At 31.1% G+C, this 72089-nt stretch overlaps 5 protein-coding genes across 7 annotated transcripts in view; 4 read left to right on the top strand and 1 right to left on the bottom strand.

Moving 5' to 3' along the window:
- LOC111714298 (serine proteinase stubble) overlaps positions 1 to 19258 on the top strand; it is a 19331-nt gene extending 73 nt beyond the window's left edge. The window contains exons 2-21 of one of the 2 annotated variants that reach the window (XM_023489371.1): positions 158 to 212; positions 806 to 931; positions 1491 to 1580; positions 1693 to 1848; positions 2195 to 2276; positions 3964 to 4043; positions 4391 to 4459; positions 4772 to 4808; positions 5249 to 5389; positions 5977 to 6249; positions 8132 to 8208; positions 8933 to 9033; positions 11207 to 11269; positions 11865 to 11933; positions 13521 to 13601; positions 14850 to 14934; positions 16088 to 16149; positions 17334 to 17403; positions 18144 to 18229; positions 18725 to 19258. In XM_023489371.1, coding sequence (XP_023345139.1) covers positions 830 to 931; positions 1491 to 1580; positions 1693 to 1848; positions 2195 to 2276; positions 3964 to 4043; positions 4391 to 4459; positions 4772 to 4808; positions 5249 to 5389; positions 5977 to 6249; positions 8132 to 8208; positions 8933 to 9033; positions 11207 to 11269; positions 11865 to 11933; positions 13521 to 13601; positions 14850 to 14934; positions 16088 to 16149; positions 17334 to 17403; positions 18144 to 18229; positions 18725 to 18794 — 1794 coding nt within the window. In that variant the 5' untranslated portion in view covers positions 158 to 212; positions 806 to 829 and the 3' untranslated portion in view covers positions 18795 to 19258. The remainder of the gene's footprint in view (positions 1 to 157; positions 213 to 805; positions 932 to 1490; positions 1581 to 1692; positions 1849 to 2194; positions 2277 to 3963; positions 4044 to 4390; positions 4460 to 4771; positions 4809 to 5248; positions 5390 to 5976; positions 6250 to 8131; positions 8209 to 8932; positions 9034 to 11206; positions 11270 to 11864; positions 11934 to 13520; positions 13602 to 14849; positions 14935 to 16087; positions 16150 to 17333; positions 17404 to 18143; positions 18230 to 18724) is intronic. The other variant, XM_023489372.1, reaches the window with a different exon arrangement.
- A 2030-nt stretch (positions 19259 to 21288) lies between these two features.
- LOC111714293 (uncharacterized) lies at positions 21289 to 36731 on the top strand. Of its 2 annotated transcripts, none has more exons than XM_023489365.1 (12): positions 21289 to 21318; positions 23034 to 23092; positions 24948 to 25012; positions 26376 to 26426; positions 26976 to 27034; positions 27762 to 27815; positions 30550 to 30612; positions 32472 to 32516; positions 32842 to 32916; positions 33121 to 33197; positions 33278 to 33332; positions 35705 to 36731. In XM_023489365.1, exons 3-12 carry the CDS (start codon positions 24949 to 24951, stop codon positions 35729 to 35731), a joined length of 570 nt encoding a protein of 189 aa, XP_023345133.1. In that variant the 5' UTR covers positions 21289 to 21318; positions 23034 to 23092; position 24948; the 3' UTR covers positions 35732 to 36731. The 2 variants fall into 2 exon arrangements, with proteins under 2 accessions (XP_023345133.1, XP_023345134.1); XM_023489366.1 differs by lacking the exon at positions 21289 to 21318 and adding an exon at positions 22925 to 22969.
- A 259-nt stretch (positions 36732 to 36990) lies between these two features.
- LOC111714297 (non-classical arabinogalactan protein 31-like) lies at positions 36991 to 39659 on the bottom strand. Its single transcript, XM_023489369.1, has 2 exons — positions 39619 to 39659; positions 36991 to 37774 (listed from the first exon to the last, which is right to left on the bottom strand). The coding sequence occupies exons 1-2, from the start codon at positions 39657 to 39659 to the stop codon at positions 36991 to 36993; spliced, it is 825 nt and encodes a 274-aa protein (XP_023345137.1).
- A 1399-nt stretch (positions 39660 to 41058) lies between these two features.
- Positions 41059 to 57734, top strand: LOC111714296 (uncharacterized). Its single transcript, XM_023489368.1, has 26 exons — positions 41059 to 41131; positions 42882 to 42967; positions 43203 to 43246; positions 43618 to 43694; positions 43988 to 44093; positions 44911 to 44987; positions 45710 to 45800; positions 45962 to 46045; positions 48266 to 48390; positions 49040 to 49157; positions 49831 to 49891; positions 50138 to 50195; positions 50761 to 50838; positions 50932 to 50998; positions 51199 to 51275; positions 51927 to 51984; positions 52470 to 52579; positions 52801 to 52872; positions 53291 to 53377; positions 53771 to 53857; positions 54227 to 54340; positions 55325 to 55415; positions 55873 to 55965; positions 57266 to 57344; positions 57403 to 57458; positions 57650 to 57734. The coding sequence occupies exons 1-26, from the start codon at positions 41084 to 41086 to the stop codon at positions 57670 to 57672; spliced, it is 2067 nt and encodes a 688-aa protein (XP_023345136.1). The 5' UTR covers positions 41059 to 41083; the 3' UTR covers positions 57673 to 57734.
- A 2977-nt stretch (positions 57735 to 60711) lies between these two features.
- LOC111714295 (uncharacterized) lies at positions 60712 to 71855 on the top strand (the record flags this gene model as incomplete). The annotated part of the gene is made up of 11 exons (XM_023489367.1): positions 60712 to 60905; positions 63498 to 63571; positions 64240 to 64306; positions 65170 to 65316; positions 66777 to 66879; positions 68957 to 69057; positions 69823 to 69895; positions 70250 to 70259; positions 70569 to 70620; positions 71034 to 71110; positions 71722 to 71855. Coding segments are annotated over exons 1-11 (993 nt in total), but the record flags the coding sequence as incomplete, so codon positions are not given.
- Positions 71856 to 72089: the final 234 nt, after the last annotated feature.

The raw sequence follows: 72089 nt of genomic DNA, 5'->3' as shown, positions 1-72089 counted from the left end.
CAAGTTTATCTTTTAACAACATTTTTATTAATTAAGTCAAACGAGGAAGTGATCATCTTTTTTGAGAGGAAGGGTGGGAGAGATGGGAGGGTCAATTTGCCATTTTAATTGGTATTTAAACTAGATTTAAACTAGAATTAAAATACTGTATTGACAGGGTCGAAGGTCTGTGCTAGGGTTCAAGGGTAAACCCAACAGAGCGTTAAAAACAGGTAAATAACCTCAACCATAGAGATGTAAATATATAGAGTAGATAATAACTTGACCATAGAGATGTAAATAAAAAGAGTACATAATAACTTAACCATAGAGATGTAAATACATAGAATAGATAATAACTTAACTATATGGATGTAATACATGAAGTAGATATAATATCTTAACTATATGGATGTGAATACATAGAGTAGATGATATATTAAACTTAATAATAATGTAAATATATAGAGAAGATAATATATTTAACACAATAATAATGTCAATATATAGAGAAGGTGATAACTTTCCTCTCTGCACTATGGATGTTTTGTAAGCAAAAGTGGTGTTGGGAACCCTTGATAAACTAAAATTCCCTGTAAAGTAGTTGTAAATAATATTAAACTTGTTTACAGGATGAAATATAATATGAATAGTGAATACTAGATGCCAGCTGAATGATAATACAATTTTAATCAAGCAGAGCAGAGTGATATAAAAATTATAATTTATATACAGGAAATAAACTCCAATGAATTAACTTCTACAACTAATATATGCAAATTATTATTTGGACTTTTTTCGATTCCAATTTTATATTTCTTTCTAGAATGAGATATTCTTCTGAGTAAGAATGAGAGCACTGCTGGGTGTTGGACTCCAGGTCCTTATTGTTGGATCTTGGGCACAGAGCTGGGGGTCAGCTGGGTACTGGAACCAGGAGTACACAGCACAGGTACAGCAGGGTACACAATACAGGTACATCAGGGTTCACAGTACAGGTACATCAGGTTACTCAGTACAGGTACATCAGGGTACACGTAGTTCTGGTACAGCAGGGTACAAAGTACATATACAGCAAGGTACACAGTACAGGTACAGCAGGGTACACAGTACAGGTACAACAGGGTTCACAGTACAGGTACAGCAGAGTACACAGTACAGATACAGCAGGGTACACATTACGGGTACAATAGGGTACACAGTACATGTACAGAAGGGTAAACAGTACAAAGGTACAGCAGGGTACAGAGTACAGATACAACAGGGTACACAGTACAGGTACAGCAGGGTACACAGTACAGGTATAGCAAGGTACACAGTACAGGTACAGCAGGGTACATAGTGCGAATAAAGCATGGTACACAGTACAGTTACAGCAGGGTACACAGTACGAATAAAGCATTTTTAGAAAGGCGTGTCACTTGAAATTTCAGTCCCTGTAAACAGTTTAAATATTTTATAAGCCGTGATCTATGTGGACTTTATTTTATTATGAACTTGTTTATAAATAGGATCCAGGGCAGAGAAGAGAAGAAACAAGTAGAAGTAATAATTGGAGGAATAAACACTCCAGGGAGATACAACAATATCATACATTTCAGGTTAGTATCATTATTATTATTATTATAATTATTATTATTATTATTATTATTATTATTATTATTATTACTATTATTATTATTATTATTATTATTATTATCATATTACTATAAGGAGGGGCGAGGGTTGTCTAGTGAAGATGACAATGATGAATGGGTTGAAGGTGGTGAACGATATGAAGACATTGATCTGATGATTAATAATATTAATTTCAAACATCACAGCTACCACACGGATCAATCAATAGAACCAGCACAGGAGTTTAAACAGGTGATTAACTTGTAAAAGAGCGAAAAATTAAGTTAGTGATTATAATGGTCGTGTCTAGAGTGTCTGTTGGTAGTAAGTAACTTTTCATGAAAATCAGACAAAGCCCTTTATTAAAGTATTGATAAGTTCTTCAGTAAATCGGACATAGCCTGTCTTGCTTTGAAATACATTACATTACATCATTGCTTGATTAATTAATTGATTGATTAATCAATAATAAACACCAATCACTGATAGATATTTTTTTATTGATATATTGATCGATTATATTATATGCAGTTGATTTAAATATTTATATTTACACTTGATTGATTGATTGATATATTGACTGTTGAATTGGTTCCAGGATGATCTTCTACCCGAGTATAGAGTGAGACAAAGTAGAGAAGGTATAGTCCTAGAACTAGGCAGGAGTGGAGAAACTCAAGGTTAGTCAGTCTTATACAAACAAACAGACAACCAGACTGATACACAGACAGACAAACATAAATATGCACAGACAGAAATATACAATGACAAAGAAACATATAGATACATAGACACACAGTTAGAAAGACGAGAAAAGATAAAAAGAAACTAAAAATGTATAGTTAATAGTTTTCAAGTTTTTTAGTCCTTTGAATTTCTTATTTGCTAGTTCTCTAGTACTTTGGTTTTCTAGTCCTCTAGTTCTCTGGTTCTCTTGTTCTCTTCGTCTCTAGTTCTCTAGTTCTCTATTTTTCTAGTCCTTTAGCTATCTAGTCCTTTATCCTCTCTAGTTCTCTATTTCTCTTGTTATCTAGTTCTCTAGTTCTCTTGCTATCTAGTGCTCTAGTTCTCTAGTACTCTAGTTCTCTACGTGTCTAGTTCTCTAGTTCTCTAGTTCTCTAGTTCTCCAGTTCTCTAGTTCTCTAGTTCTTGATTTCTCTATTTATCTATTTCTCTTGTTCTCTAGTTCTCTAGTCCTCTATGTTTTCTTGTTCTCAAGTTCTCTAGTCCTTTATGTTCTCTTGTTCTCTAGTCCTTTGTGTTCTCTTGTTTTTTAGTTCTCTAGCTCTCTAGTTCTGAAGTTCTCTAAATGTCTAGTTCTCTAGTTTACTAGTTCTCTAGTTTACTAGTTCTCTAGTTTACTAGTTCTCTAGTTTACTAGTTCTCTAGTTTACTAGTTCTCTAGCTCTTTAGTTCTCTATTTCCCCTCTATTTCTCTTGTTTTCTATTTCTCTCCTAGTTCTCTAGTTCTCTACTACTCTAATTTTCTAGTTCTCTAGTTCTCTAGTTCTCTATTTCTCTTGTAATCTAGTTCTCTATTTCTCTTGTTATCTAGTTCTCTAGTTCTCTAGTGCTCTATTTCTCTTGTTATCTAGTTCTCTAGTTCTCTTGTTATTTAGTTCTCTAGTTCTTTTGTTATCAAGTACTCTCAGTACTCTTTTCTCCTTGAAGGATGATTAACTAAAGTAAACCAACAATGAAGAAACCTGCACCTAGATAACCTTGAACCTTGACTTGAAACCTAATTTTTCAATTAATTGATCTCAGCTGTATGCCAGAGGTGTTGGGTCGTAACAAAACTAAAGTATTAGATCATTGCATTTTTTTGGTTCCTTTTTTCTAATATATATATATACTTCACATTCTGGGAAGAAAACTTGTTTGAACTGTGAACATTATTAATAAGCATTAAATGGTGTATGTGTAGATACACATATTATTAGAAGGGAAAGCTTATGATATGTGTTGTATGTTTGTATAAGAATATTAGTGCCTGGGAAAATTCATTGAAAATCGTTAAACTGTTGGTGGGTTGGTTGGATACTAGGCTAACAACCAACATAACAAAGTCCACACTTATACTTCACCCTCCCTCCCAACCCTTAAAACTAAAAATTGTTGACGTGACTTATGTTAAAGTTAATATTGATGTTGATGTCATGTTTTATGTCTATGTTCATTTTTTATTTCTGTCAATGTGTATGATTATGTTGATGTTGATGTTTCTGTTGATGTTGTTGTTGTTATTGATGTAGGTTGTTGTTGATGTTTATGTTGATGTTGATGTTGATGTTGATGTTGATGTTGATGTTGATGTTGATATTGATGTTAATCCTGATGTTGATGTTGATGTTAATGTTGATCTAGTTGTACCCAACCAATGCTGGTATGAAGGAAGCAGATATGAATGTGGACTCAGCCTCTCTTGTGTGTTTTCAGGAGCTAAAGTAAGTCAACAAATATGTCAGAGGTTTTAAAACTGTATAGAAGGGGTGCCTAAATTTCGAAAGGGTAGGGGGGAGTGAGTAGGAAAAGGGGAAGGGGGGGGGCAGAATTTTAGAATGAATATAAACTGACGTTGTTCAAGTATGAAATTTTAGTTTTATTATTTTGCTGAAAAACTAATATCCATTAAATATAAAAACCAACAGTTTCATGGATTACATTTTTTTATAATCCATAGAATATAATTTCCTTATTTCATACAGGCACTCAATTGGGTCACTCAATTTTCAGCATGAATAAATTATATTTAAATATTTGGAAATAAAGATACATTTATTAATCATTGAAGGCTCTGGATCTCTGCAATGGTGGTATGATCTGGTCTTGTTGTGTACCTAGAGACAAAATATTAGAACAGGTAAACTAAACCAAACCAAACAAAAACCATTTCAAATTCCACTAAAATATAATAAGAAAAAAGGAATCAACCAAAGCAAATCAATTCAACTAATGCCTACAATTCATTTCAAGTCAAAGCTCAGCCTAAGGCATTTTTATAAAAATAGTACCGAAGAATATAATATTGTTTCTGAAATATCCAATAAGTATACAATATGAGATTTTGCGACCTAAAAGCTGAACGGTGAAAAATTAACAGTTTAGTAAAATCGTTATGAAAAGAGTATATTAATTTTTTCAAAATATCAATACTTTTTTCTCTTTATATTAGGCTGAAATCAACGAGAAACACGGGATAAAGAATGCAAGTAAGTTCATAAAATTGAAATTTACATATTGACGTATTTAAACTTTTCTTCTATCAATCTATCAACCATACAATGCGTAGGTTTTTGTGTACAACTTCTCCTATTTGGACAGTTCAAGGTTCAGAGTGTATAACAATTTCTCAATACAGGGAACCTGTATATCTTTGTTTACAAAAATAGGTTGCTTCAGTTTCCTTAAAGGAATAAAAACAACACTCTGCCGGAACATACTTTCTGTCCAACTTCCCTTCTCTGTCCATTTCACTCATTTTAATTCATATCGCAGGCTAAGACCTCCGTATATCTATTTCGTAGACTTTAATCTGCGTATATTTATGCTTAAAAGGCAGGTTTCTAGAGACGCACACTGCACCAGACTCGAGACAATATCTGTAAACCCCTTCAGTACCACTGTGTTACAATCCAACTGTTATTCCAAGCATATGGAGGAGCTCCAGCAGTTTCCTTTGATGATGTGTTTAACTTTGAGCCTGAAGGATTCTACGCTCCAACCAGACCACCCAGGCCATACAAGCCGAACAGGCAGGAGTTCTATAGACCACCCCATCCTGCTCATCTAGGTAGGATGTCTTTTTTTTTAACCAAAGGCAAAGGAAGAGACAGTTACATCTGAGCATTATATTTTGCAAATAGTTTTTTTTGTCTTATCCATTACGCTTTTTATTTAGAGTAATAGATATCACACCTTTCTTCAAAATCTGGTCCAGTTAAATTTTTTATTTTGTCGCAGATGAACTTAATTAGATTTTTTTATTTTCTTATTTTCTTATAATTCCGTCATAGTATAAGTTAAAAAAAACATTTGGAACAATAAAAATGTTTGATTGATCCAAAAAGCAAAAATCATGCATTTTGATGTTAAAGGGACTATAAGATTAATTTCCATTGACCATCCACTTAAAGAGGTGAATCCTTGATTCACAACGGTACCCCCCATAAACCTTTCACTGATCAAGATGACAGACTTAGCCTTATTTATCTACAAAAAAGCTTGTTAATGTTTGGTTTGCAATCGGTTTCATATTTCAGGAATATAAAATTTATCGTACCGTTGTGGATCGGAGATGTCTCTGGATTAAAAATGGGGAAAATTTAACCATAGTATGTTAACTTTAATGACGTAAATATGAAAATACTTGTTTAATAGGACTATCTCGACCTTTCTCCTCCCGTCCTTCCAACCCCGGCTCTCCATCCCACTATCCACTCCGTCCTACCCGTTCTCCGTTCTCTCCAGAGGTAACTTCTCCGCCCTTCACCTCCCTTCTGGATACACAGGAGCATCAGGACTTCTTCCCTGGATATAGACCTGACACGCTGCAGTACGAGAGACCTGAACGACCGGTTTATGACGAGGCGAGCTACGCCGGGCACCCGGCCAATAATGAAGTTGAGCAGGCCAATTCGTATAATAACCCGAGTAGGTGGATTTAAATACAACTAGTGCTTAAAGATTAACAAAGTCTAACACAAAATACAAATTCTTTAGATTAAGAAACCTTAATGCATGAATTAAAATTGTTTTTTACAGGGTTAACTTTAAACTGACTATTGTGCATTTTATACTTTAAAAATGCTTACACTTTGTTCATATGAAAAACGGAGAGTAGTTAACATTAACAATAGTTTAGATTCGTTAACTATGTGTTATAAGTGTAGTATATAGTACCATTAACTTAGTTGAACAATTTTGTGAATGCTTTTGGAATTTGATAACGATTAATGAACTTAAATATTTATGAATGAGTATATTATTATTCATATATTATTGCGCACAGTATTGTAGAGATATTTAGTGTATGCATATTACGCATGTCATATGTTTAAAGGTAGTTATATATATATATATATATAAGAATGAATACATAAACGTGATTTTTTATTTTGGAAATCTCAGATAAGAATGCTTCAGAATAGTTCTGTGTCTGACTCTGAAATGTCAAGTTTTAATTTCCAATTCAATAATTTTCATTCTAAGCATGATAAAAAACCATTTAAATTCCAGTCTGTAAAGCAACTGTTTGACTCAATTTATGGTTTAATATATAGTCCAATTACCTTAAACATAGCAATTCTGCAGTGTACACATTACCATTTCACTCGTATTCATATTCCACATTTTGATTTGAATAGTTTTACAACAAAAGTTCTGCGTTTAATAAAGATTACTTGATTAGTGCATTCAGACGTCTGATTCCCAGTGCTCTAATCATTCTGTTACTTAAACATATTTATGGTGTAGGGTGTCCCATGAAACATGACAGAAGACTTACGACTTAAAGATGTCGTCGTCTATATTTTTTTGTGGCATTTACAGTTACATTTACATGTGTGATTCTTGAAACAATAATCACAACATTGTCGTAGTCCTGTCATTTCCAAAACATGACCTTACCTCCAGCACTGTCAATATTACCGGAGATATTATGAGCTATATGTTCACAAAAGAGACTACTTTTGGGAAATGCCAGGACAGGGTCTATTTTGTAAAAAATAAATCTAGAATTTTAATTCTAAAGTTAGGTTTACATTTAAATAACGCAAACTTTTTCAAAGATCAAAGACGACCTTTAAGTCGTCGTGTTGCTGTCATGTTAATTCGTGTGACACCCTTCATCATCATCATTTAGAGTTGCATGAAATATAGGGTCGGGAACCGAACGATTGGGATTTCGTAGATTGTTAATTTTTGTAAATTACTCAGATCATTCACTTTCGCACGTACTTTGTAAATGTATATTATACAATAGTCATATCATGCAATATTAAACACATGGCATAATTATCAGAAGAAATTTACAAATCACAAATATTCTACAGCGGAATCATTATGTCATCATATTTATACCTATGCATGTGTATTGGTTTATTTTATTAGAATCTAAATAATGTTTAAAAATTTTTCTTAAAATATTTCAACTCCATAAAATTATATGTTTATCAATTTATAACAATTTTCCACTTGTTCTTTTTATTCATTCTCGTCGTACCATTCTTTGAATAATGAATAAGAAGAATTAGTATTAGTAAGTTAAGATGAATAAATGAGATAAATATGGGAAAAAGAATATACGGATAGTATTAGAATGAATTTGATTTAAGGAAAAAGGATGACAATTTGATTAAGGATGGGGAAAATCATAATAAATGAATAAATAAAGGTTTAGTTTATATTTCGATAATTGATTTAGGAGAATTCGATGAATAAATAAACCATGATGAATACATAATTAAGGATGATAAAGATGGATAAAAGATAAAAATAGAAAGAGGATGATGAATAAACGAATAACTAATTTCAGAATGTGGTGAGGTGTATGCTGGTAGTTTCAGGATAGTAGGAGGAGATGATACACAGTTCGGAGGACATCCTTGGATGGTAGGTTTAGACAAGAATTAATTCATCCTTGGATGGTAGGTTTGGACAACAATTAATTCATCCTTGGACGGTAGGTTTGGACAACAATTAATTCATCCTTGAATGGTAGGTTTAGACATCAATTAATCAATAAAGTAATTAAACATGCAATCATTCTAAAACAATTAATTGTATAAGATGGTTTCATCATTGATAGAAATTGTTGTTTCATTTTCTTATTTCAATATTTGTGTAAATTTCATGCTAAATTAATGATCAAAACTATTCAATATTTCTTGATATTTCACATTATAGCGTAGGTCAAAACTTTTGTATTGTTAATCCCTTGATCAAGAAAAAGATACAATGCGTATCTTTATCCATCTCGATCAAAATTTTTGACTTCTGGTAGATTTATTAATCGGTTTATATTGTTAAACAAATGATTCTTATATCAATTAATCATTTTTTTAAAATTTATCAATTTCTAACGTTGATGGCTTCATCTTGCAATCTGTCAATATTTTCTTTTAACAAAAGAACTCTATAAAAGGATTGTTGTTTTATGTGTTTAACTGAATTACAAATTCAAATTCTAATTCTTTGCGTACAAAATATTGTATTTTAGGACGTCATGATTTTTTAGCCTTTTGTCCTAATATTAATACAGAGTATGTTAAAGATCCCTACATTTGAATTTATTTGAATATGTTATGTAATAATGTAATAATGTAATACATTTTAGGCTGCAATTATAAAAGAGTCTCTGCTCTCTAAACGAATAAGCTGTGGTGGAGCCTTGATAAGCGAACGATGGGTCATCACGGCAGCCCACTGTGTATATAGGTAGTATATCATCACGGCAGCCCACTGTGTATATAGGTAGTATGTCATCACGGCAGCCCACTGTGTATATAGGTAGTATATCATCACAGCAGCCCACTGTGTATATAGGTAGTATATTTACGTTAGAAAATTATACTACAGTAATAACCAGTAAACTCTGGAATAGGAAGACGACATTTAGACTCAAGTTCTGACTTTAACAAAGCTAATGGACACGAGGCACAGCAATTGTGCAGTGTTAACAGATTCATTTCACTTAATAAGTGACTTAATATTTTACTAGTAAAGCTATTTGCTTTGTAACACCATCAAATGTACTTCAAATGTCGTCTTCCTATTTTACAGTTTTCTGGTAATCACTGTATATATTGGAGTTTTAAAACGTAAAGAAGCAGAAGATTTAAAAAATAAAACATCAATTAAGATAAAAATGTTCAAAGAAAAAGGTTTACTCAGACAAATGCTTTAATATGCATGAGTTAACAGATTACATTTTTCACAGATATAAGTTTTCAAAGACAGAAGTTTTAAAGATAAAGGCCAGAGACAAAACCTTCACTGAAAGAAGTTTTTAATGACCAAAATTACACAAATTGAAGTTTACATAAATAGAAAGTTACACAAAAATAAGTTCACATAAATTAAATTTTACACAAATAGAAGTTTACGCAAAAAGAAGTCTACACACATAGAAGTTTACGCAAATATAAAATTACATAAATAGAAGTTTACACGAATAGAAATTTACATAAACCGAATTTTACATTAAGAAAAGTTTACACAAATAGAAGTTTACGCAATTAAAGAAGTTTAAAAAAAATAAGTTTGCATAATTAAAAGTTTAACCAAATAGAAGTTTACGCAATTAAAGAACTTTAAATAAAAATAAGTTTAAACGATTTACGTAAATAGAAGTTTACACAAATAGAAGTTGAACTACATAGAAGTTTACGCCGATAGAAGTTTACACGAATAGAAGTTTACACACATAGAAATTTTACAAAAATAGAAGATTTCACGAATAGAAGTTTGCATTATTAGAAGTTTACATAAATAGAAATTTACATGAACAGAAGTTTACATAAATAGAAGTTTACATAAATAGAAGTTTACACAAATAGAAGTTTTTACGAATAGAAGTTTACACGAATAGAAATTTACAGAAATAGAAGTTTACACAAATAGAAGTTTACATAAATACAAGTTTATACAAGTAGAAGTTTACGCAAACAGAAATTTACACAAATAGTAGTTTACCCAAATATAAGTTTACATAAATATACGTTTACACAAATAGAAGTTTACGCAATGATAAATTTACGTAAGTAGAAATTTACACAAAAATAAGTTTACATAAATAGAAGTGTGGGCAAATATAAGTTTACATAATAGAAGTTTCCACAAATAGAAGTTTACGTAAATAGAAGTTTACGTAAATAGAAGTTTGCGTAAATAGAAGTTTACGTAAATAGAAGTTTAAATAGATAGAAGTTTACGTGAATAGTATAATCGAGTACATACAAATAAGTGTAAATAAACACAAGTTTACACAAATAGAAGTTTTCGCATAAAAAGTTTTTTTTCAGACAGAAGTTTGAATGAAAATAGGTTTTACAGAAAAATAATTTAAACAGGAAGCAATTATTTTCCGTAGATTTTATTAATATGAGAATTATCCAAGAATAAATAATAAACCAATTATTTATATATCACCTAGATTGTAGATTTAGAACAATATATTATAATAAATTTATAAATCTAGATTTCAGAACAAAAAGTTTTATCCAGACCTTGATCTTTAGCTTATTAATGAAATTATAGTAATTTAGTTTGTAGCACTTGAATAAGATATGATTTTAGATATTTTAATATTTCCGGGTTGCCCAAAAAGTTCAGATATAAACTCATTTTCGGCTTGTTATTACTAAGATGACTTTCATAAACGAATACTTATATATGATAATGTATGGTTATATATCTTACAATTTGCCGGATATCATCAACCTTACAGTGTCTGCAAACACATTAGTTTCGATCAAAAATCTGTCAACTCATCTAAACTATATTTCCTGGTTAGAAAATCTGTTAAGCTTGGAATGGGTTTAATATTAGTTTAATAATTTGTTCAGAATTTTACCTGGTTGATTGAAGACAAATATTCAATTTATTTTAGTACACAAACATCAAGAATGAAAGTGAGACTTGGTGAATGGAATGTTAGATCACAGAGTGAAAGGTAATTATAACTATTTACAACTACTTTACAGGGAAATCAAGGGAACCCGTGGTTAAGTAAAATTGTTAATTTTCTGACTTAGTAGTTGTACACAGTTTTATCGTCTTTTGAGATGAATATGCGCAAATTTTTGGACGAAAACCTGGAAGAGCATGGGTCGTTATTTTACTCAATCGGCCCAAGGGACGTAAAGTAAGCATTATAGATAATTTTGATGTACATGATTATGATAAGAAATAAGAATGATAACAACCATAACAACAGTAATGATAACAATAATGAAGAGAAATGATAAATCAATAATTATAATAAATATGAAAATTATAATTGAATATAAGTTACAAGCAAAGTTCCCTACGTTGCCCGTGGAATTTTAAAAAAATTTGAATTTTGAAAAAAATCCATTTCTGATTTTTTTTAGCCTTTGTTACATGTGTTTCTTAAAAAAATGTAAAAAATGTCAGCCAATTCGGCCCAGTCGTTAGGCCAGCTAAAGCTAACATATAAATATATATACAAACACCAATACATATATAAATATGTATGAACTGAGCTATAATAATATATAGAATAAAACTATAATAAAATGTTTAAGGTTGCCTCATGAAGATTTTGAAATAGAAGAGAAGTTTGTTCATCCAGAATACAGTCCAGCAGACTTTAGGTATACCAGACATTCATAGTTTTATGCTAAAGGTATACCAGAAATTTATAGTTTCATGGTAAAGGTATATTATACATTTTTAGTTTCACACTGAAGGTATACCAGACATTTATAGTTTCATGCTAAATGTATACCAGACATATATATTCATGCTAGAGGTATACCAGACATTTATAGTTTCATAGTAAAGGTATACCAGACATTTATAGTTTCATGCTAAAGTTATACCAGACATTTATAGTTTCATGGTAAAGGTATACTAGACATTTTTAGTTTCATACTGAAGGTATACCAGACATTTATAGTTTCATGCTAGAGGTATACCAGACATTTTGATTCATGCTAGAGGTATACCAGACATTTAGAGTTTTATGGTAAAAGTATACCAGCCATTTATAGTTTCATACTAAAGTTATACCAGAAATTTATAATTTCATGCTAAAGGTATACCAGACATTTATAGTTTCATGGTAAAGGTATACCAGACTTTTTAGTTTCACGCTGAAGGTATACCCAAAGAGAATAGAATATATATTAGAGGGGAATTTACTAGAAAAAGTGTAAAACGGCCATTTTGTATTACTGTTTCCATACTGCAAGTGTACTTCACATATTTATGCCATATAACCTTTTGGGCCCTGGAACATCATTTCATAGAAAATCTAAAGTTAATATTAAAAGAAAATTAAATTATGAAATAGGCTGGTTTCATAATTGACCAATTATCATTTCACATAGACTCTATGCCTTTCACTTTACAAACGATGATTTTTCGTTATGACTATAAATCAAATGATGTTTTTTTTCACCTAATTCATTTTATAGTTTATTTAACAGCTTTAAAAAATTCGAAATTGAAATGGATAGCCTTGGGAACATACTATATTAATGTACTCTACTGCATATAATTTGTGAACCTTTACATGATTTGTACACTTTGAACTCCCTTTCAGGCTGAAAAGGGACTGAAAAATTTCATACCGAGAGATTCTCTAAATTCCCCTCTAATATATATTCTATTCTCTTTGGGTATATCAGACATTTATAGTTTCATGCTAAAGGTATACCAGACATTTATAGTTTCATGCTAAAGGTATACCATACATTTATAGTTTCATGCTAAAGGTATACCAGACATTTATAGTTTCATGCTAAAGGTATACCAGACATTTATAGTTTCATGCTAAAGGTATACCAGACATTTATAGTTTCATGCTGAAGGTATACCAAACATTTATTGATTCATGCGAGAGATATACCAGACATTTTAAGATTCATGCTAAAGCTATACCAGACATGAAATTTACAGATATAGTTTGCTCAAAAAGAAGTTTTTATGCATATTGAAGCTTTCATAGATAGAAGTTTACACAGACTTAAGTTTACATAGATAGAAGTTTACACAAATAAAAGTTTACAGAGATAGAAGTTTTCACCGATAGAAGTTTCAGATAAACGAAGTTTCCACGGATAGAAGTTTACATAGATAGAAGCTTACAAAGACTGAAGTTTACGCAGAAAGAAGTTTGCGCAAAAAGAAATTTTCTAACTAATCAAAATCCAACATAATTTTTGAATCTTGTAAAGGAATGATATAGCACTGGTGAGGCTGACCCAAGATGTCGTCTTCAAAGAGCACATAATCCCAGTTTGCCTACCAGGATTCAGGTACAGCATTAATTACTATTATTCCTAGAAAACATGATGATAAGCTTTTCTCAAATGTTTCTTAAAATGGTTGCCAGCAAAGGATGAGACTTAAGTCAAGAATGTACGGAATTCATTCTGTCGATATTCTTCAATTTATGGTTTCTTGCATTTATAAATTTGTTTGTTCTTTGCCAAATATCATTTGTTATATCATTAACTAACTATATCAAAGGTAAAATTTCACCCTTCAGATCATAATGATGTAATCAGAAGCAAGTCGTCTTTTAAATCTATTCTTTGTGTGTAACCCTGTACTTTGATAAATTTAGTCACGGCCTCAAGTCGAATTTGTGAAAGACTGCAGAAACAAGAATTCAGTATAATCTATTTCAGGGGACATTAGTTCCAAAACGGGATAGTGGCCCTTTTCTAACACTGAATGTTAGACAAGGGCACAAATGAAAAACTGGGGTTTTAGGATCCCGGCCCATATCGAGAATAAAAGCCAATAGTTAAAACTAAGATGACGAGGACAAAAATTCCCAATTTTAAACTTTTTCTAAAATCAAAATTAATAAAATAGTGTTTTTAATATCAAAACCCTTGACCGTTTTAAAGAAAATGCCAGGTTTTCCATCTTCAAACATATCCTGAATTGTATTCATTGTCGCGTTTTTTTCCAAATTAATTTCACTATGCTAAAATAGTCATACTGTGAGAAAATGGATTGAAAACAACGTGGGAAAATTAAACATAAAAGTATTCAGTAAAATAATTTAGAATAAATTACAGATACAGCGTCACGCTGATTAAACTGCAGTTCGGTCTTTATCCCAGCTAGCTGTAACTCTTTTTTCTTTTATACGTTTGTGTAAGTGGATACGTTTATGAAAAAGTGAGAAACGGAAATTTCGTAATTTTAAAGTTGATTGAATAATAGACAACATGCGATTTAAAATAAATTGAAATTAAATGAGTCTGTATAATATCCAAATAAGTATATGAAATATCCAAATGAGAAAAACATATCCAAATAACGTATAAAATATCCAAATAAGTTTATAAAATCCAAATGAGTATAAAAAAATCTAGATTTGAAAGGCTTTAGGACCAACTTCCAAGAGGTTATATTAAAATCCTGTTTAAAAAGAAGGAAATATGAAAAGAAGGTGCACCCTGGAACTTCAAAAGCATGTTTCCGAGATTCTCAAAGATTAAAACTAAAATCGATTTTATTTTCCACCTTGTTTACATTATAATGTTCAGACAGCAGTTTGTTGGTGAGTTTGCTTCTGTGATTGGTTGGGGTAGAACGGAACATGGTGTCTCTCAAACTCCTTCACTCCTTCAGGTAGTGCCACAGTGGTCGCCGATCACATCAATACAATGAACACGATTTTTTATCAATAATGCTTTGATCCCTAACAACCATTTTTCAAATTTCAAGTGAAGGAAGAGAAGCTGTTAGTTCACAACTTATATTTGTTTACATGCTAATGTGTAGCTGCTGTGTGAATGATTGATAGAAATGAAGATTGAAATAAAAAGTCGTCTTTATTGTATTGATTTATACGACGACGACTGTACATACATAAAGTGAAAGTTTGCAAATAATCACTTGCCTGTAAAAATAACTTTCGGATTGTATGTACCAAAGACAAAGAGCGTCATTTTTTTAAAGATGGAAAAGAACGACGTCTTCGCCATTGTTTCTTAGATACAAATGTACAAATAGATAAAGATGAACAAATGTACAATTCTGAATCGTGAGTGCCAATCTTGAAATAAATGGTCACTTGAAACTATGTATGCAGTCCCTTTAAATATTCAATTTATTTACTTCGAAGAGACTTCACAAGAATCTGAGATGATCTCCATTTTTTATAATTGTATACTCTGTGAACTTGCTTTTATTACATAAAAAAACATTTTTTCTCTGACAAAAGATGATTTATTAGAAAGATTTAACGAATTGTTTTATTTTTCATTTTGGCCTTATTCTTAAATGGAGTATGGCTTTAATTTTAAGAGACCTCACATGCGAATGTTTAAAAACGAACCAAAAAGTGAGAACATACAAATTTTGGATCTATTGAAACAGTGAGACTTAATAATTAATATTTATTATATTTAATAATTAATATTAATATTTATAGTTCATCTTTTATACTTTTTCATTTTACGGAGAAACTCCGTTTTAAGGAAAAATTAAGGTTTTTAAAATTTTGAAGATATTTCAATCTTTTATTCACTCTGAGAACAGTCCCTAGCATCAAATTCAAATACAATATTGATCAAATATTACTGTTAACTGTTTCTTCACTCTAAGAACAGGCCTTAGCATCATACATTTAAATACAATATTGATAAAATATTACTGTTAACTGTTTCTTCCTCAATTCATTCAAGGGGAAATAATTGATCAATTAGAGTAATTAAATAATAAAATATTCACTTGAAAAAAAATAAAATAATTAATTATTAATATGTTTTATATTATTCAGGAAGTAAAGGTACAGGTCATTTCAGCAGAGAAATGTCAGTCGTGGTTTAGCTCTGCTAGCAGGTATATCCCCCCCTCCCTTCCTTTAAGTGACCCTCCATTTGTAGAGGAGCGCGTCTAATTCACAAAAGTACCCTCGATCCTTTTACTTAACCTTGTTTATCTACAGAAACAGATGTAGTTGCTGATGATCATGTTTGCAAGCTGTTTTAAATCCAAGAAATATCAATATTTTCATTCCAATTCTAAAAAAATAAAAAGTACCTGAAAAACACTTTTGTTTTTTTCTAAAAGGTTATTTTCAGTTTTAGCTCTAAAACATATTTTGTGGGTTATTAAAGTGAAATAAAAAATTTATGATTTTGTTAACAATAAAAAACATATTAAAATATTTAAGTTGGTTGACTGATTTTTTACAGCAAATATATGTTGCCAATTATATTTTTTATTTGTATCGTAACCAAATATTCTTCATAATGTAAAAAAATACGACAAATATTAAATAAGGAAACTTTAACATATTGAAATTATACAAGTTATAATGACCATTGACCGACAATTTAAGTTTTGTTTTGGGCCATACATTTCTGATTTATAAAAAATATATCCTGAAAACTAATATGATATACTAGCTAGAGGGCCCAGCGTTGCCCGTGGAACAAAAATTTGAACATTTTTTTCAAGTGTTCACAAAAAATGTCAGCCCAATCGGTCCAGTCGTTTGGCCGGCTATACGCAACATATGTGCGAATGTCTTGTTTTATTTTATAGATATATATATATGTATATATAGAAAAGAGAGGATATATATATATATAATTTATATCCTAAAAACTAATATATAATTTACTAGCTAAAAGGTCCGGCGTTGCCCGTGGAACAAAAAAATTGAAAAAAAATGTTAAATAAAAAAAATTTGAAAAAAAAAATTTCGAATTTTTTAAAGCCCTTTAGATACCCCCCGGCGACCCATGAGTGCCCACATTTAGCCCCATCGATTCAGCCATTTGGCCGGCTATACGCAACATTTATATATGAATGTCTTGTTTTATTATAATACTAGCTGAAGGGCCCGGCGTTGCCCGTGGAAAAAAATGGGAAGAAAATATTAATAATTTTTTTAAAGCCTAAAACACCGTCCGGCCGCCCATGATAGTCCACAACAGCTCATTCGGTCCAGCTGTTTGGCCGATTATTGGTAACACATATACCAATATCTTGTTCTATTATATGATATATATATTTAGAAAAGAGAAGATATATCCTGAAAACTTCTTATGTGCTGGATATGAAGGGGGAGGAAAGGACAGTTGTCAGGTTTGTACCAATTCTTCTTCTTCACATTCTTCTCATCATTATACTTTTCTTTTTTCTTTCAGTTCAAGTTTTATAATTCTTCATTCTTCATTTACCAATATTACGCCTTTTTTTCTCTCCTGTTATGGCAACAATTGTCCAATTTCTTTCTTACTTTTTCCTCCTTTTTCTTTTCTTCTCCTCTTTTTCCTTTACCACATTCTCCTTCTCTTTTCCTTTCATCTTTCTTTTATCCCATTCTCCATTACTTTCATTTTCTACTTTCCTTTATCACATTCTCCATTTCTTTTCTTTTCTACCTTTCCTCTTTTACATTCCTTAATTTCTTTCTCCTTTCCTTTATTACATTCTTTAATTTCTTTTCGTTTCTCCTTCTTTTTATTACATCCTTAATTTCTTTCCTTTTCTCCTTTCCTTTATCCCATTCCTTAATCTCTTTCATTTTATCCTTTCTTTTATCACATTCTCCATCTCTTTCCTTTTCTCCTTTCCTTCCTTTATCCTATTCTCTTTCTCCTGTCCTTCTTTTCTTTACACCCTTTACCCCATTCTCCTTCTCCTCTCCTTCTCTGACTCCTTTCTCCTCTTTGAAATATCAATTCTTCTTTTCTGCTTTATTTTACCCAATTTTCCTTTTTCTCTTAACCTTTACTTAATCAATTCTCCTTTTTACTTTAACACATTTTCCGTTCCTCCTTTCATTTATCCCATTTTACTTCTTTAAGTTTCATCTGTTGTAGGGTGACAGTGGTAGTCCTCTAGTGCTTCCAATCAATGGTAGATATCAGGTCATTGGGCTGGTCAGCTGGGGAATAGGCTGTGCCAGGTATATAGTATATAGATAAATTATTTAAACATTAGAACCATGAAACCATATAGGGACCACAATTTGAGACTTCGGCACACATTTTGTTCAATTTACATTGAATTTCATAGATCAGAGAGGATTCAAATAATATTTGTGTGACTCCTTGCTCCCTGAACTTATTGTTTAGTTTCAAATTATCTACTGTGAAGGTACCGTGCTTGGTGCTAGAATGCAGTTGAAAGTATTATTGAAGTTTTGTGCAAACCAATTCTACTTTTAGAAACATCAAACCTAACTTTCTAACTCAAGCCTCCGCTGTAAATTACAATACATATAAAAACTTAACAATAATATTTGAAAAGTTATTTTTAGAACACTTCCTTTTAAGATGTCAAATATATTTCCATATCTGATTTGCCTTCAAAGAAGGAATATATGGACACAAAATTGCTTTTATTAAAAAATGGATTTTTTTTTTTTTAATTTTCACGATATTAATATTTTTATTTTTAGAGCTCACTTACCTGGAGTATACACAAATATTGCCATGTATATAGACTGGGTGGCGGAGACCTTGTATTAATTAAAGAAACTTGACCTCAGAACACTTTTTACAAACCTTTTACAAGTAAACAATGTAATAAAAATAAGAACGACATTAAAAGCGAATTGTTAAAAATTAACAGATTTTATGGAATGACGTTAGAAAGTTTGTGGAAAATAATTTTGTAAAGTTTGTAAATAATTTTTAATATTTCCGTCAAAAAATTTGCATCCAGTCGAAATGTTTTATAAAAATTAAAAGCTTAATTGCCAAAATAGTTTAAAGAAAATGTCTTTCATCAATATATAATATTATTAGATGGTAAATTTTGGCAAATATTTAGCATAACATTTTCATTATTCATGACAAAATTTAAAATATGTCCGGCTTTCAATCTAAAATATATTCTGTTATTCATTTGTTATATGATATGTATTCTGTTATCTTTTATTGTTATTTTATCAAATAGTTAAAACCAATAAAGTATTACTAAATACCCGAAACTTTTTGTGTTCTTTGTTTTCTATGAATTAAGTATTTGCCACCAACTCAAATTTTCTAATCCCTATACCTTTACAACCTCAAAAATTTCAAACTCAGAAAATTTTAGTTTGAAATTTAATATTAAGGGTTGGGTTGCAAATATATTATGAAATCAGAGTTTGTGACAAATACTCAAATCAGTTCACTTTTCAGTTATATCATGTAATTTCGTAAGAGATTGAAAAAATGTAATAAAACTTAATACAAGCAATTGTAATTTTTCACACATTTTATAACTTTCAAAAAACTAGTTTTATTTTACTTTTTCTACGAAAAATGATTTCTTGATGATCCCTGGCGAGAACTGAGACTGTCAGTTCTCAGGAAAGTTTTCAAGGTTCAGGTTCTAAACAGTTTACACAGTCTCCAATATTAGCTCAGGGTTAGACATTTATCAGAGAGGGATGAAGTAGATATTTTTCTAAATTCAGCCTCAAAAACAATTTTTAAATGGATTTTCAATTTAGTTTTGAATAACCCAATTCCTTTAAGAAGTGCCATCAACGATATTCTTTAATCCAAATTCATTAGAAATGAACATCTGACGGGGTTAGCTTCCTTAGAATCCATTGTTACTTGTAAATTTGTACAGTACAAACAAACATGAAAATAGCCGAAATGTGATAAAAGTTGAAATGACACACTGTTAGTAACGTTGTCAATTCGCTGTAATGAAGATATTACATAGACCGATATTTCATTGGCAGATATTACTTAGGCAGATATTACATAGGAAGATTTTACATAGGAAGATATTACATAGGCAGATATTACATAGGCAGATATTACATAGGAAGATATTACATAGGAAGATATTACATAGGAAGATTTTACGTAGGACAATATTATATAGACAGATATTACAAAGGCAGATATTACATAGGAAGATATTACATAGGCAGATATTACATAGGCAGATATTACATAGGCAGATATTACATAGGAAGATATTACATAGGAAGAAAATACGTAGGAAAAAATTATATAGGCAGATATTACATAGGCAGATATTACATAGGTAGATATTACATAGAAAGATATTACGTAGGCAGATATTACATAGGAAGATATTACATAGGAAGATATTACATAGGAAGATATTACGGAGGACAATATTATATAGGCAGATATTACATAGGAAGATATTACGTAGGCAGATATTACATAGGCAGATATTACATAGGCAGATATTACATAGACAGATATTACATAGACAGATAATGTATAGGCAGATATTACATAGGAAGATATTACGTAGGCAGATATTACATAGGAAGATATTACATAGACAGATAATGTATAGGCAGATATTACATAGGAAGATATTACATAGGCAGATATTAAATAGGTAGACATTACTTAGAAAACACAACATAAGGAGATACTAAAAAGACAGATAGTACATAGGCATATGTTTCATAGTAGCGGTTATTATTTCTTTGGCAGATATTTCTGAGTGGATACAAAACGCCCAAAAAATAAAACACCCAAAATTACACATCATCCAAAAACAAAACGCCCAATGTTACAAATCGTCCAAAAACAAAACACCCAAATAACAAAACACCCAAGATAACAAAAAGCCCAAATTTACTAAGTGTTCAAAGTTACAAAATTTAAAAGCTACAAAATGTCCGAAATTACAAAATGTCCAAAAACAAAACGTCCAAAAAAAACAAAATGTCCAAAAATAACAAAATGTCCAATATTACAAAATGTCCAAAATAACAAAATATTCAAGTTTTCAATTTTTTGGCGCTTTTTATTTTTATTTTCATTTGAACTAATAATCGCAGCGCTCAGCCCCCTAGCCTGTCCGAGCCACAGCGCTCGGCCCAGAAATTGTCTTAACCCAACGTAACCCTGAAATAATGCATTCATTTGAACTATTTTTGTTGTTTAGCTGAACTATTTTTTGTTCATTTTAATAAGAAATTGTATTTTTTCAGAGATAGGTTAGGTTGAGACGGTTCCTGGGCCGAGCACTGCGCCTAGGACAGGCTAGGGGCCAAACGCTGAGGCAAGGAGTTCAAACAATGATTATATAAATAGTTCAACTGAACCAAGAAATAGTTTAAATGTATGTATTGATCCAGGTTTAGGCTGGGTTAAGGCACTTTCTTGTTCAAATGAACAAAAAAATAGTTCATATTTATTCCTTTACATATACTGTACATGTTTCCTCTACAGTAGATATTTCTTCCTTTACATATACTGTACATGTTTCCTCTACAGTAGATATTTTTCCCTTTACATATACGGTACATGTTTCCTCTGCAGTAGATATTTATTCCTTTACATATACTGTACATCTTTCCTCTACAGTAGATATTTCTTCCTTTACATATACGGTACATGTTTCCTCTACAGTAGATATTTATTCCTTTACATATACGGTACATGTTTCCTCTACAGTAGATATTTATTCCTTTACAAATACGGTACATGTTTCCTCTACAGTAGATATTTCTTCCTTTACATATATGGTACATGTTTTCTCTACAGTAGATATTTATTCCTTTACAAATACTGTACATTTGAGCTATTTCTGATTCATTTGAACTATTTTTATGTTTAAATGCGATGGAATATAAGCTTGAAAAAACGTTTCATTTATTTTCTAACATTTGCCTTTCTTTAGATTGTGTAACTATTTCTTATGTTACTGAGCCATGGAACTTAGTAACTATTAATAATTAATAATTAAACATTTAATTATTTTGACATTTTTAGAAAATTTAGGATATTTTGTCACCTTGGACATTTTGTAATTTTGAATATCTTTGGACATTTTGTAACTTTGGATATTTTTTAAGTTTTGGACATTTTATTATTTGGGCTTTTTGTGGCTTTGAACATTTTGAAATCTTGGGTGTTTTGTGTTTAGATGATATGTTTTGGGTGCTTTGTTATTGAACATTTTGTTCAATTGGGCGTTTTGTTTCATCACTGATATTCCATTGGCACATAGTTCATAGACAGATATAAGATAGGCAGATATGATGACAGAGTTATATATTACATAGGCAGATATTACAGAGGTAAATTCTTCATTGGCAGATTTATTACAGAGTCAGATATTGTATTTCCAGATATTGCAGATCTATATTTTGACTACTGAGGATATTTTGACTGAGGATGACATTATGTTTAGTATAATTTTTTTAAAAGAAAATGTGAAGTTTAAAAACTAGAATAATATATATATCCATATAGACAGATATTACAGAGTCATATATTACAGAGGTATACATCACAGATTTGACAGAGTCAGATATTGAATATACAGATATTACAGAGAGTCAGATATTAAATATTCAGATATTACAGAGGTATGTATATATATATTACATAGGCAGATATGACAGAGTCAGATATTGAATATACAGATATTACAGAGAGTTAGATATCAAATATTCAGATATTACAGAGGTATAAATATATTACATAGGCAGATATGACAGAGTCAGATATTGAATATACAGATATTACAGAGAGTTAGATATCAAATATTCAGATATTACAGAGGTATGTATATATATATGATATGACAGATTAAGATATTGAATATGCAGAACACAGGTATTAAAAGGGCAGATATCCCATTACAGACTAAAGCTCGAAGTTTCGTCAGCAGAGATTTTTAAAAGAAGTTTATCTATATTTCTAAGGTAGATATTTGATAAATACTGAAAATACTTATACTGAAAATATTTAATAATAATAATTATTCAGAAATATGCCTGAGAACTGTATTTAGTCCGGTAGTAGAGCTTCTGCATATAAATATCCACGTAAGTTAAAAAAGCTTAAAATTTATCTCAGCTTTGACTATGAGGTAATTTTTAATAAGGATCACTGTCGATTTGAGTGTCGAGCTTTTTTTTTGAGAAAATTAAAATCAAAGTTAGCTCCCTAATTCAGACCTCAAGAGTCCTCGTGAGATCTTTATGAAAACCGAAATTTGTTGAGCTTTTCTGTTTGACCCTATCACGGAAGGTTTTAATTAAAGTGGAATGTATTTTTATACCAAAAACTTGTTAAAACACTTTTTTACGAGGAATTAAAAAACATGCCAAGAGATAAATCATATTTTTGTTAAGTGTTTGTGATATAAATAAAAAATTATCGGGGGGATTTATTTTAAGATCTAAATAACACAACAATTTTTAATGTAATTTTCACAAAAAAGGGGTCTTCAGAGATTTCATATAAACCTTTTTTGCTAATTCAAGGGATGTCTAATTTTAGAATCTGTAAAAATAAGATATTATTTCTGTTTTAAAAAGCCACCTCAATTTTGAATTTATTTCAGAAATAAAGATTCACTCTTAAAGCGTATATAAAGAAAAAAATGACACATCAATAATCAATAATAAAGCAAAATCTGTGTGTTTCAGGTCTCAAAATTATTTGCCCAATCTTTATTAAATATTTATTTACTTTGATCTTAAACTTTTCAAATTTTTTTTAAACAACGACATGAGATCGGAATTACTCTTCTTTTTTTTTCTTTCTTGCTATTAAGTGTTAAATTTTCTGAGGGGGGGGGGAACGTAAAACTTTATTTTTCTTGTAATCGATTTGAATCTTTTTTTCAAGTTTTCCCCTAACACTATCTTTAACCTTTTTTTTCCACCTGTCAAAGTTCCGTTAGTTCATTCTTTAATTTTCCTTCAATCATTTTTTTGATTCTTTCTTTAACTTTTCTTTTAGCTCATTATTTAACTCATTATTTAATTCATTCTTTAATTCATACTTTAATTTATTCTTTATATCATTCTTTAATTCATTCTTAAATTCATTCTTTAATTCATTCTTAAATTCTTTCTTAAATTTTTCTTTTAATTCATTCTTTGACAAATTGACCTTTAATTCAATCTTTAATTTCTTCTTCAATTCATCCTTTTATTTATTCTTCAATTCATTCTTTATTTCATCCTTTATTCTTTAATTCATTCTTTGACTTTTCTTTTAACTCTTCCTTTAATTCATTCTTTAATTCTTCCATTAGTTCATTCTTTAACTTTATTTTCAATCCTTCCCTTGATTTTTCCTTTAATTCATTCTTTAACTCATTTTTTCAATTCTTCCTTTAACTCTTCCTTTAATTCATTCTTTAACTCATTTTGAATTCTTCTTTTAATTCTTTTAAAGATTTTTATTTTTTTTTGTGATTCTTCATTTAACTATTTTTTAATTGCTTCTTTTTTTCATGTGCATACTAGCTATAGGGCCGGGCGTTGCCATGGAAAAAAAATTGAAAAAAAAATTTATAAACAATTTCTATTTTTAGCCTAAAACATCTCACGGCCACCCATGATTGTCCACAAAAAATGTCAGCCCATTCGGCTCAGCCGTTTGGCTGGCCTGAGGCAACATACATTTAAATGTCTTGGCCTTAAAGATGTAATGTAATGAAAGTTTTATTTGTAAGCATGGACAATTGGGAACCAAAATCAAAACAAAGTAAATGATTACTTACTACAAACTCTAATTTTTTCATCCATGTATATCTTTGCAATCTTATGGTGTAAACATCTGAAATTTTAAAATTTGACAACTTGATATAGAAGATAAGTTTGCAAAAGTATTTATTTTAGAAAATTTTATTATGTGGAGGCGAGTGTTGTTATAAGAATATTACAGGATGAGCGGGAAAAGAATGAGTGAAGGAAACTGGGAGATATCTGTTACATCTCCGTCCAGGCTGGGTAATATCATTTTGTACAAACTTTTTCAACTTACTCAAGATTTTTTTATGATTCGACGCTCCATAGGGCGCTCTCTTTACTAGTGAAAGTTTTAACTTTTAACTGTTATTTTCAAGTCGTCATTTTGTCTTATATTTCTCCGACAACATATTAATTCTCGCGGGGTTTTCTGTTTAAATTGGTGCATTTTCAAAAATAACGAATGTCAACATTTCTATCGGGCAAATTATTTCCACAACGATCAGCTGTAAACCTTCCCCGGGGTCATTTTAGTTGACAAATAACTGTATGCCTGAGCAGTTCAGATGTTTTAACGTTTATTTAATAAAAACAATCGACAACTTCCCAAACAGACAAACGGACAAACAGACACGATAAATTGCGTTTAAAGTCCAAGTCAACGATCTTTACAAAATTATGCTAAATATTTATTTATTATATTTCCAATATTCCCTAAACAATTTCTAATATTTCTTTTTAAAGATAATCTGAAGGCAACGGTATAGATTCGGTTAAAATGATGACAGCATAATTTGCACTGCAGTCTTAGTGTAAACAAACAGACAGATAGAAAGAAATATATACATATAGACAGTAAGATAGATATATAGACAGAAAGATATATAGACATAGACAGTAAGATAGATAGATAGACAGAAAGATAGACAGATAGACAGAAAGATAGACGAATAGACAGAAAGATAGACAGATAGACAGAAAGATAGACAAATAGACAGAAAGATAGACAGATAGACAGATACACAATAAAGCAGCTAAACAAATAAACATTAAGACAGTTAGAAAGTTAGACAGCTAGACAGTTATACAGTTATACAGTTAGACAATTAGACAGAGAGACTGCTAGCCAATTAGATAGATATACAATTAGACAGTCAGACAATTAGGCAGTGAGACAGCTAAACAGTTAGAAAGATTAAAAATTAGACAGTTAGACAGTTAGACAATTAGACAGTGAGACAATCAGACAGTGAGACAATTAGACAGTGGGGCAGCTAGACAGTTTATTATGCAGTGTTAGAAATTCCATGATACAACCCTTGCCAACATGCATATTTGACCTAAGAAAAGGACCAACATTCTTTTTTTTATTATGCACTCCTGTATGCCCAGACCATTAGCGCCTGATCCAATCAGGGTTCAGTCATGTGTTTGTTGTCTATTCTGAACCAATAGAAATAGTATGGCTTTAACAACTATCTTTTTATCTATCTCATTATCCAATCAGAGTTATGCATCCTTTAATCAGCGCTATCAGTAAATGGAAATATTTACTTTATACTGAAACTATGGTGTATGACCCTAGAATTATAAAGTAAAATAAATTTTGTTTATATTTGTCTAGAGGTGGATCCAGAACTAGCAGATACTTCTAAACTATCTCCTGGGCATCAAGGTAAATATTTTTTATATCAAGGAGGAAAAAAAGGGAAATTTTGTGGAGTGTTTTTTTACTGTGTCGTATTATAAAATCTATAGTGGAACTAGTCGAGCTCAAGTTTATTTTCATTTTAATTTGAAATCTTGCATGTTTCACAACATTTCTATTTTGAAGAGCTATTTACAAGAAAAAACAATTTCGTAATCTATTTATATGTAAATTGTGTCACATCATAAGTTAAAAATTAGATCCAGCGAGGTTACTCGAGGTAACAAAGATAAAATAGACTGCAGTTTCCTTGTGCTCAGGTTTCAGTGTCCGAGAAAAAAGGGGAGGGTGGGGGAAGAAATATTTGTCATTTCAATATTAAATCTGTTGAAAAAAATAAACTTTCTTAGCTTAATATTTTTATTTTTCTGCCAACCAATATAACAAAGAATCTGGTACATAGGATAAATTATGACGGCAATAATTAAGAACAACTTTTCATCCTAAATGAATGGGCAACAATGATTTTTGTTGTGATCACATAAATAAGCAATATACTTGTTTTTTTTTCTGTAGAAGAAAGTTTAGAAGGCAATACCTTGAACATGGATGATTGCTGGAGGATCAATATAAAGGTAAAGGAAAGTTTTGGTCACAAACTCAAGTTTTATAATCCCTATATCTTTGTAACCTAAAGATGTAAACCTTTGATATTTCAAACTTAGACTGATCTGACAAAATTAAAAATTTGAAATATAAAAGGCCATACGACATCGGATTGCACAGTTATAGGGATTAAAAAATTAGAGTGTGTGGCAAAAACTCGGTTTCTTACTAAACAGGATTAATAATAACATGATGAGAGGTATTGATATTGTTTCGTTATCTAAACAAACAAAAAAGCGAATTTTCATAATTTAATGGTTCTAATCAGAAGGTTATTTAAATAAAATCAGGGATTCTAGAAACAAGGATTCTTAAAACCGGGATTCTTGAGACCAGGATTTCTTTAAACCAGGATATCTTTAAACCAGGATATCTTTAAACCAGGATTTCTTGAAACCAGGGTTTCTTGAAACCAGGGTTTCTTGAAACCAGGGTTTCTTGAAACCAGGATTTCTTAAAACCAAGTTTTCTGGCAACCTGGATATCTTTAAACCAGGGTTCATTTAAACCAAAGTTCCTTTAAACCAATGTTCCTTTAAACTAGGATTACTTTAAACTTGGGTTCCTTAAACCAGGGTTCCTTTAAACCAGGGATTCTTGAAACCAGGGTTCCTTTAAACCAGGTTTTCTTATAAACTAGGGTATTTTAAATCCAAGATTCTATGAAGCCATCAAGTTTTATAATATTTATTGTAGGCCCCGGCTTCCTTGAACGTGAAGAAAGGAGAACCTACTGAGGATGGTTACCAGGTATAATTTTAGGGTTGGATAAAGTTATTAGAGAAGACCACACCTACCCTGACTATATCAGATTCAAGACCACACGTACCCTGACTACAGCAGATTCAAAACCACACCTAAACTGACTAAAGTAAATTCAAGACCTCACCTACCCTGACTACAGCAGATTCAAGACCACACCTACTCTGACTAAAGTAGATTCAAGACCACACCTACCCTGACTATATCAGATTTAAGATAAACCTACACTTACGATAGAAGGTTTAAGACACACTTACACTGACGATAGCAGATTGAAAACACACATACTCTGACTAAAGTAAATTCAAGACCACACCTACCCTGACTACAGCAGATTCAAGACCACACCTACCCTGACTATATCAAATTCAAGACCACACTTATCCTGACTATATCAGATTTAAGACCACACTTATCCTTACTATAGCAAATTCAAGAGCACACCTACAGCACCTACCCTGCCTATAGCAGATTCAAGACCAAATTTACCCTGACTACAGCAGATTCAAGACCACACCTACCCTGACTATATCAGATTCAAGACCACACCTACCCTGACTAAAGTAGATTTAAGACTACACCTACCCTGACTATAGCAGATTCAAGACCACACCTACCCTGACTATATCAGATTCAAGACCACACCTACCTTGACTAAAGTAGATTTAAGACTACACCTACCCTGATTATAGCAGATTCAAGATCACACCTACCTTTACTATATCAGATTCAAGACCACACCTACCCTGACTATATCAGATTCAAGACCTCACCTACCCTGACTATATCAGATTCAAGACCACACCTTCCCTTACTAAATTAGATTCAAGACCACACCTACCCTGACTATATCAGATTCAAGACCACACCTCCACTAACTAAAGTAGATTCAAGACCACACCTACCCTGCCTATATCAGATTAAAGGCCACTCCTACCCTGACTACCGCAGATTTAAGACCACACCTACCCTGACTATATCAGATTCAAGACCACACCTACCCTGACTATATCAGAATCAAGACCACACCTCCACTGACTACAGCATGTTCAAGACCACACCTACCCTGACTAAAGTAGATTCAAGACCACACCTACCCTGACTTTATCAGATTAAAGACCACACCTACCCTGACTATATAAGATTAAAGACCACACTTACCCTGACTACCACAGATTCAAGACCACACCTACCCTGACTATATCAGATTCAAGAACACACCTACCCTGCCGATATCAGATTAAAGGCCACAGCTACCCTGATTATATCAGATTCAAGACCACACCTACCCTGATTACAGGAGATTCAAGACCACATCTACCCTGTCTATATCAGATTCAAGACCACACCTACCCTGACTATATCATATTCAAGACACACCTACCCTGCCTATATCAGATTAAAAGCCACACTTTTCCTGACTATATCAGATTAAAGACCACACCTACCCTGCCTATATCAGATTAAAGACCACACCTACCCTGACTATATCAGATTCAAGACCACACCTACCCTGACTATATCAGATTAAAGACCACACCTACCCTGACTATATCAGATTCGAAACCACACCTACCCTGTCTATATTAGATTAAAGACCACACCTACCCAGAATATAGCAGATTTAAGACCACACCTACCCTGACTATATCAGATTAAAGACCACACCTACCCTTCCTTTATCAAATTAAAGACCACACCTACCCTGACTTTATCAGATTCAAGACCACACCTACCCTGACAAACACAGATTCAAGACCACAACTACCCTGCCTGTATCAGATTAAAGACCATACCTACCCTGACTATATCAGATTCAAGACCACACCTACCCTGACTAATGTAGATTCAATACCACACCTCCACTGACTTTATTAGATTCAAGTCCACACCTACCCTGCCTATATCAGATTAAAGATCACACCTACCCTGACTATATCAGATTCAAGACCACACTTACCCTGCTTTTATCAGATTAAAGATCACACCTACCCTGACTACATCAGATTCAAGACCACACCTACCCTGACTATATCAGAATCAAGACCACACCTACCCTGACTAAAGCAGATTCAAGACCACACCTACCCTGACTATTGATTGAAAATAACGATCTGGAATTGTTGACGTTAAAAAATCAGGAACACATTCATAATCAGGAACTCGTTTAAATCTAATTTTGGTTTAATATATATACATATTTTGTATTTGGAAGTATTTTCTGCACATTACGTGTAGTTTATGCATAACAAGTTGGTAAACTACTTTATTCTTATAAAAATAGATTTCATGTATTCTCCGCACTCAAGTTCTGGAAATTATTTGAACCTGATAGATATTTCTATATTTCTAAATCGATATCAATTTTATTTTATATTTTATTCTGTATATTGCATGTGTTAAAAGTAAAAGTCATTATATGGTAATTGATGATCTGATCAAAACTATTTAAGTTTTGAAAACAAACTTTTAAGTTTATTAAAATTTTATTTTTGATTTTTATATTTTAACAAAATTTAGACAGAAATTTGAAAGTGTTTATAAACCCAAATTAGTCGAATCCCTAAATGTTTGCACCCATGGTGAAAACCTTTTATATTTCAAACTTAGATTATTTATATAACAGAATTCATAGTTTAAATATCTTTAGGTCTAAGAAATTAGGTTGCAAAGATATAGAAATTAGAAAATCAGAGTTTGTGCAAAGATTTAATTCTTTTAGGAGACGATTATTTCTGAAGGAGAGGATGAAAAGGGAGAGTTTCTTTCAGGTCCTGAATGGAAGGTAATATCTCAGCTCAAAGCTTTCAAATGTCTATTTATTTATCAATTATTTAAAACTTACTACAAATCAGAAATTCGGGAAAAAATATTAAACTTTCTTTTTACTGCTTTTTTAAAGAACATTGAAGTAAATATATAATTGAAATATAAATTATTATATTGTCTGTAGTAAATGCCCTACTCTATAAAAGTCTCTCAGACATGTATCAATCCAGGTACAACTCCACCCCTCTCGTTTGTCTAAGAGGCAGAAGAATTAATCAGTTCACCAACACTTCACTATCAATGTCAACACGGACATGATCTCATAAGCTACCAATGTCAACACGGACACAATCTCATAAGCTACCAATTTCAACATGGACACAAGCTCAAAAAACTATTAATGCAAACACAGACACAATCTCATAAACTATCAATGCCAACATGGACACAATCTCAGAAGCTTCCAATGTCAACATGGACACAAGCTCGTAAACTATTAATGCCAACACGGACACAATCTTGTAAACTATTAATGCCAACACGGACACGATCTCGTAAACTATCAATGCCAACACAGACACGATCTCGTAAACTATTAATGTCAACACGGACACAATTTTATAAGCTACCAATGTCAACACCAACAAGATCTCATAAGCTACCAATGTCAACACAGACACGATCTCGTAAACTATTAATGCCAACACAGACACAATTTCATAAGTTACCAATGTCAACACGAACACAATCTCATAAGCTACCAATTTCAACATGGACACAAGCTCGAAAAACTATTAATGCCAACACAGACACGATCTCATAAACTATCAATGCCAACACAGACACGATCTCGTAAACTATCAATGCCAACATGTACACGATCTCGTAAACTATCAATGTCAACACGGACACTATCTCATAAGCTACCAATGTCAACACGGACACAAGCTTTTAAACTATCATTGCCAACATGGGCACAATTTCATCAACTCGTTTGATAAACGTGGAACAATTACTTCTCTCTCTGTAAGCAAAGCAGAGTCTATTCCAACTGACGTGTATTTAGATATCTGATATCTATGTTACAGGTTAAGTTAATGTAGTATTTACAAAGTTTGCGCAGATATGTATATAGGCGCAGTTAAACTAATCACAATACAGGTTTGATATGTTTACAGACGTAGCTAGGCTAGGTTGATCGCATTACAAGTCTTGCTCGTTAATGATAAGCGCATTTAGATTTACAAATAATGTACAGCGTAATATATCTAGATATGTTCAGGTTAACAAATATACGGATTTTCTACATGTCTACCACCACCTTTTGTTGTAGAATTTGTGTTTCTTTATTGTTTTTATTAAGTTAGCTAACTTTATTATTATTACCGCATGAATCAATGATCTAATTTTATTTCTTGTTTTACACAGATATTGTATTATTTGTTTTAAAGAAAGTATTATCTTTAATTATAATTGCATTTGATATGCGCGAATTTATATTGATATTTTTCTTCCTTTAACCCCCCCCCCCCCCCCCCCCCTATACAGAATTCAATATTCATCGTTATTTAAAATAATTTTATTAATTTCTTGGTACAGAGGTTAAAACATTTGTAAAGTAACTATCCCAGGCCTGATGAACCAGTTTTCCATATATTTTGAGATACATAGGACAGATGTAATTCGTTTAAATAATTTTCTAAATTCAATACTAAATTACAAACTTCAAAGACGATTGTATGGAATTTATATTGTATGATTTCTTTTATCCATAGTCCACAGCAACTGTAAACTTGTTTTGTTCTTTGCTTTGCATTTGTGCCTTTTCACCCAAGTTGGAAAGATTTTATTACATTTTAAATCAATATTAATTAGGTTAGAATCACCACAAAAATAGGCCAAGATCTAGATGTACAGCAGGTAAAAAATAAAACTTATAAAACTCATTTTCAACAGTTTCTGCATCATGCAGACGCAGTATTAAAATTAATGTAGATCAATACGATTCTTTTTTTTGAACAGCCTTTAGACTCGAACACATGAAGAGGGTATGCGATGAATTAATGAATTAGACATGTGTCGATATTCTTTTATTTGGATTCATAATTTTTAAATAAGTGTCATATCTCCATGTTTTAGCAATGACAACAAATAGTTTTACAGTTTTCATTAATAATCCTTAATTTGTATATTACAGACATATCTTAAAATGATTCCCCTTTGATCCTTAATTGCATTGTTTTAGTTGGTAGACGACAGCGGCGAGCACAGAGTTCTGATATCTCCAATCCCACCAAAAATTATCAAAAAAGAAGAAAAGGAATCTTACAGCAAAATTATGCTGTGTTCAGAAGCGGGAGTTTTTTTCAAGGGAAACTATGAAAATTTTAAGATCAGTAAGCAATGTGAATAATGCAATACTCATTGCATTATTTACATATTTGGCCCCCGTAACAGTAATAGATTTTACAAAACATTTATCTAAATCAACAGAACCAGCAGAATGCTGTAATATTGAATCAAGGTTCTGGAGAAAATTGAAAGAAAGGTTCCACCCCGAAAAAATGAAGTCAAAATCAACATCAAAAAGGGGGATGATAGGTAATATCAGAATATTTTCTATGTTATTCACTGCCATAACGTATTTACTTGATTTTATTTATGCTTTTTTCTCTATTAAGGTATTTGTACAGTGGAGGCAAAATTTTCTTTAGGGAGTGCCCACTGTATCATAAGGTAACTGTACAGGGATATCCACTAGAGGGATTGTACAATAATAAGGTAACTGTACAAGGATATCCATTAGGGGGATCGTACAATAATAAGTTAACTGTACAGGGATATCCACTAGAGGGATTGTACAATACTATGTTAACTGTACAGGGATATCCAATAGAGGGATTGTACATTGTATCATAGTTTAACTGTACAGGGATATCCAGTAGGGGGATTGTACAATAATAAGGTAACTCTACAGATATATCCACAAGAGGGAATGTACATTTTATAATAAGGTAACTGTTAGGGTTTCCATTTTTCCGGAAAAAAATTTCCATTTTGGAAATGGAATGATCCGGAAATTTGCTGCGTAAACCGGAATTCCGGGATAATTCCGGTATAAATGGAAACCGGAAATTTTCCGGTTTACGTCACGTAAACCGGAAAAATTTCCGTTTTACGGAATGGAAACCGTAAAATTTCCAGTTTCCGATTTCGTAAACCGGAAAAATTTCCGGTTTCCATTCCGTAAACCGGAAATTTTTACGGTTTACATAACGTAAACTGGAAAATTTCCATTCCGTAAACCGGAACTTAAAGAATTTTTCTTATTTTAATTAAATTCATATTTTTACCGTCCGGCATCCATCCATATATTGTTAGTGTTACTAACTGGTGTTGTATTCACAGATGTAAGACTTTAGTGTAATTCTGGTACCAAATCTTCCGGAAACTGGAAATTTCCGGAACGATTTTCCGGAAAATTTCCGGAACGATATTCCGGAACAACGTTCCGGAAATTTCCGTTTTACGGGAAAAAAATCGTTCCGGAAATCGTTCTGGAATTCCGGTTTTCCGGAACCTTTTCCATAATGGAAATGGAAAAAATTTCCGGATCATTTCCATACGTAAACCGAAACCCGGAATTCCAGTGGAAACCCTATTAACTGTACATGAATATTCATTATAGGAATATGCTAAAAGGTTAGTAAAAACGATATTTTTGCAAGAGCTTGAAAGTTTTAATTAAAAAATTGCCTGATAATACAACTTCTTCCTCACAGCTTGTTTAATAAAAGTAATAATTAACTAGTCTAGCCTGCACTAGTCTATTATTAACATTTTTACTTAGTTTACTTTCTTGAATTTTAATTCAATTAGTTTCTACTTCAAAGGAATCGAGTCTTTGCCACAAATTCAAACTTTCTAAACCAGATTTTTCGCACTTAAAATATTTGATCTCACAGAAGTTTGAAATATCTAAAAGGTCTACGACATTGGGGTGCAAAGATATAGTGATTAGATTATGTTTCATGGACATCGGAAAAATAAGAGAAGGTGGGGGGGGGAGGGAAGAATATGATAAATCTTAGAATACTTTTCGATTTTTGTTCTGATGCTTTCCGTCAGTATATATATTAATGGTTTTGGAGACAAAGAAAAATGGCAAATCTATAAGAAACTAAAGGTATGAAGGGAAATTGAAAAGGAAAACAAAAGATAATCAACAATGTCTGTCAACGTTATATTAACCTGGAGAACAGAGGTTTTTCACCTCTCTGGGTCTAGGCTTGCTATGCAAAATTTCGTCTTGTACTCCTTTAAAACAGGTCTTTTGAGCCAGTGTTTAAGTAAAACACACAACCCATGGGAAACATGTAATTATCCATCAACCACAAACCTTTCTAATGTGGAGAAGCATCAAGTACAAGCATCATTTACAAGTACTGCCCAAGATGTTCTTACATTTACATATCAGTTTCAAGACTCCAAAAAACTCCTTTTATCTCATTTGTCATTATTTGTAAGTGGAGATTATGACATTGGGTCCAACAAATATTCAAATTCCACGTTTGGAGCATAGTTCCTTTCTTCCACGGCCTGGAACAGAGCTCGAAAACATACACATTAGTTGATAGATCTACATTTAGTCTAGTCATATCATGCAACAATCTACAAACCTGTCGAGATAGCAAATATCAAATTCAAGACAATTTGCAAGGGTCTTTTTTTCATGACTGTTTGGGTTCAGTGTCGGGAGCTGAGATATTGAATTAAGAAACATGTAATTCCTTGACATAAACCAGAAATATTGGGGTGCTGTTTCACACTAGGGGTTTTAGGGGTCCATAAGTCCCTCCCCCCTCCACACGGGGAGGTTCCCTGGACCGCAAGAAGCCCAAAGTGGGAAGATTTAAACACTGTATTACTATTAAAATAATTTTGTACAATTTTTTAATCATCTTTTAAAAAACCTTTTAAATAACAAAAATTGTTAAAAATATGTTAATGGTTTCTGTTTTAAAGCAAAAAGGAATACTTATCTTATGTTATGCCAACCTACTCAATCCTGATGGCCAAGAGTTTGATCTAAAAATTGTATTTTTTAGGTTGGATGGACGAGTGCATCAGCTTAGAACAATTCTAAATTATAATTATACTATTAATAATGATTATAATAATAAAGATAATAATAGCAATTATAATAATAATAATGATAATACTAATAATAATAAAAAAAGAAGAAGGGCTCAATGCACCCCAAAAGCCTATTAATAATAATAATAACAACAATAATAATAATAATGATAATAATAGTAATAATAATAAAAATAATAATTGTAATGATAATGATAATAATAATAGTAAGAAAAAGAACAAGAAGAATGAGAAGATCAAGAAAAAAACTGCAATGGTTCGAAGAACAGTAATATATAGACAAATTATATATGTTTGAAGTCAACATGGAAATCAATTATTGCTTGCCAGTGCCCTTAAATGTTTCTATTAAACCAGTGTGTACTTATCATTCATTCTCAGTTCATGTTCAATTTAATTATAGCAGAACTTTAAAGTAGTTATCGTGCTGAAATGTCTCAAGTAATTATAGATTTATTATCGCAACGCTATGGCCTTTGTTTTTACCTAAACAACTCACTTATACTTTTTCGTAGCCCTGGACATATAATTTTAATAATGCAACAGGCTTATTTCTAGTTTAAGTTTTAAAATAGTAATGGGCAATAAACTTTTTACAGTAATATTAAGTTCCCCAAATTTTCTAAAAAAAAGGATGCTTCTTAAAATAATTTTTTCAAATTGAACATGAATAGAATTAAAATAATTTCAAATTTTTTACTTTGTCAAAAAATCTTGTATGACATTTGTTTTGAAAAGTGCACAAAAACATTACCTTTTAACACTATTATTAGGGTACGACGAATAATTTATAATATTTTAGGACTTTCTCTGTAGAATCTCGTCTTTTAGATTATTATCCATGTTGACTAAAATATGTAATATCTTAGATAAAGAGAAATTTTCTGTTTAAAATCTGTTAACTGTAAACCGAAATAATATGAATAGTTATCGTGCTTGTAAACTTGTAACAATATTGCAGAGGTTTAGAGAATAAAAACTTCATGTCATTTAATCCTTTTTTCTTCGTTTTTTTTTTAAATAAGTTTTTTATCTCACCAAGATAGCTCACTATACACCCAGACTGCACTTTAGTAGCATACATTTTCATAACTGGGTCGTTTTTACAGCAGTGTACGTCTTGGTCTTTGAATTTACGTAACTAACTAACTAACTAACTAACTAACTAACTAACTAACTAACTAACTAACTAACTAACTAACTAACTAACTAACTAACTAACTACCTAACTAACTAACTAACTANTAGTTTTGATTTTAATCCCAACTTTATCCGGTTCTTCAGTAGGAGGAGAAGGTGACCTCTTATATGCTCCTATAGTTTTGATTTTAATCCCAACTTTATCCGGTTCTTCAGTAGGAGGAGAAGGTGACCTCTTATATGCTCCTATAGTTTTGATTTTAATCCCAACTTTATCCGGTTCTTCAGTAGGAGGAGAAGGTGACCTCTTATATGCTCCTATAGTTTTGATTTTAATCCCAACTTTATCCGGTTCTTCAGTAGGAGGAGAAGGTGACCTCTTATATGCTCCTATAGTTTTGATTTTAATCCCAACTTTATCCGGTTCTTCAGTAGGAGGAGAAGGTGACCTCTTATATGCTCCTATAGTTTTGATTTTAATCCCAACTTTATCCGGTTCTTCAGTAGGAGGAGAAGGTGACCTCTTATATGCTCCTATAGTTTTGATTTTAATCCCAACTTTATCCGGTTCTTCAGTAGGAGGAGAAGGTGACCTCTTATATGCTCCTATAGTTTTGATTTTAATCCCAACTTTATCCGGTTCTTCAGTAGGAGGAGAAGGTGACCTCTTATATGCTCCTATAGTTTTGATTTTAATCCCAACTTTATCCGGTTCTTCAGTAGGAGGAGAAGGTGACCTCTTATATGCTCCTATAGTTTTGATTTTAATCCCAACTTTATCCGGTTCTTCAGTAGGAGGAGAAGGTGACCTCTTATATGCTCCTATAGTTTTGATTTTAATCCCAACTTTATCCGGTTCTTCAGTAGGAGGAGAAGGTGACCTCTTATATGCTCCTATAGTTTTAATTTTAATCCCAACTTTATCCGGTCCTTCTTTATCCGGATCTTCTTCTCAATCTCTCTTCAATAAAAGTAATTATGATTAAAAACATTACGGATTCCAATCTACAGTGTAATTTAATCTAATTTACCGTAAATGCATTACTAGCTTGATATCGTATTTTTTCTCCATAATTAGATTAATTACAATTTTATTTAAAAATAGAAGACTAATTTTGATAATGAATGTAACAACTTTCCTTAAATAAGGTATCAAATCAAATCAAATCAAATCAAATCAAATCAAATCAAATCAAATCAAATCAAATCAAATCAAATCAAATCAAATCAAATCAAATCAAATCAAATTAAATCAAATTAAATCAAATCAAATCAAATCAAATCAAATCAAATCAAATCAAATCAAATCAAATCAAATATTTATTGCACGAAGGTTAAAATTTATACAATATGAATATCACATAGAAAAGTATAATCCTCGTGAGGGAAAATCAATCTGGGGTTTTCATAATTTTCCTTTAGCTTAGTGACAGGAAAAGGGGGGGGGAACCTGGACGATAGGACGAGCAGGTGTGGTGGCAGAAAATATAAATAAACATGATAATAAACAATATATTGCTCAGCTCTATTAAACCAATACAGTAACAAACATTACCAATATTTAATTAAGAATAATTAAAATGATTGAAATGTTTGATGGAAGACATATCCCATTTTTAATACTGCAAAGAGATAATGTATATTAGAATTTACATGACATTCAAGTTTTTAAGTTTAGGTGAAAAAAGAGATGTACATTCATGAAAGCTTGGAATTTTAAAATCTAATTATCTAGTGTTTAAACAACAAGGAAACAATAGCCTTTCACAAGTGAACCCCTGTAATTTATCAATAAGATAGGCTTTAGAGACAGATTTAAAAATATTTTTAGATTCGGACTGCTTAATTTCAACAGGAAAATTATTCCATGCGGAAGGAATAGATACAAAAGGAAATCTGACTCCGGGTACAAAATAATCATTAGTATTTCTAAGTCCTGGATTCAACGATCTTTAACAAAGAAACGTGGTTGTAAACGATCTTTAATGAAGATACATATAGTTGTTAGCGATCTTTAACAAAGATAAATGATTGTTAAAGTTCTTTAACAAAGATGCGTGTGGTTTTTAACGATCGAGAAGTTAAGGTTATCATAAGTCAAATTTTTAACTCAAAATGAATCTAAACTTGTGATTATATCAAAAATTGCTTTTTTATTTAGGAATTTATTTCAAGAAATAAACGCTTCTCACATATCTACTACCTTTACAAAGGAATTAAGTCTTTGACACAAGCTCAAATTTGCTAACGCCAATATATTTGCAACCTGAAGAATGTAAACCTGTTAATGTAAACATTTGATCTAACCAAATCCATAGTTTGAAATATCTAAGGTCTACGACATTGGTTTGTTAAGATATAGCTATTAAATCAGAGTTTTTGGCAAAGACTCAATTCTCTTTATATTAAATTAAATAACTTTTTTGTGTTTTTATAAAAACACTGCAATGTTTTACAACAAATATATTCTTATCTAATAACTATAGTTGTTAAACCACAAAACTCCCTCTTCTCTAGTTTATTAACACTATGCTTCTCACCTCACAGTTCTATTTGTATTGTCTGCCACAACTATTCAAACAATCAAAATTCCATTTTCTTTTTTTGCAAAATTTTTCAAATTTCATTTATTTATCAACAAAATCTATTTTGATTTGAATTTTAATTGTGAAAAAGCTTTTTTCGAATTGCAAGTTTACAAGCAATTAAAGAGTATATTTCTTACTTGACCAGCTTCTTCTTGTTTCTGTGTTTTTGAGTATCCATGCCATTTAAAAGCTTGATACAAATCAAAATTCAAATCTAAAGTCGTCTTCATTATATTGATAAAATCGCCTACCACCGTAGTTTATGAATAGAACTAAAAGGAAATGAGTCTTTGTCACAAACTCTGATTTTATATAATTGCAACCGAATGTCGTAAACTTTGGATATTTCAAACTGTAAAATCTGTTAGTTCAAGGTTTCACAATCAGGAGGCAAAAATTTATGGATTAGAAAATTTTAGTTTGTGTAAAAGACTCAATTCCTTTGGACATACCAGATAGATTAAAATTATACAAACTTAATTTACAGATTAAATTTGATTATACGTACACACTACATAACACATTAAAGGAATTGAGTCTCAGGCACAAACTCAGATTTTCTAATCCCCATATCTTCGTAGCACAAGGTCGTAGACCTTAGATATTTCAAAGTATGAACTCTGATAGATCAAATAATCAGAGTTTGAAATATTAAAGGTTAAGACCATATAGTTGCTAAGATTTAGGGATTAGAAAATTTGAGCTTGTGACAAAGACTCAATTCCTTTGTTGGATAACCAGCTAGGAATAAAACCATCTTAAATAAAATATATTTCTTAAAAGTGTTTATTCAAATAACAACAAGTATGTATTTCATAAATCTATGTGAAAGGATTTATAAAATCTTTTACCAGTGGTCTGATAAATCTTTTCTAGTATCTCTATTTTGTTCAAGTCTATATTATTGAAATACTTTCCTTTCCTCTGCCATTTCCTTCACATTTTTACTTAATTGAAACTTAATAGGCTACAATTAAGAAGCAAAGGTATACAAGATCTAGTATTTTCTAAACAAAATAAACCTCATCGTTACTTTTTTCTACAGAATAATAGAAATGAATATATCTGCTAAGAAACTAAACACTAGCCACAACATCTAATTTTGTATGCCCTATATCTTTGAAACTTTAACAATTCATTCCCTTCTCGACAAGTTTTCTAGCGGATTTACAAGATCTGAAATACGGTAACTGTTTCAAAATATTCGAAAATGAAACCAAGTATCACCAGAACATAATATTTTGTTGCATGAGAGTTGGCATTTTTTGTTTCAATAAAAAGTATATTCTATAAACCCTTTCCTAAACTCCTGAATTCTTTCTTAAACTCCTGAATCCTTTCTTAAACTCCTAAATCCTTTCTTTAACTCCTGAATCCTCTCTTTAACTCCTGAATCCTCACGTTACCTCCTGAATCCTTTCTTCAACTTCTGAATCCTTTCTTAAACTCCTAAATCCTCTCTTTAACTCCTGAATCCTCTCTTTAACTCCTGAATCCTCACGTTACCTCCTGAATCCTTTCTTCAACTTCTGAATCCTTTCTTTAACTCTTGAACAGATAAAAACATTAATTCTACAACATTCTCCTCGTTTAATTAGAAAAATGAGGATAATACTGTTACTCTCTTTACTTCATCTTGGATACACACAGGTAGGGTTGTTAATAGGGTTTTAAAGCCATTGAAAAACGATAGTTTTTGTCTTGTTTTTCGATGGGTCACAAAAAAACGAGGGGTCATCGTTAACGATCGTTAATAAAACAAGGAAATAAGACAAAAAGCGATCGATTTTGAAAACCACCCTTTCGTTTTCTTTTTTTTCTATACGAAATGATCGTTTAAAAAAAACGATCCATCTCTTCACACAGGTAATAAAATCAGATGGCCGGACCTCCGAGGACGGTTTGACCTAAGCCACTAACATCTCTTAAACTCATTTCGTAACAATTTCTTTATTGATTTCTAGTATGTGACAGAAATTGAACTTAAATCCTTTGATTTAAAAGTTCAGTCTCTAAACCTAAGTCATCCCAATCAAAAGTTTTGCTCTCTGCAGATCAAATAATTATATTCCTGCGGTAATGAATTTTACTATTAGTCAATTAAAGTTTAAACTATGAATTGTCAATTAAAGTTTTGAATAATGGACTGTCAATTTGAATTAAAATAATTAACTGTTAATTTGAGTTTAAACTATTAATTGTCAATCAGAGTTTTGAATAATGAACTGTCAAGTAGAATTTAAACTAATGAATTGTTAATTTGAGTTTAAACTAAAAACTGTCAAAATTAGAGTTCAAACGAAGAATTTTGTCAATGAGAGTTTAAACTGTGCATTGTCAGAGTTTAAACTAAGCATTGTCAATTAGAGTCTAAACTAAGAATTGTTAATAAGAGTTTAAACTAAGCATTGTCAATTAGAGTTTAAACGAAGAATTTTGTCAATGAGAGTTTAAACTGTGCATTGTCAGAGTTTAAACTAAGCATTGTTAATAAGAGTTTAAACTAAGCATTGTCAATTAGAGTGTAAACTAAGAATTGTTAATAAGAGTTTAAACTAAGCATTGTCAATTAGAGTCTAAACTAAGAATTGTTAATAAGAGTTTAAACTAAGCATTGTCAATTAGAGTTTAAACTAAGCATTGCCAGAGTTTAAACTACTGTCAATTAGAGTTTAAACTACTGTCAATTAGAGTTTAAACTACTGTCAATTAGAGTTTAAACTACTGTCAATTAGAGTTTAAACTAATGAACTTCCAACTCCTCCAAGTTATCCATATCTCGAAGTCAACAGCATTAGTTTAAAACATCCAGAGAAGATAAAAAGTGCAAAAAATTTTAAAGAATTGTCTAACCCATACCCTCCCATGTGGCCCCTTAACTACCCCCTTGTCAAAACCTTCAAGCTTGATCATCTTGCCAGGTCAGGCATTCCTGGTTAGGCAATGACGCTAAAAATTGATAACTCAAGCAGAAATGAGTCTGCTGAATCAGAACACAAATCATAAAACAAAATTTTGAACCGATAATTTTTTGGTGGTCATTGGGACGTCCAAAAACTTTTCTTTCAAAATTTAACCAAGAACAAGATGGAAAATTAAAGCACAGGAAACAACATTGGAAAACAAGACTGTAGTGCAGAAAATGAAGTACAACAAGAACTGTGACAGGGGTGTGTTCAGACGTGTGAGCACCCTGTTTTCATCACCCATTTATCTTATGCATATTGTGAAAAACTAAAAATCTTAAAAATGTTAAAAAGAACATGTTTAAAGGATTGTAAATCAGAGTTTCTTTTATGGATTGTCAATCAGAGTTCACTTTAAAGAATATCAGAGTTTATTTTAAGGATTGTAAATCAGAGTTTATTTTATGGATTGTAAATTTTGAGTTTATTTTAAGGATTGTCAATCAGAGCTACCGCCTCTGCCTGAATATTTCCACGCCAACCTGCAGTACAACATTAAAAATGATCTGAGATACTACAGGTAAAGAACAACAAGCTTGACCTAGCTGTAAGTTTAAATAATAAGAAAATCAGTGCTTACAGAAATTACAATATTATGTACTATAATAAGAATCTCTTTTATCCATGGAGTACATATTCACAATAAAAGTAGGACGGTATTGAAAGAGAAAAATATTTATCCGTCCCTGCACTAACAGATTAACATTTTAATTAAAAAGAAAAACATGTAAGAATCAAAAATGTCCATTTTACAGGAAGAACAAAGCTACAAACAAGATGATGGAAGAACATAAAGCAGGTTATCAAAGATGCACATAATACATAACTCTGTTTTACATTAAACTATAGTAATACCTCTTTACATTAATCTAGATATATATCTCTTTATATTAAACTAGATATACCTCTTTACATTAAACTAGATATACCTCTTTACCTTAAACTAGATATACCTCTTTACATTAAACTAGATATATCTCTTTACATTAACCAGATATACCTTAAACTAAAGGATACGTATATCTACCTCCTTAAATTAAAATCTGTACATAACCTCTTTTGCTAAAAAGATGTTCTAATTACAACATTATCAAATGCCTCTTTAAATCATTTTGATTTTCTAATACACTTCAAGAAGCTTAAACAAAAATTATTTCATCGTATTTTCAGGAATGTCGTTTTTAATTGAAGAATCTGTTGATAATAGACTTAGAACTGCGTCTGTGATCTTTGTTTCTGAACAAATTGTAAGTGTAAATGTTTGCCTTTGATATAAAACATGATCTAGTAACTTTTGACTATAAGAAACTTTGTATCGGTGCAAACGGGATTTAACCGTTCTTTTTATTTTTAAGTACAGAGGTTAAAATTTGTAACGATTTAGAGGCGATAGATAATAAGTTTAACTAATTTAAATCAGTGCAAAATATTGTCGATTTAAGGTAATATTTCATCATCTTTAAATCCATTTGAAACCAGTTTAAACATTTTTCAGAACACTATGTCCCAAACTGGGTTTTAAGAACTATTTATTATTTAGCACAATGGTGTTCCAACAACTATCTGGGACAAGATAATCTGGAACGATGCGTTGACCGGAGTTAAAAACTTTGTCAATCATGTTATTGTGGGACACCCTCTCGGAGGTATAGGATAGTATAAAGTATTTTAGTGGGACACCCTCTCGGAGGTTTAGTATAGTAGATAGAAGTTTAGTGGGACATATATCGTATAGTATAAAGTAGTCTAGTGGGACACCCTCTCGGAGATATAAAATAGTAGATAATAGTTTAGTGGGACACCCTCTCCGAGGTATAGGCTAATGTACAGTAGTTTAGTGGGACACCATCTCGGAGGTATAGGATAGTATATAGTAGTTTTGTGAGACACCATCTCGGAGGTATAGGATAGTATATAGTAGTTTAGGGGGACACCATCTCGGAGGTATAGAATAATTGACAGTAGTTGAGTGGTACACCATCTCGGAGGTATAGGATAGTATATAGTAGTTTATGGGGACACCATCTCGGAGGTATAGAATAATTGACAGTAGTTGAGTGGGACACCCTCTTGGAGGTATAGGGGTATCGGATAGTAAATAGAAGCTTAGTGGTACACCATCATAGATAGTAGATAATAGTTTAGTGAGACAGCCTCTCAGAGGTACAGGATGGTTTATGATAGTAGTTAGACTTTTGTATCGCCAAGATGAAATTATACCATTTCTCTGGTTCGAGTTTATCTCGACTACATCAGAGAAATCGTTAAATCAGACACAAATGGTAAACCTCTCTCTCGTTCTTAAATTCCGACCTCTATACGCTTACTGGAAAGTTCCGGAGCAGGATTTTTTAACCCCCCACCCCCCATCCACCCCTTACAGAATTGAGTCCGCTTATTTTGATCTTAACCTTTAAAGACTTGTTAATATGTTAACATTATGTTAATGTTAATATTTTGTAGAGGAGTTTTGTTTAACCGATTCCACTATGATGGATGGTAATCTGGACTGGATCTTTGGGATTGAACCAGATTGTGAGGTATATACAGGGTGTCTCAGAACCCTAACAGAAATATTCACCTCTCCTTCATTTTTTTAACTTTCATCGTATCATACGCCGCATAAATCTAAAGTTTTCAGGGACCTGGACCAGACAGCCAGATATTGAGCTCTCCGGGTTTCCCGGCACTGTAATAATCATAGAATTCATCAATGTGTTTTTAACCCTTGTAAATGTATAATTATGTGCCTAATAAAATATTTATTTATTATTTATTTAACATGGCATTTGAAAAATGTATTACTGTACTGATCTGCCTTTTTTGTATCTTCAATTAGACATTAAACATTTGATTGATTTTCGTCTAAATCTAATCAATTGGAATGTGAACAGCTATTTCTTAATATCTATGTCAATTTTAAATGTGCACAAATGGTAAAACACATTTTCAACTCCCAATCATTAACTCTTTTAACTGGGCTTCTACTAAAATTGTGTTCAAATAATAATGCCAGGCGGAAAAAGGCGATATAGAAGTCGTCACTTAATTCACATGTTTATTGGAAAACCCATCTACATAATACATATATTCTTTCTTAAAGGGAGTGTTTTCGAAAAATGAATGGAGGTATAGGCTGATGTCGGTGTGAATTTGATATCGATCGCTACTAATTTTATTTTATCAGTTGCATTCCACATTTGTAAGAACTCACATTTTTATGTCAATACTTACATTTTTCCAATTTATGTTTACTTTTTAGTTAGGGCATGATGAATGTGGGTTACCCTCTGTAGCTAATATGCTCCATACTGCAGGCTGCTGGAATAAAACTGGGGTAGCCACAATTAGAGGTAATTTGATATCAAAATATTAAACGTTAAACTTTCTTAAATTGACAGAAAATAAATATTTACTTTCGAATGTTTAAAACAGCGTTTAATGTTAAAAAGACGATATTTTCATGTTTACGCACAGAAATTACGCTTACAGTCCCTTTAAATAATATGTTTAGGAGTGGAAACTATAGAGTACACTAGTTCTGATCTTTATGTTGAGAGTTTAAATGCAACCCTAGGAATAAAATACTATTGGTCAGGTATATTGAATAAAATGTTTTTAATATAGTCCCCATATTTATAAAAAAGAACGTCTTTTATCTTTAAGATAATTTACTTCCTCCACCTAATTGATAATGTAGGATTCTGTAAACAATAATCACAATATTTTCTTAGTTCTACCATTTCCAAAATATGGTTATGACTTAGAATTAGATTAAAGGAACTGAGTTTTTGCCTCAAACTCTGATTTTCTTGTCCCAGCATCTCTGAACCCGATGTCGTAGACCTTTGATATTTCAAACTATGAATTCTATCAGATAAAACATTTTAAATTTGAAATATTCAAAATATAAACCATTAAGTTTAATAATATTGGATTTTGATATTTCAAACTATGAATTCTATCAGATAAAATATTTTAAGTTTGAAATATTCAAAATATAAACCATTAAGTTTAATAATATTGGATTTTGATATTTCAAACTATGAATTCTATCAGATAAAATATTTTAAGTTTGAAATATTCAAAATATAAACCATTAAGTTTAATAATATTGGATTTTGATATTTCAAACTATGAATTCTATCAGATAAAATATTTTAAGTTTGAAATATTCAAAATATAAACCATTAAGTTTAATAATATTGGATTTTGATATTTCAAACTATGAATTCTATCAGATAAAATATTTTAAGTTTGAAATATTCAAAATATAAACCATTAAGTTTAATAATATTGGATTTTGATATTTCAAACTATGAATTCTATCAGATAAAATATTTTAAGTTTGAAATATTCAAAATATAAACCATTAAGTTTAATAATATTGGATTTTGATATTTCAAACTATGAATTCTATCAGATAAAATATTTTAAGTTTGAAATATTCAAAATATAAACCATTAAGTTTAATAATATTGGATTTTGATATTTCAAACTATGAATTCTATCAGATAAAATATTTTAAGTTTGAAATATTCAAAATATAAACCATTAAGTTTAATAATATTGGATTTTGATATTTCAAACTATGAATTCTATCAGATAAAATATTTTAAGTTTGAAATATTCAAAATATAAACCATCAGGTTTAATAATATTGGATTTAGAAATTTTCAGTTTGTTTCAAAAACTCAATTTCTTTTATAATTTATAACTACTAATCAGCTACAGGGTGTCCCAAAAAACATGGGAATTCAGTGACGAATTCGATATCGTCTTTTTAAATAATTCTTTGATTTAGTATAGTGATACCTAATGAGAAAGCTGTAATCTGTAAGAGTTTCGTCTGCTATGTTTACAATTTGTTTGTTTATGTTTTGACTGCATACGGTTGTACTTAGTAAAACAAGAAAATTGCAGTATACAAACAGTGTAAACTTGTCCGTCTTCACTGTTCATCGTGCGGAGACATTATAGACACAACTTTACAGTCTTTTACTGTTTTCATAAAATGAACTCTAGCAGACATAATAATATTATTGCTTTTGAAATTAGGTATTGCAATGCTAATTCATAACAAAGACGATATCGAATTCGTCACTGAATTCCCATGTTTTTTGGGACACCCTGTATATTAAATAAATAGTTATAATTTATAACTACTGGTCAGCTATATTAAATAAATAGTTATAATTTATAACTACTAATCAGCTATATTAAATAAATAATTATATAATTTATAACTACTGGTCAGCTACGTATTTTAAATGAATATTTAAAATATACTAGAAATTCAAGGCGCTTCAAACCCTTCTTTCAAGGCTTTTAGAGCACTTTGCGCCCATCTTCTATTTAAATTGTGAACATGTTCTTTTTGTTTAAATTTTAAAACAAAGAAGAAAAAATTTTGCGGATTTAAAAAAAAAAAATTGGGGGATTTTCAAGACTTTAATTTTTTTACAAAATTAAAAATCTTTAATACACATTTTTTAAAATTTTTATTATTCATAAACCTTCCCTGTGGTCACGTGATGTCCCACAAAAAAAGACAAGCCAAATTTATATATAGATAACTATACTGATCAAATATGTATATTAAATGAATAATTATAATATAGAACTACTGGTCAGCTACATTAAATGAATTGCAGTTATAATATAATAGTCGCTCCAGTTTCTTAGTTCTGCTATACCAGGAACAATATAAAGTCATTATATGTTTTCGCTTTAGCAGAGCTCTGTAGATAAGGCCTATGGTAGATGTAGCAAGACTAAGAAACTGGGCTAATCTAATTAGTGTTAAGCTGATATTTAGATTTGTCTAAATGGGTGAGTTCAAGTGGAAGTGGTAAATCTGTTCCTATAACTGCTCTACTACGAGGTTCAGGGCCTAATGGAGAATCTATTGATTTAGAGATTGATTACCAGAGCTTTTTCGAGGTAACAGAAAACATCTCCAAAATCACGCAGAAAGAATTTACTAACTGCAATTATAGGCAAAGCAATGAGTAAAGCAGTAAACCTAGGGTGGAAACGAAACTCTTCATCCAAATGAGTTTAACCAAAGAGAATAGAATATATATTAGAGTGGAATTTAGCAAACCCCTGGGTATGATTTTTGTCAGTCCCTTTCATCCTGATAGGGAGTTCAAAGTGTACAAATAATGTAAATGTTCACAAATTATATGCATTAGCGTACATTAATACAGTTTGTTCCCTAGACTATCCATTTCAATTTCGAATTTTTTAAAGCTGTTAAATAAACTTTGTTTCTAGTAAATTCCACTCTAATATATATTCTATTCTCTTTGAGTTTAACCTTTGGTTTGCATGGAGTGTCTGGCGCTCGCCCCCAAGCAGGGGAAATAAATGACTAATGTTCTAGGTTGAAGAGAGGAAATAAATGAATTATGTTCTAGGTTGAAGAGGGGAAATAAATGAATTATGTTCTAGGTTGAATATTGGAAATAAATGACCAATGTTCTAGGTTGAAGAGTGGAAATAAATGAATTATGTTCTAGGTTGAAGAGGAGAAATAAATTAATTATGTTCTAGGTTGAAGAGGAGAAATAAATGAATTATATTCTAGGTTGAACAGGGGTTTTCCTCGTTCTATCCACCAGAGAAAATGTATTGTGAAGGCCGAGATCTTACAGAAACTATTCAACATAAATTCCCAACTAATTTTGATTTTGGATCAGAACTAGGAAATTATTATTATTATTTTAACTTTAATAATTTATTTTAATTAAATTTTACAATATTTTTTGAATTTTAATATGATATCAGATGGAAACATTTTGAGACTTCTATATTTCTTGTTTTTCATTGTTTGTCCATCCTTCAATCATAATTTGGCTAATTTTGAAAATAAAAATAAATGAATTTTTTGGATGTCCCGGCAGCTAGCCAAATTGCAGAGTCAGAACTATTTTTTGGAGCCCTGTATCTATATTCTGAGAGTGACAAGGTTAATCTCTCCCTTGTTTGTTTCTAAATTTTTCTTGGGTCATGTTACTGCGTCAGCTCCTGCATTCCTAGCTATAACACACTTTCAATGACATTTTCTTGATGGGGTGGTGGAGAGGGGTGAAATGTAAATTATTATTTATTAAATTAGGATTTACATTTCACAAAGTGAATGTTTTTTTTATTTGCTTTAAATGTGCCACAATATATCCCTTCTTGAATTCTTCAATTTAGAAAGAATTTATGTAAATCCATTATTTTCTTCAAAATACAGAGAAACATTAGTTTTCTTTAAATCCTTACACGTAACACAACCCATCCCTCGTGGCCTTAGTCCATTCTAATACTATTGTCTTAATTGGTTCAGAAAAAAACTGAAGAATCACAACGAATAATAATGTTGTTGAACAGTTCTTGAACATAAGTTTGCAGAAGAACACACACACAGGATCATTTCCTCAAGACATGAATGGTAAGAAAAAGAAAATAGGAAAATAAAGAATTATCAAAGCTTTAACTCTTGATTTATCTATTTCATGATTCCATGGATAGGATGAAAGATTGGTTGATTTTGATTCCAAACAAATTGGAAAAATTACAAAATTAGTTTAAATGTGAAATGCATAACCCCTTGCTGTTCCTTAATAAGCAAAATTTCTCTTATTATTTTTCATTCTCATGTCATCTTTCCCCTTGTAATTGGATGAATTGGTTTCAGGTATGATTTTAGTTTCAATATCAGCAGGATCGACTACAAGCCCATTGGAGAACTTCAGGTTTTTTTCTTGAAATTCTTTTTTCATCTTTCGTTTTCTTCATAAATGAGCTTTAAAAATATAAAAAACAAGTAGTTTTTTAGAAGCTCAAGGCCGACTTATATGTTTGGCTACACGATTTCACTTGTAAAGTCTTTATAGCTGTTCAACGTAAATCATTTGCCCTACTCTTTTTTTGTCCTCTTTTTTGTTCTCTGCTTTTTAGTTGTTCTATTGTTCTGGGTATCATTATTCCTCATTTAAGTTTCTGTATTCAAACACGAATTTTCCCTTTATCTGACTATAAATGAAAAAAAACTTGTTACCAACCTTTTTGATATACAGGCTTACCCACAAACCATGAGACTTCAGAGACGACTTTGTGGAATGTATATTGTGCGACTTATATCGCCTGTTTCCTTATATTCTAATTCCCTCCAACTTTTTCTTTGCTAAATAATTTAATAAGCTAAACTAAAAAAGGAGACTTATTTAACCTTGAAATTTTCATTTTTAAAGAGTTTCAAGTCGCTTTCACATTCTCATTCTTTGTGGGTACAATGTACAATGTACGTACATGATTCAGGATCCCTTTGCGGGCGGAGACGGCCTAGTTTCTGAAATTATGGATTTTAACGTCGGGTTGAACTTTATAATTGATCAGGTGATTTTTTATTTTTTTTTTAATTAAAATTATGTGTTTGGTTAAAATACAACAACGTATTTATTTAATCTGCTTACAAGTGTGCTATTCTAGACATATGGAAACTGTACGATAAAAAAGCTCGGACGAGACCCGTTTCTGCCAGGAGATGTTACTGTAGGAAAATAAATCATTAAAATAAATTTTTTCATTTGACACATTACAATTTCTCATGTTGAACTGAACAAAAAGAAACTATCTATGCTAAAGTTATTAAACATCAACATGGTCTGTGGCCGAAACGTTCACTAATTACTCTGTCTCTAAGTGTTGGTGGAGGGTACGAAGCTCCTTGAATTGTAATTTAATGAAAATGATAAGATGAGAATGGACATATTATCATGGGAAATCCTATTACATATTTCCACTTGGATCACAAGTTTGCATATAACGGAGAGGTAATTTTCAAATTAATTTTATCTTAAGAGAACCAGGTTTTAAAACTTTTATTTTAAGAGAACCTTGTTTTAAAACTTTTATTTTTATTATAGAGTTTTATTTTTCGTTAATATTTTTTTCTGAGGAAAGCGAATTGGTTGTAAACTTCATTTCTTCGAAATTTTTTCATTTAATTCAGTTTGGCCTAATATTTTATATATAAAATATATTAAAATCATGATAAAAATAAGCAATCCTAAAGGAATTGAGTTTTTGCCACAAACTCTTATTTTATAATTCTTATATCTTTTCAACCCGATGTTGTAGACCTTAGATTGTTCAGACTATGAATTATGTTGAATCACACAATCTAAGCGAACGAAACATTTCGCGAAAATGCAAAATAAAAATGCAAATTTATTTGTACGCTTTTTGCAAACTTTTTCGCGAAATTTCGCATTTTCAATGAAGCGAAAAATGCGAAAACAAAGCAAAATTCCGCGAAAAAAAAATTTTCCGGAAATATTTTTGCGAAAATTTTACTTTCCGCGAAAATTTGTTTAATGAAAATTTTCGAAAACTTAAGCGATCAACTATTTACAACATTTACTTGCAGTTGAATTTTTGTTCATATCATTTTGTGGACCACTGTAGTAACTTTAATATTTTAGTATTATGACCGTGGTATTATGATGGACACCTTTGTTTCAACATATAAAGTTAGTGAAGGTACTACAAAAAGCTAGATAAAAAACAATCTTGAAGAATTTAATCAACACTATTAGTTAACCCTATTCCAGCTGTGACGCCCTCCCCCCCCCCCTACAGGGTGTCTCAGAACCCTAACAGAAATATTCACCTCTCCTTCATTTTTTTAACTTTCATCGTATCATACGCCGCATAAATCTAAAGTTTTCAGGGACCTGGACCAGACAGCCAGATATTGAGCTCTCCGGGTTTCCCGGCACTGTAATAATCATAGATTGGACATGACTTAAAAAGTATTGGTCTGAGACAGTTCAACTCATTTGACGTTGAGATAAGGCACAGTGCCACCTAAAAAGCCCCTTCAAGACCTTCTCATTTTAAAAATGTATCTATGTTGTAAACTTAAAATTTAAAATTTTTAAGAAGAATTATCCCTCCCCCCACTTGCAAAGTTATAATCATGAAATATGAGTTTGTGGCAAAGACTCAATGCCTTTGTATTTTAGATATGAACTACACGACGGTAGTGTACACTGCAGCTAAAAGATACTTAAACGGAGAGACGGGAGCAGGGGAAGATGCTGTTCCTCTTAAAATCATTCAATATCCTTCAAATGTAATATATTTTAGATAATAGTTTAAAATTGTAATTCTGAACGGTTATTTTTGGGATATCGAACCCGGATCTAGAAAAACTCGCTGGTCTGCGGGAAAAAATAGTAGAAAAAAACTAGTCGATAAATTTTGTATAACAAAAATTTAAAAACAAATCTCAATTGAAATTTGTACTTTACAAAGTACAAATGGAAAAGATAATCACTTTAACATTTTTTTCAGCAATACAATAATAAACACGTCTGGACGGTTTATAACATTTATCAATTTAAAGCTTCCTATGATGGATTCCAGGTTAGTGTTATACATATTTCAAACAAAATAAAATAAAAACACGTTTTAAAATATAAAACCTCTTTTGCGTCAGCCGACAGTTGCTCACTTGCAACCAATGCCAAAGTTTGAAAATCTATTTTACAAATTTCGAAGATATTTAAAAAATTGTGAAACAAACATGAAACAAATCCATAATTTAAAGTTGATTTAAATGTGTTTTTTTTCACATGCTTTTTAAAAAATAAAGTGCTTTGCTAATATTATCGAAAATTTTCCGATTAAAAATTTTTGTTTCGGATAAAAATTTGATTAATTTTAAATGTAGGAAACATTTTTTATGGCTTCGAAATTTTTAAAATATAAAGATTTTTCCGCATAAAACGGAAAGATTTTTTATGAATTTACTTTCTTGATTTTTATGTTGTATATATCTAAGGATTTTGATATATCAGCGTGTTACGAGGAAACTGAAAAAATGAGATTGGCTGTTCGCTTCCCACTCTCTAATGAGATAGATCTAGAGGTTAGAACTTTTAAAAGAATGATCATGTCCCCAAAAAGTATTTTTTAAATTAAAGGTAGGTTACACTTTTTAAATTTAGACAGGAAGTTGAGAAGAAGTCGATTATATTAAATATTAACTATCACTGAGATCTAGACAACTCTGAAAGTTAGTCATCAATTTTAAACAGTCTTGAATTTAAACTCCTGGGCCTTTGGTTTTACCTCAACAAGTTAATAATACATTTCAAAAAGGCAACGCGCTTGTTTTGGCTTAATTTTAAAGAAGTAATTGGCAAAATACTGCACATCTTGGTTTGTGTATAGAACAAACCTCTCCGTTGGATTTATTTTATAATTAACAAATATTTCTTGTGTACATGTTTATTCAGATAGAAATATGTGAATACTTTAGGTTGGAATTCAAGAGTTTATAAAAGTAACAAATCTCCTAGTAGCCTACCATGGACATGTTGCTCCAATTAGAATTCAAAAAATAGAGGTAAATCATTTAAAAGGGAATATTTTTGGTTTTTTAAAGAGAAGTAAAATGGCAATATTTGGTGCCTTATAAAAAATACAAGATTTGCAAATTAAAAATTTTCTATACAAACAAAAATTTACTTGAAAGACCCATTCAAAAATAAAATAAAAACTTTGTGCTAAATCACATTTCCATTTATAGTTAATGATTTAGAGCTGGCTAAAACCGATAATGCCGTTGGTGCTATTTCTATTTCGATCTTATATTTTTCTACAAAGTTTGCAAGAAAAAAAATTATCAAATTATCAAAGAAATTAAAAATAAGGCAGCTGCAGTTTGGGCAGCAGTTCAAAAATTCTCAATTTGAAAATTAATATTTTTTTCTAGACGATTGTGCTGGAAGGAAAGAACAGTTTTGAATTAATATTTACTGTAGTTGGACCTCCACCCTTTGATATAGGGGCCAACGAACTCCCAATAGATTACACAACACCTAATAAGGTAAACTAATAGATTACACAACACCTAATAAGGTATTACACAACACCTAATAAGGTAAACTAATAGATTACACAATACCTAATAAGGTAAACTAATAGATTACACAACACCTAATGAGGTAAACTAATAGATTACACAATACCTAATAAGGTAAACTAATAGATTACACAACACCTAATAAGGTAAACTAATAGAGTACACAATACCTAATAAGGTAAACTAATAGATAACACAACACCTAATAAGGTAAACTAATAGTGTACACAACACCTATAAGGTAAACTAATAGATTACACAACACCTAATAAGGTAAACTAATAAATTACACAACACCTAATAAGGTAAACTAATAGATTACACAACACCTAATAGGGTAAACTAATAGATTACACAACGCCTAATAAGGTAAACTAATAGATTACACAACACCTAATAAGGTAAACTAATAGATTACACAACACCTAATAAGGTAAACTAATAGATTACACAACACCTAATGAGGTAAACTAATAGATTACACAATACCTAATAAGGTAAACTAAGAGTTTACACAACACCTAATAGGGTAAACTAATAGATTACACAACATCTAATCATTTAAACCAACCTTAAATAGTCTGTCGACTAATATCAAGTGACCCTCCATTTAAGGAGCTGCAGATATGTCCGATTCACAATGGTACACTTTACACCTTTGTCCGAGCTTATTCCAGTTTTCTAAATATAATTTTTAATTGGGACTAACGTTGAAAGTAACTTGCGGATTTGTGCTATAGAGAAAAGAAGGGATTTAACAAAATTCCCATATTTTTATTGCCAAAAAATTTCAATATCTTCCCTATTCTGAATGAGAGAAAAGGGTTCAAGGGTAACGTTGTAAATTATGCAAGTAATGCTTCGAATTGAGGGTTAATTCAAAATAACGTGGATATAGTTCCTTTATTTAATTTTATGTAAAGCTTGTTGTTCTACTGTATTATTTAGGATATAAAAGAATCACTCACATCATCAGTGAACAGTGGTACATTTGTTCTTTTACTACTCGGAGTTGACAATAGTGTCAAGAATATTACAGGAAATTTGCAAGTTCTTAGTTCTTTTAGGAAAATTATAGTTTTAATTTTCCAGTTTTCTCATCAATTGTACTTGTAACTCCGTAATCAGAAACGTCTAACCTCAATCATCCATCAACACGATAGATGATTGATACCAAATTTTAGAAGAAACAAATTTGGATGCAAATATTACGCAATTTAAACCTTGGATTTATAAAACTTAGAGTTATCCAGAACTGAAAACTTTAGAATTGTGGAAATTGAGGTTAATGCTTGATCTGTTTCTTTATTAATTTTAAGATAAATTTAATCTTTAATCAACAGTTTATATAAAGATGAAGCGATCGGTGTTAAGGGTATCTAATTCTATAGTTTTCAGCTCTGGAGAACCAGGCAAACTTCTTACATTACAATACAATAACAGTCTTTCTGAGTACTTTACTACCTTGAGTTTGAACTTGAAATCCTGATATAAAGCTGTTCCTAACAGTCTTCACGAGGTTGACAGCCAGGGCGGGGGAGGTGGAGGAGGAGGAACTAATGTTGATTATCAACAAGGATATACATCAGGTAGAGTAGTAGCTAGATGCATAGTGTGTACATCAGGTAAAGTGGTAGATACATAGTGTATACATCAGGTAGAGTTGTAGCTAGATACATTGTGTATACATTAGGTAGATTAGTAGACACGTAGTGTATACATCAGGTAGAGTAGTTGATGCATAGTGGATACATCAGGTAAAGTAGTAGATAAATAGTGTAAACATCAGGAAGAGTAGTAGACACATAGTGTATACATCAGGTAAAGTAGTAGATAAATAGTGTAAACATCAGGTAGAGTAGTAGACATATAATGTATACATCAGGTAGAGTAGTAGACACATAGTGTATACATCAGGTAGAGTAGTAGACACATATTGGATACATCAGGTAAAGTAGTAGATAAATAGTGTATACATCAGGTAGAGTAGTAGACATATAATGTATACAACAGGTGGAGTAGTAGACACATAGTGTAAACATCAGGTAGAGTAGTAGACATATAATGTATACATCAGGTAGAGTAGTAGAAACATAGTGTATACATCAGGTAGAGTAGTAGACACAGTGTTTAAACATCAGGTAGAGTAGACAGTGTTAGATACATTGTGTATACATCAGGTAGAGTAGTAGAAACATAGTGTATACAACAGGTAGAGTAGTTGACACATTTTGTAGTTCGCGAAAATTCCGCATTTTTTCGCAAAACAGATTAAAGCTAAATTTTGCGAAAAAGCGAAAATTTTCACATTTTTCGCGAGCGAACGATATTCGAAAACATTGAAATTTTCGTGAAACGATTTACCTTTTTCGCTGGAAACCCTAGTCCACAGAAGATGTTTTTTACAGTTCTTTAATAACATGGATAAAACATGTAAAAAATACTATTCCACCGACTATTTGCATGTATACAAACAGGTTGAGAAAACTAATAAACATATGTCATTGAAAGTTATTAAAATTCATTTTAAAACCTCGCAGGTTTAAGCTAATTCTTTCATCTAAGGTCGCTTATGGGATGTTACCTAGGTATTTTAATTGTTATGACTACATTTTGATGAAATCTACGAATAAAATTATAGAAACAGCAAGATAATGATAATATTGAAATAATCGAATCTACGGTTCTGCTTTGGCTTTCATCGATAATTATTTTAAAGAAATATGTTCCTAAACAGCAAATTAGTCTAAAAAATAGTTTTGTCCGGGTTATTAGAGAAAATTTCATTGGTATCAAATGAATCCTAAAGTTGTTTTTCTTAAATACTGCACTTTTAACTCAACTAACATATTCATATAGTCACTCCCTTTAAATATATTTCGTTTGTAGGTGCAATGGCAGGTCTTGCTTTTGGAATGATATTCCTAGGAATGGCGGTGTCTGGAGGAGTTTATTTCGTACTGTTTAGGTAATTTAAAATAAAAGTTATTCACCAAAACTACTTAAATTGTTTTTATTTTGTTTAGGAATAATGTGAGGTCAGGACTACCAGTTATGAGAGGGATAGATAATCCGTTGGCAGGTGAATCAGCAATTTTTTGTTCTTCATAAAAACTTCCGAAACCACAGCGAAATTCCGAACTTTTTGTTATAACTATTATCATAAGTTTTTTTACTATTTTATTTTATCTCTTGATCTTACAAATAAAACAGTTTAAACCCGAATTTATCTCCATATCGATCAATATTTTACTAAACTTGTATTTATTTTAGGCCTGGCTAACCTGGGGAAGTAGATACATGTTTAAACATGTTTTGTAACTTTATTCTTGAAATAAATTAATAGATAACAGTCAAATAGTTTACCCACTTCTAAACAAAATTACCAATCTATAATTCCGAAACGTTAAGTTACAGGGTGTCCCACGAAACATGTATGATTCTTGAAACAATTACCACAAAATTCTTCCAGTCCTGGCATTTTAAAAATGTGTTCTTACCTTTGTTTATGCTGTTTTGTATTACCGCGGGGATATAAAGAATTTCGTTACAATTTCAACTTATTAAATAAAAACAAAATTTCGAAGTCTGATCAAATCTGAACGAAATTCTTCATATCTCAGGTAATATTGAAAGCACAAAAAAGGTAGATCGCATTTTAGAAATACCAGGACTAGGGATAATTTAAAATCATTACCTCTATAATTTTACTTCAAAAATTGGTTGACAAATAAATGCAGCAAACTATACAAATTGAATCAAAAATTAAGGACAACCTTCAAATCGTCTTGCTCCTTTTTTTCTTAGGACACCCTGTATTTACCGTCCCTTGAGACAATTGGATTAAAATAACGACCAGCTCTGTGAAGTTTTGGTGAACAAAATGTGCTCAGTTTCATATTGAAAGACGATAAAGTGTACAAGTTTTTTGGGAAATTGAATTTTTGTACTTAACCACGGGCTTCCTCGACCAATTTTGCCGACAAAACATCCCTCGCTGCTCTATGGATGTGTTGCGGGAAAAATTGGTCTTGGGAACCCTTGGTAAAGTAAAATTCCCTTAACTTCCCTATAAAGTAAATATTTAGGATTATTATATTGAAGTTTAGAATAATTTGTTCTATATGAGTTCACATCTGACCACACTCAACTCTCTTAATCATTGTTAAATTTAACAATTTCGATATTGACAATTAATTACATAACTATAAAATTCCAAATCTGTTTTTCCTTCTCGGGCTGGGGTGCAGATTATGAGTTGTTATAACTGCATATTTATTCTTTTATTCTCATTCCATATATATTTGTATCAACATGATAAAAAGATGGACTTTTTACTGAATGAGTAGAATGCTTTAAATGTTGTACAAAGTACTCACTAACGAAGACCCATTTAATTTTTTTTTTTCTGGTGTTCGGGAAAATCTCCTGTTTACTTTTTTTGGAGAATTTTAAAAACAAGGTGAGATTTGTATGAAATAAATAGAAAAAACATTAAATCAAATGTGCTACATCTTTCTTAATTAAAGAATGATGAAATACCAGGACTAGGGATAATTTAAAATCATTACCTCTATAATTTTACTTCAAAAATTGGTTGACAAATAAATGCAGCAAACTATACAAATTGTATCAAAAATTAAGGACGACCTTCAAATCGTCTTGCTACTTTTTTCGTATTTCGTCCCTTGAAACAATTAGATTAAAATAACGACCAGCTCTGAGAAGTTTTGGTGAAAAAACAAATTGAAAGACAATAAAGAAGTGTACAACTCCTTTTTTTGGGAAATTAAATTGACAAATAAATGCGGGCTTCCTTGACCAATTTTGCCGACAAAACATCCCTCGCTGCTCTCTGGATGTTTTGCGGGAAAAATTGGTCTTGGGAACCCTTGGTAAAGAAAATTCCCCTAACTTTCTTATACATAATTAGTACTGATTAGAATAAATTTGTTGTTCTACTTCTATATGAGTTTACATCTCACCTCACCTCACTCAACTATATTAATCATTGTTAAATTTAACAATTTCGATATTGCCAATTAATGGCATCACTATACAATTCCAAATCTGTTTTTCCTTCTAGGGCAGGGGTGCAGATTATGAGTTTTTAAAACTGCATATTTTTTTTTATTCCCATTCCATATTTTTATCAACATGATAAAAAGATGGAATTTTTACTGAATGAGTAGGATGTTTTCAATGTTGTTAAAGTACTCATTAACGGAGACCCAGATTATTTTTTTTGAGTGTGAAAACTGATTTAAATTTAATAAAAAAAAAACGATGAAATGTGCTACAGTGGTACCTAGATTTTTTTCTTCATTAAAAAATGAGAGGGGGAGGAGTTCAATAATTTGTCCTCCAGGAAATCATTGAGAGTCTAAAGAAGAGAGAGGAGGTTGCAATATGTATAAAGAAGAGAGAGGAGGTTGCAATCTGTATAAATAAAAGTTTGAGATAGTCTCTCCTCAAGTCCTAAACCAACTCTCTATTAATCAACATTACAATTCCCTAAATAAAAAAAATCATTAAAGATAATTTCCAAAGAAATCATTCAATTAATTATGCTTGTATTTTTTAGTAAAAACGACTAATAGGACAAACAGCTATTGAATTTAAAAACAGATGATTTTGTAACTTTTCAGACGCCATATGGGGGCTGGGTCTGAGCAGGTATGTCAAGTTTGTATAATGGGAAGATACGTCTTTCTTTAACCCTGGGGGAAGGGGGGGGGCTGTTAACCCATCAATCTAATTTGGTTCAGTAAAATATTAACCATACACAGACTTAGTTTTCAGACGCCATATGGGGGCTGGGTCTGAGCAGGTATGTCAAGTTTGTAAAATGGGAGGATACATCTTTCTTTAACCCTGGGGGAAGGGGGGGGGCTGTTAACCCATCAATCTAATTTGGTTCAGTAAAATTAACCATACACAGTACTTAGTTTGCAAAGAAAGAACTATGCATTCAAGTTGTTCAAGCATGCCTCACGAGGACCCATCAAAATAATTTAAAAGGTGACCTAGTTTAGGCCTAAAGTGGAGAGAATGCCTTTTTAAGAAAGTTAAAAAAACTTAATCAACGTCAGACACTAATCTTTCAAAGTATTTAATTGTTATGACTACATTTTGATGAAATCTACGAATAAAATTATAGAAACAGCAAGATAATGATAATATTGAAATAATCGAATCTACGGTTCTGCTTTGGCTTTCATCGATNTTGAGCCGCAGCTCAAATATGGTTGGTTTCACTTAAAATTGTGTTCAGTGTTTCAAGATTTAAGCCGGCGCTCAATTGAAACCGGCTTTTGGAGGATTTTAGACACGGCTCAAATTAATTAAATTCGGACTCTGGATAACATATTTAGATGGAGGAGCGGATACTGATGATAATATCAACTCCTTGGATAATATTTAGTTCTCTGCTTAGTATAGTAGTAATCCTTGCTATACTAATAAACAGGAAACTTAACAAACCCAGGCATATATTCCAGGCACTCAGCCTTATATCCTCACTTTTCAGGTAATCCAGGCACAGCCTTAAAATACATACTGATTTCCTAGAATCTAGATATAGCCTGATTTGCTGATTTCCTAAAATCTAGATATAGCCTGATTTCCTTATTTCCTATAGAATCTAGATATAGCCTGATTTCCTGATTTTCTAGAATCTAGACATAGCCTGATTTGCTGATTTCCTAGAATCTAGATATAGTCTGATTTCCATATTTCCTAGAATCTAGATAGAGCCTGATTTTCTGATTTCCTAATATCTAGATAAAGCATGATTCCTTAATATCCTAGAATCTAGATAAATTCTGACTACCTGATTTCCTAGAATCTAGATATAGCCTGATTCCCTGTTTTCCTAGAATCTAGATAAATCCTGATTCCCTGATTTCCTAGAATCTAGATATAGCCTGGTTCCCTGTTTTCCTAGAATCTAGATATAGCCTGATTTCCTAATTTCCTAGAATCTAGATATAGCCTGATTCTTTGATTTCCTAGAATCTAGATAAATCCTGATTACCTTATTTCCTAGAATCTAGATATAGCCTGATTCCCTAATTTCCTAGAATCTAGATAACTCCTGATTACTTGATTTCCTATAATCTAGATATAGCCTGGTTCCTTGTTTTCCTAGAATCTAGATAAATCCTGATTCCATGATTTCCTATATTCTAGATATAGCCTGATTTTCTGATTTCCTGGAATCTAGATGAATCCTGATTATCTCATTTCCTAGAATTTAGATATAGCCTGATTCCCTAATTTCCTAGAATCTAGATAAATCCTGAGTACCTTTATTTCTTAGAACCTAGATATAGAATAGGGAATCGCCCTGATTTCCTAGAATCTAGATAAATCCCGATTTCCTAGAATCCAGATATAGCCTGATTCCATAACTTCCTTGAATCTAGATACATTCTGATTCCCTGATTTCCTAGAAACTAGATAAATCCCGATTTCCTAGAATCTAGATATAGCCTGATTCCATAACTTCCTTGAATCTAGATACATCCTGATTCCCTGATTTACTAGAATCTAGATAAATCCCGATTTCCTAGAATCTAGATATAGCCTAATTCCCTAATTTCCTGTAATCTAGATAAATCTGGATTCCCTAATTTCATAGGATCTGGATAGAGCCTGATTACCTGATATCCTGGAATCAAGATAAAGCCTGATGATCTGATCTCGAAAATCAATTTTAATTATCCGAAAATATGATGAAAAATATTTTCACATACAATCTACTTAGAAATATGATGGATCATATGTCGTGACTTGTATTAATATTGTCTGCAGTCATGAAATAATTTTAAACTTTACAAAGATTCAAGTTTTTTTTAACATGATATCAACAACATAAGAAATCTTTATTCGGCATTTTCTTTCCTTTTTCAATATTATCATATTTAATTATTATTATTATTGTTTTGATATAATTGTTGTTCTTTTATATCATTCCTAATTTGTTATCATTATTGTAATTACATATTATTAGTATTAATTCTATCATACCTACTATTATTATTATCATTTCATAGATAGGACATTTCATAGATTGAACATTTAATTCTATTATACCTACTATTATTATTATCATTTCATAGAAAGGACATTTTATAGATTGAACATTTCAAAACTAGGACATTTCATGGACGAGTAGATTTTTCATAGATAGGTAATTTCAAAGACACAAAAGCAAGTTTTTAGTGACAAGGTATGTAAAAAAATATGTTACAATTTTAAAGGGACAGTTCACTTATTTGGGTAATTTCAGGGTAAACTAAACAGCCTTTTCGCTGTTGATTGGTATTAGTCTTACTTTTCAAAGACCTATTAAGATTGTGACATATTTTTTACATACCTTGTCACTAGAAAAATTGCTCTTGTGTCTTTGAAATTATCTATCTATGAAAAATCTACTCTGTCCATGAAATGTTCAATCTATGAAATGTCTTTCTTTGAAATGACCCAACACCACTTTAATTATTGATATCATTATTGATGAAAAATATTTTCACATACAATCTACTTAGAAATATGATGGATCATATGTCGTGACTTGTATTAATATTGTCTGCAGTCATGAAATAATTTGAAACTTTACAAAGATTCTAGTTTTTTTAACATGATATCAACAAAATAAAACATCTTTAATTCAGCATTTTCTATCCTTTATCAATATTATCATATTTATTATTATTATCATTGTTATTATATAACTGTTATTTCTTGTTAGTCAAACTGATCGTAATTTTTTTTAAATTGTGACATATTTTTTACATACCTTGTCACTAAAAAAATTGCTTTTGTGTCTTTGATTTTATCTATCTTTGAAAAATCTACTCTGTCCATGAAATGTCCTATCTATAAAATGTTCAATCTATGAAATGTCCTATCTATGAATTTTTTTCTATGAAATAACTTTTCTATGAAATGTCCTTCGATGAAATGTCCATAACTATGAAATGTCTTTCTTTGAAATGACCCAACACCACTATGATTATTAATATTATTAATATTATTACTTTTTTATCATCATCATGATTATTATTATTATTGTTATTATTATTATTATTATCATTATTATTATTGTTGTGAAAAGTGTGTGTGTCGGTCTGTACGGGATATGTTTTGGATTCACCAGTTCAAGAATTATACCCTACTGCCCTAGATCAGGTATGAAAACGGAAAGGAATTGAATATTTACCACAAACTCTGATTTTATAATTCCTATATCTTTACAACTCAATGTTGTAAACCCTAGATATTGCAACCTATGATTTTGTTTAGGTAAATATCATAGGTTTACACCACTGCAGGTTGAAAAGATAGAGAAATGAGAATATTTGATTTTGTAACAAATGCTCAATTTTATGTACGACACCCTATTCTTTTTTTGAGATCTTTATATTTGTGAAGATACAAATTTAAGAGAGTTTTTATGAACGAAACCCTTTTTTTGATGCATACATATTTGTAAAGATATCAATTTAAGAGAGTTTATATAAACTAAACCTTATACTTTTATTTGAGATCTACATATTTGTAACGATATCAATTTAACAAATTGACAAGATTCATAAAAGTTGCCAATTCAGATCCACAAAATTACCTTTCACAATTTATAAAATCCGGTTTCTGTCTCAACATTAATGTTCTTCAGTTTTCCTGTAATGAAAAAATAAAATGCATANTCTGTCTCAACTTTAATGTTCTTCAATTTTCCTGTAATGAAAAAATAAAATGCATACTTCATTTGGAAAATAACGTATAATTGGTAATCTCCTTTTTTTGTTTATTTCGAGGAAAAACTGGGTAGAAAAAATATTCTTTTCCTTTTTCAGTTTTTTACACTTTGATCTTCAATCGATACCTCCTCCTACTTTCGGATATATTACCAAGCTTGGACAGGTTATACATTTCTTGTGGTGCTATATTTTTTTAGTCCTCAGTGCTGTGGGCTTATACTTTCACGGGGTGAAAATTCCATTTTTGAAAAGGAATGGTCCGAATATTCCGGAAACTGGAAATATTCCGGTCCACAATCCGTAAATCGAAATATGTTCCGGAATTCCAGAACACATGGTTTAGGAAATTTTCGGTTTACGGAAAAAATTGTCCAGATTTGATTGATTCTGGACCATTTTCCATAATGCAGATGGAAAAAAATTCGGGATAATTTTGCAAATAATCCGTAACACGGAATTAGGTTGGAAAACCATATTAGTCGGTTTATTTTTTAGATCAAGGTGTTAAACTTCTTTAGCCATGAACCACTTATTAATTAAATCACGGTGCTTTAATTTTTTAGGACCACTCTTGCACAAATGTTGTATTGCTTCTTAAATGTTCAGACCAGGATGTTCCAAATTTGTTTGACCATTATTGCCTTGTCTGGTGCTTTAAATTTTTAGACCACAGTGCTTTAATTTTTAGTCCACGGTGCTTAAATTTTGTGTACCACAAATTTTACATCCAGGGTGTCCCACATCAAATTAGATCGCGTCAATGGGTCTAAACTACGATTTGGGGGACAAATCAGAAAATTTAAAAAGAATGATTTCATTTTGAAAAATTCAATAAGGCAGTAGAAATTTTTTCTTGCAGAAAATGCTAGATTTTTCGAGTATTATATGAGTATTTTGGCGTTAAAGATGGGAGAAAGTCTAATATGATATGGGACGCTCTGTATGATTAGTTTCATCGTAATTAAGTGTGTTAGACCTTTCATAAAAAGTCCTAAAGCGGTAATTAACTCCCATGTTTTCATCTAGATTTATTGCTATTATATCTCCACTGCAGTACCACATACACGCTTCACCGGGCAAAGCTAGGTTTATCTGTTTCTTTGCATTAGCCCTCTCCATCATGCTCGCTACCATCGGTAATATTCTTACTTTTATTAAATATCTCATACAATGGTTGGCGTTTATATCAATAAAATGAAGACGAAATTTCTATTTAATTTTTAACTTTTCAAATTACAAGTTTACAATAGAAGGAGTTGATTGCCAATTTCTCTTTGTTTCCATGTTTATGTGTATCCATGCTGTTTGAAAGCTTGATAGAAACAAAAGTCGTCTTTAATTTTATTTATATATAACGACGATTGTATGATCTTTAGTACGTCAAATAAAAATGAATACCAATTCTTAAATTCAGTCACCTAAAAGTTCAAAAAGTTTAGTAAATACTATGCTAATAGAATTGTAAAACATTGTAAAACAACAACAATGGCACTAGGCAAGATGAACCAAGACATACAGAGTGTCCCAGGAAACATGACAGTAGCAAGACAATTTGATCGTAGTCTTTGATTTTTGATCTAATTTTCCGTATTTATTTGTCAACCTTATTTTAGAAGTAAATGGAATTTACTATTTAGTTTTTGTCACAAAAACTCAGATTTTCTAGGCCCTTTATCTCTGCAACCCAATGCCGTAGACATTAGATATTTCAAACAATGAATTGTGTTAAGCAAATAAACTGAGTTTGCAGAAAATAAGGTTTTTGCAAAATTAGAAAATCTAAGATTTGGCAAAGACTCAATTCCTTTTAGAGTTACTAATCACAAAATACCCCTAATCATGGATGGCATTTCCAAAATGTGATCCGATTTTTTTAAGCTCTTTTTATCTCCGATAATATTGACAGCACAAAAATGGCAGACAACATTTTGGAAATACCAGGACTAGGAGAATTTTGTGGTTTTTCTTTCAGGAATTGTAAAAGTTAAAGTAGGTGGACGACTGTATGTGCAAAGTAGGCTTTAAAAAAAGTCAATCTGAAGAAACTATGTACAGGGTGTCCCACGAAACATGACTGTTGGTGAACAGTTTAGAATGTCTTCTTCCATAATTTATTAAGTTGATTGATACCAAAGACAATAATAAAAATATATTAATATATGGGAGTATGTATTATAGTAAACTTGATTTCAAAGTAAAATATATTTGAGCAAAAATTTTTTTTAACGAAATAAACTGCCAAAAACCTTTGATATCATAATACAGTATATATAAGACGACATTCAAAACTATTTATCAACTGTCATGTTTCTTGGGACACCCTGTATATCCTGCGGCCTTTTTTCTTCAGAATTTTCTTCCTTGTATCTGTTGTTTACAAATGCGTATAGTCACTGATCAAGTTTTACATTTAAAAAACCAGGATATTTTCTTTGCTCTGCTATGACAAAGGTTTAAAGGGTAATGTAAACTTTTGAAATTTCTCCAACACTCCCGTTAAAGGTTCAAATATATCTACACCAAGTTCTAGTACATAAATCATCTTATAGGTCTAATTTTTTAATCCCTATATCTTCGATATTTCAGACTATAAATTATGTTAAATCAATTAATATAAGTTTTAAAAAAAAAAGGTTTAAACTANAAAACCTTGGGTTGGATGCTATGGATCATTTCTACCTAATCTCAACACAGCAGTTTATCTACTTCCTAACTCTACCATTCGCTTGTCTGTTGGTAACCTTTAAATTATTTAGAACTCAGTTTGAACTCATAAACTCTTGAATATCTAAAAGAGTCTAACTACTACAGGTTAAGCCAGAACTTCAGAGTCATCAAAATAGTTTATGATAAAAGTCCGAGGATTAAAGTTCATTTAGGAATACAATAAGATTTAGATTATAGATTTCTATAATGTTAAAATCACATTTATGTACGTTTATCTATTATTCAGTAGTCTTTGTATCCATGATCTTCTTAACCTCTCCAACCTGGCATGAACAACTGTGAATTGGTTCTGTTCTGTAAGGTTATGATCATGAAGATCTGGTTTGTGTTTAGCAGACATTTGTTTTCATGAGATAGACACAATTTTTCTCTTCGAACTTCTATCAAGTATCAAGCTTGGACGTTTCAAGTGCAGTCTCATAATCCTTTGTACTCACTACTAAGTATTACTCTAAGACAGGTTTTCTACACTTGTTCAAGTGTACAGGTCTGGTTGACCGTTAAAGTGGCCAGTGCCTCACCACACAGAGGCATACTTCAGTAGGCAGCCCATAAACGATATACAGGTTTAGAGTAGATCTTCAGTAGACACATCAGCATATTTTACTTTGTACCAGCAAGGATATTTGAGAATATGCCTTTTTGCAAAGCTCTAAACTATCTAGTTCCCAGTCTAAATCTTCTATTACAGTTAAATCTCAGTAATTGTAAAAATAAATAAAAAAGTCATGAAATCGCAAACAGTATTAATGAGCTCTTCTATTTATCTAATAAGAACTAAATATCTGCAGTATTCCATTATCAAGAGGTTTAAAAAACAACAGTTTATTTAGTTTCTCCGAAGTCCTGGGTTTAACTGTATGCACAGATTAATAACAATACAGATAGAACACTTGATGTCGTCTTTTCAAGATTTCTGGGTTTTTCGTTCACAATAACCCTGATGCCAGAAGCCCAAAGGAGTTACACGCATGGCCGTTGGAAGAAAAGACAGAGAGAGAGCATGCCCGTAACTCCTTTTATTGTGAACGAAAACCCCTAAATTTGAAAAAACGATACATAGTGTTCTATCTGTATTAGTTTAAATCTATGACTGTATAATACTTTGTACAACTGCAAGGGAAGTTAAAAGCAGGACCAATACAATCTATTAATCCTAATCATGACTAATGAAGGGCATCGCTTTGAGGCCCGTTTTTTAAATTTAAAGTTTTTCGGCTTTTTAAAGGCTTTACCAGAATCTGAGATGCAAATCCTATTTAAAATTGCATATTAGACAAGTTTGCTTTTATTACACAGAGAACATTTTTTACTCTGGTTAAAGATATTTACCAAAACTATTGGAAAATCGTTTTGACCAATAACTTTGATCCGAGTAAAAATTTTGCTTTGTGTAATGAAAGTAACGATACATAGTGTTCTATCTGTATTAGTTTAAATCTATGACTGTATGAAGCTATGTTTAACTCCAAGGGAAGTTAAAAGCAGGACCAATACAACCTATTAATCCTAATCATGACTAATCGCTTTGGGGCCCGTTTTTTTAAATTCAAAGTTTTTAGGCTTTTTAAAGGCTTTACCAGAATCTGAGATGCAAATCCTTTTTAAAATTGTATACTAGAAAAATTTTTACTCTGATTAAAACTATTAGAAAATCGTTTCCCTTTTGAAAAATCAATAACTTTGATCCGAGTAAAAATTTTGCTTTGTGTAATGAAAGTATGAACTTGTCCAGAATGCAATTTTGAAATAGAATTTGTAAGCATCTCATATTCTTGTGAAATTTAAAATAGAATTTGTAAGCATCTCATATTCTTGTGAAATTTTAAATTAGAATTTGTTTTCATCTCATATTCTTGTGAAATTTTAAAATAGAATTTGTAAGCATCTCAGATTCTTGTGAAATTTTAAATTAGAATTTGTAAGCATCTCAGATTCTTGTGAAATTTTAAATTAGAATTTGTAAGCATCTCAGATTCTTGTGAAGCATTTAAAAAGCCGAAAAACTTTGAATGTTTAAAAACAGGCCTCAAACGATTCCCTTCAAGATCATTACATCTTCAAATCTGTTTAATAACTTGTTTAGGCGATCTGTTTTACTGCAGACACGGTTGCTCTTCTGGTTGCTCTGACCCATAGCAGACGACGGGGTCAACATACAGATGATAATACACACTCCTCCGATAGGGATACAGTGGTCCAAAGAAAAAGCAGCATGAACTCAAACATTCCTTTATGAGTGTAAAGTATGCACACAAAGAAGTCCAAGATCTTTGTTCACTATATATGTAGATATACTTTTATTACTAAAAGGAAAATGAACACAAGTTCTACAGGAAACTATACACAGACACAGTACACTTTTATCTGAACCAAGGCTAAATTCAAGGAAAGTTATTTCAGAGCAAGGTTCTAATGCAAGGAAAGTTATTTCAGAGGTGTACGCATCTTTTGTACTGCAGTGTACTGTCTCTCGGCGGTAATGTAAACACAAGACGGATGTCGAAGCCTGATATTGGATCTATCTTTCACATAAAAATCAATGAAATATTCTGGTCATAGAAAACTATTATGTGAATTATCAAAATCATCAAAATATTAAACACAAGACGGATGTCGAAGCCTGATATTGGATCTATCTTTCACATAAAAAATCAATGAAATATTCTGGTCATAGAAAACTATTATGTGAATTATCAAAATCATCAAAATTTAATGCTTTTAACCTCCTCGGATACTAAACGAACACTGATGAATCTATTCTTGTATACAAATTCCGCCCAGAGAGAACTGATTTCAATATGTAGGCAGAGTATACGCAACTGCGATTAACTTTCCTTGCATTATAACCTTGATCTAAACAACCTTATAGTTCTTTGTTGTATCTTCTACCGGTAGGTAATGCTGAGTTTAATACCTTTTCTACTTTATTTTGGAAACCACCGTATTCAGTAGACGTAAACATGCAACTTCTCAGACAACTGTTACCCCAGAGAAACGTGTACTCGTAGTTTCTAAGGAAAAGGTATTTTTTCAACCAACATAATAAAACTTAAATTTTTCCTACTAAAATAACTAAAACGATATTTTACTGCCAGCATAATAAATTTTAATTTTTCCAACTAAAACAACTAGTCATGTTCTTTACCTAAATAATAAACCTTAAATTTCCTGCTATAATAATTCAAATTATATATATTTCTGCCAAAATGATTAAATTAGAGTTTTTGCCTAAGAAACATCAAAATTATTTTCTTCCCAACCTAATCAGAATTCCTTTTTTAACCAAAATAGAATAATGATTATAAACTTAGAATTTTATACTCATTCTAATTTTATTATATTGAACTATCAAATATCATTTTTTTTACCCCGCAAGGAAAATGGAGGTAATATCTTTATTATATAATTCTTAAATGTAGAAATTAACTCTTATTATATTTCCTCATTTTAAGGAAACCTCAAAAGAGAGGAATATGTTCCTTTTAAACTTTAAGAACCAATAAAGGATCTTTCTTTATTTTTCTATCTTTGAATATAGAAATTGGAATGTAATTTTCTTGAAAAGAATTTGTTGATTTCTACAACACAGAGAGGAGAAATAAGATACTTATAGATTGGAAAAAGGTTTGAATGGGTAAAGCTTAATCTCAGTTTTATTTATCATAAACAAATGATAATTTCAAGAATTTTATCAGGGAAAACAGAACCCGCCGTTAACTTAACAATAGTTGATTCTAGCAGCATAAGGTAGGCTTTTTTTACTAAACCAAGTAAAATTTTCAAATAAATTTTAGAAAAAAAAGTCTTGTTTTTTACTGAACGAACCATTTTTTTGCAAACAAACTTTTAAAAAAATATTTTTTTTCACTGAACGAACGATTTTTTTAAAAACAAAGTTTATAAATATAATCGTTTTTTTTACTGAACAAAGGATTTATTGAACGAACGATTTTACCGAACCAACGATCTCACTGAACGAACAATTTAATTGAACGCTTGTTCAGATAGAATAAACGAACGAAATAGATGAAAAATTAACGATAATTCTGAAAACGAACAAATTAATTTTTTTCTTAACGACAGAAAAAAAACTAAACAAAATGCGTCGTTAAAAAACGCTGAACGAACAAATTGACAAAGTGTTATTTTTCTCCTTTTAGTGATCTGAAGATAAGCCTGAAATGTTTGGCCTTATCTCTTTGGTTTTTCATCTCACAACTTTGCACTTATACACCTGGTAAACTAATTTTATCTTTATACTTTATAGAAGGCAAACAATATTATAAAACCTTTAAAAAAAAACAGCAGTTACTTTCTTAACCCATTCTGGCCAAGAGGGATCTGGGGGCGGGGTCCAGATATCTGAGCTGAGGAGACCCGAAAATTTAATTCTTTATTTTATAAAATAAAAAGTTAACATCATTTTTATTATTTAACTAGCTTTATCAAACAAAAATCATGCTTCTATAAAAAAGGAACAATTTAAAACTATTGATAATTTTTAAAAGAAATATGAAGTTGTTAAAATTGTTTAAATACAAGAAAGAACCCTGAGATTTCTGTGTACTGTCAGATTTATAAATGTTTTATGATGAAATCTTTTAAAGGTTTCACTTTCAGTTAAATCTGCAAAACTCCAAATTTAGAACTATGCACTTTTCAATATGACACCCTGTATATTTAAATGTTTAGATATGAGTTTTACAATAATATGTAATGTTTAAACGTCTATATTTTAATCCAATCTTCCAGTTAACAAAACATTAAAATCCTGACAGATACAGTATTTTTGCCGTGGGTTTATCCAAATTATTTCGATGGTTCAAATCTTTTTTTATGGCTTTCAAGGAGTCTTGTACTTTGGGTGTGGAGACAACCTGGACAAAATTCTAACCTACGAAGACGAAACCAGTTTTCAAGAAAAGTATTTTTTATTATTTTTTCATCCATTTCTAACACAGAGTGTTAGAAATGGGCCAAGAGTTAGTTTTGGAACTAATATCCCCTGTAATATTGACAGCAGCAGGCCACATTTTGAAAATTCCAGAAAATAGTAATTTAAAGGATTTTTTGTAACATTTTTTTTAATGCATAGGGTTGGGCACAGCGCGGAAAAAAGTCCGGTATTTGGAAAAAAAATATGTAGAATAGCCCATAACTTTTTTGTGACTAAAGCTACATATCTAAAAACTATATTTCTGAAAAGCCATTGAAAA

Source organism: Eurytemora carolleeae, unplaced genomic scaffold (genome assembly GCF_000591075.1).
Source record: "Eurytemora carolleeae unplaced genomic scaffold, Eaff_2.0 scaffold1494, whole genome shotgun sequence".
Taxonomy (NCBI): Eukaryota; Metazoa; Arthropoda; class Copepoda; order Calanoida; family Temoridae; genus Eurytemora; species Eurytemora carolleeae.
Note: the sequence above shows the minus strand (reverse complement) of the source record. Positions and strands in the feature narration are given on the sequence as shown.

Bases quoted from the DNA above. Each gene is read 5' to 3' on its own strand.
- LOC111714296 (XM_023489368.1), top strand. From the start codon at position 41,084: ATGAGGATAATACTGTTACTCTCTTTACTTCATCTTGGATACACACAG. The intron at 45,801-45,961 runs GTAATTTGATAT...TAATATGTTTAG, and splicing joins TGGGGTAGCCACAATTAGAG to GAGTGGAAACTATAGAGTAC. The intron at 50,196-50,760 runs GTTTTTTTCTTG...TACATGATTCAG, and splicing joins AGCCCATTGGAGAACTTCAG to GATCCCTTTGCGGGCGGAGA.
- LOC111714293 (XM_023489365.1), top strand. From the start codon at position 24,949: ATGAGCGGGAAAAGAATGAGTGAAGGAAACTGGGAGATATCTGTTACA. The intron at 25,013-26,375 runs GTAATATCATTT...ATATTTGTCTAG, and splicing joins TACATCTCCGTCCAGGCTGG to AGGTGGATCCAGAACTAGCA. The intron at 27,816-30,549 runs GTATAATTTTAG...TAATTCTTTTAG, and splicing joins CTACTGAGGATGGTTACCAG to GAGACGATTATTTCTGAAGG.